The sequence below is a fragment of the Tasmannia lanceolata genome, unplaced genomic scaffold (genome assembly GCF_043159265.1).
Source record: "Tasmannia lanceolata isolate RefF3 unplaced genomic scaffold, GAP_Taslan_0.1 ptg000019l, whole genome shotgun sequence".
In the NCBI taxonomy this organism is placed as follows: domain Eukaryota; kingdom Viridiplantae; phylum Streptophyta; class Magnoliopsida; order Canellales; family Winteraceae; genus Tasmannia; species Tasmannia lanceolata.
In genome coordinates, this window is record NW_027518696.1 from 14333996 (window position 1) to 14406084 (window position 72089).

At 38.6% G+C, this 72089-nt stretch overlaps 2 protein-coding genes across 6 annotated transcripts; one reads left to right on the forward strand and one right to left on the reverse strand.

The window, feature by feature from the left end:
* Positions 1-5847: 5847 nt before the first annotated feature.
* On the reverse strand, positions 5848-22786 carry LOC143852542 (digalactosyldiacylglycerol synthase 2, chloroplastic-like). Of its 4 annotated transcripts, none has more exons than XM_077361961.1 (6): positions 22443-22786; positions 11669-12127; positions 10068-10334; positions 7256-7605; positions 6486-7024; positions 5848-6195 (listed from the first exon to the last, which is right to left on the reverse strand). In XM_077361961.1, exons 2-5 carry the CDS (start codon positions 11948-11950, stop codon positions 6505-6507), a joined length of 1419 nt encoding a protein of 472 aa, XP_077218076.1. In that variant the 5' UTR covers positions 11951-12127; positions 22443-22786; the 3' UTR covers positions 5848-6195; positions 6486-6504. The 4 variants fall into 4 exon arrangements, with proteins under 4 accessions (XP_077218076.1, XP_077218075.1, XP_077218074.1 ...); XM_077361960.1 differs by having other exon boundaries at positions 5848-6300; XM_077361959.1 differs by having other exon boundaries at positions 5848-7024; positions 11669-12079; positions 22443-22785.
* An 11939-nt stretch (positions 22787-34725) lies between these two features.
* LOC143852557 (Aldolase superfamily protein) lies at positions 34726-58679 on the forward strand. Of its 2 annotated transcripts, none has more exons than XM_077361986.1 (9): positions 34726-34885; positions 40792-41133; positions 44559-44745; positions 51311-51490; positions 52571-52651; positions 52768-52931; positions 57287-57423; positions 58031-58146; positions 58263-58679. In XM_077361986.1, the coding sequence occupies exons 2-9, from the start codon at positions 40871-40873 to the stop codon at positions 58509-58511; spliced, it is 1377 nt and encodes a 458-aa protein (XP_077218101.1). In that variant the 5' UTR covers positions 34726-34885; positions 40792-40870; the 3' UTR covers positions 58512-58679. The 2 variants fall into 2 exon arrangements, with proteins under 2 accessions (XP_077218101.1, XP_077218102.1); XM_077361987.1 differs by lacking the exon at positions 34726-34885 and adding an exon at positions 34918-34985.
* Positions 58680-72089: the final 13410 nt, after the last annotated feature.

Genomic DNA, 72089 nt, shown 5'->3' on the forward strand with positions numbered 1-72089 from the left:
GATTTCTGACTTCATGTGATTCCCTCACTCCTTACTATTAGTTTGTAATATTTCTCGAGAACTGAATCAAAAGTAATCAATAAACAAATCGTAAAAATCTGACGCCCTTTATCTCCCGGTCATTTTCACTTAATTGTGTGAAAGACCCTTTTGCAGAGATTTCGGCACGCTTCCTGTTTTTCTTTTGCTTTTGGCTTTTCTTTTTGTCCTCTTCCACTTTCTCCCACTGTAGCATTGATGAAATGTTACATTGTTGTTGGTGGGCCCCGCCCAATATGGATGGTCATCTTGTATTTGGGCCCACTAGAGTGGCCCACATGACAAATATTAACCCTACTTACACAGAACCCAGCAGTTGAGGGAGTCAGAAAAGATGGAAAAGTGCTTTGCTAGGCTAGGGCCGTGGAGTTTGTTTTACTTCAGAAAGGTGGCCCACTTAAAATGGGCCGTCCAGATCAATATTTACTTCTTCTTTTTTCTCAAAATATTAAGGTTACTGATATTGTCGCTACTATATTTTGATAAGTGCACAAACTCATCTTGTCTTTTATTGTTTAAACATAAGTCAAGGGTTACAGTTCCAAAAGACTCATGGAAGCAAATTAAAAAAAAAGCAGAGTTCGTGCAGTTATTAAAATATGATAATGCCAGCATTAGTAGCCATATATAATTAGATAAGAATGGTAAAGGATACTAGCACAACCATGTTTTAATAATTGCACTAAATCAGCTTGTCTTTTACCTTTTAATTGGCTTGTGAACCTTAACAACCTTTGCAGCTGAGTTTGCCGACTTAAAAAGCTGTGTCTGGGCAATTATTAAAACATGGTTGTGCTGATATCATCTTCCAAAAAAAAAAAAAAGAAGTCCAAAACAGGGTTGTCTATCTGATAATAAATACTAAAAACTTGTTTATATACAATTAAAATTACTAGTCTACTTTGCTTAGTTGGAAAAGATGCGGAAAAAAGGGCCTCTTATGAATAAGAATTTCGAACTACACTTTACATCCCTCGTGTTTTCCCAGTCATGCTTCATTTGGTTGCACAAAGCTCTGCAGCCGTCGGAATTAGGTTCGGATTTGGCATGCCATTTCACGTTTGGTTGTCAAAATGCATTGGACTTCCATTGATTACCTTGGATTTCTCTCATTAATAATTGTTTGTCTCTTTCTTGTCCCTTTCTTCCAAAAGCAAAGAATTATGGTTGAATTTTCTAAGGAATGATGCTCTCTCTCTATCTCTCTCGTCCCTTTCTCTCCTCTCTCCATAATTTGGTAATGACACCCCTACTCTCTCCGTGTATTTGCCAAGCAACCAAACACTACTACACAATTTTCTGAGGTAATTATAGGAAAATAAAAATGCCTGTCTCCTCCCTTTGACTTCCTATTCCACTACTCTCCGAGTCATTCCAAGCAACCAAACATAGCATTTAGATTTAAATTTCGATTTCCGTTTCGGCAAAAGCAGATAAGGATGGTGTAATGTGTCCATGAACGTATGATCTTTCTCTTTATCAAATAATCCGGTAGGGCCCCCCACCAAACCCCAGCTTTCCCTGGAAAAAAAGAAAAAAGAAAAAGAAAGACTTTCCATCCCTGCTCTATTTATTTTTTATTTCAAGGGACATTCAATTTATGATGATATCCTTTTAAATTATCTATAATGATTTCCTTCTAAATTGTAAAAAGAAAAAAATTCAACGAATTTTATATCTTGCAATTCAAATAAGACTAAGGGTAGGGCTGCTTATTAACCTCTTATTAACCTTTTTTTCGTTAGCAAATAAACTAAGGGCAATGATAAATGGACCTCCAAATATCTTAAATCGGCCCCAATGTGTCTCTCTCTCCTTTGGATTGGAGAGAAAAAAAAAGGAGATAAAAAGACACATACGGAGATGATTTAAGCTATATGGGGGGTCGATTTATCACTCCCCTAAACTTATTCTTGAGCCGAGTGCATGGAACAACGGGTGATCATCTCAAGGAGTACTAAAAAAGGTAGGGCTGCAACTCAGGTCGGGCGGGTCGGGTTTTGGAGAACCCAACCCTACCCGAGAAATATCTCGGGTCGGGTCGGGTCGGGTTTTTTCATGTTGACGCAATTTTTTAAGGAAAATTCTTGTTTGGCAAGGCAACTCAACTCATAGAAGTAGAAATTACACTCACATTACACTTGAATCAAACAATGCTGTAATTAAACAATGTTGTAGTTACAATCAAACAATGCTGAATCAAACACTTGAATCAACTCAACTCATAGAAGCAGAAATTATACTCACATACAATGACAGTGGGTGCGTGGGTTTTCACTTTTAACTTTTAACTAACAATAGAAAAAAATGTACATACTATAACTTATGTAACTCGGGTCGGGCCCCTTCAAACCCGGCTCGACCCAAGATTCATGCGGGCTTTTGAATGCTCAACCTGGCTCGACCCGAAACCCATGAAACCTGAACCCAACCCACGCTATTTTCAAGTCGGGTCGATCCTGGTCGGGTAAAACCCGGCTCGAGTTGCAGCCCTAAAAAAAGGTGCTAACTTATTTGCCAGTCTTGAGTGCATGAATGCATCAACATAGTTGTAGCATAAATATAATTTTTATTTCAAAGTATATTTACTTGCGACAACCCGTCTAATGCATTTATGACTTCTCTTTTACACTAGAAGGGGCTATCCCAAGTATGAAATGGGGCGAATATATCATTTTCCATTAAAAAAAACCTTAATCCAACATGCAGCAGTGTCTTAGTAATCATGAATTCAGGTCAAGGTGGCAAACGGGCCGGGTCGGGCCGGTACGGCACGGAAAGATCAGGCCCGTAAGGGCCCACGGGCCGGGCACAGCACGGCATGGAAGGGTTCACGGGTCGTGCTGTGCCGGGCCAATTTTCTCTAAGGTGAGCACGGCACGGCCCATGGCCTCCAGCCCACCGTGCCGGGCCTCGCCGGGCCGCGGGCCGGCACGGCCCGTTTGCCACCTTGACTTCAGATGATGTGCCTCGCTAGCTAGGCTGGCAAATGAGTCTAAAGCCCCATTTCAAATGGAGATCATCCACAAGATCAAGGCATGAAAAGAATAAGAAAGAATAATCCAAGACATTGATATTTGCACTACTATGTTTTGATAATTGCACTTACTCATCTTGTCTTTTATTATTTAAACAGCGGTCAAAAGGTATTACACTCCCTAAAAGCTCTTGGAAAGCAATTTAAAAAGAAACCACAAGCTGAGTTTGTGCGAGGATTAAAACATGTTCCTGCCAACATCAATAGCCCGACCAAAATCTACTTTCTTTTCCTTTTTAATTAGATGCTGAGAGCATTCTTTAGGAATTTTAAAAGCTTTTTTTTTTTAAAGCTGCTTAAATATTAAAAGACAAGGTGAGTCTGCCTCGTTATCAAAAAGTGGTAGTGGGAATATCAGTAAACAAATTTTAATATCTACTTGCACTTTGTTAGTATTTATGAAAACCTACATAAAAATCAACTACCATCCCTGTAAAGAGAGTAAGTGTTATTTAAAGATGATCTTAACCTTTGGTAGATTTGCCTCTGCCCAAAGAGGAAACATGAATATATGTTCAGCCAAATTATTTTACTATCTAAGTATCAAACTATTAATCTACAAGCTTCATTAATATGGGTCATCATTATTGAAAGCCTTAACCCTTCTATTTACGAGAGATTTTATATGATGTGTGCGCGTGTGAAGTCCAATATTTTTTCAAAAACGGATCGTTGGGGTCGCTTCATAAGATGATCCATACCGTTCATTTGTTGAGCCACAACTTACATATGCTGCACCCCGTAAATATTCCCCACCGGCTGATTCTAACACTCCCGATTTGTAGAGGTTTCTATAATGTGAAGTCCCTCTATGGATCGGAGGAGGGTTAGGTTCATCCTATGGAAATGATTTTCAGGGCACTTATCTTATTTACATTGTGGCCCAACAAATGAACGGTTTGGATCAACCTATGAAGCGGGCCCAGTCGCATCTTTTGAAAAATATTGCACTTCACATGTACACAACATATAAAATCTCGTATTTACATAACTCTTTGTATTTGAATTATCAAGTTTCTTTTAGAAAATCCTTTTTTAGACCACAATTTGAGAACTACCAAGATTCAAAAAGGATGTTATAATCCCAGAGAACATGGAGGCATGTTTGCTTCTCTTTCCCTCTGCAACAAACCAGAATACTTAAACGTAGCACTACGTTTACTCTGAAAAAAAAAACCTCCCTCTCTAACTCTACTCAGACCTTTATCTGGTGGGGCCTACCATTTTCGTCAATTTTGGCCCATTCTACGTATGAGTGTAAGATAATGGCCCCACTCTAGAAACAAATGAGATGTAAAATAAGGGATTTGCTAGGGAGCATGGCATAAAGGCTTTTCATGCCCGGCTACTGCATGAGAGAGCAGCCATCTCAGATGGATTAAATGAATATGACAAAATCTGTTGAAAAGTGAGCCTGCTTGGCCGCTTTCTCCTGCGACAACCGGCCGCAAAATGCCTTTCTACGATGGTCCCTAGCAAATCCTGTAAAATAATGAGCCGGACCATATGAATGGCTTAAAAAATTGACGAAAAATGGTAGGCCCCATCCGGTGCACAGGTCTGCGTAGAGTTGGTGGGACTCACCTTTCAAAACATGATGTAAATTGGCGGCCCCACTTTATGCATGGGTTTGGATGGACATGGAAGTGCTCATTCATGTGTAAAATAGTGGGCCTCATAGGCTTGTGTAAAAGGTAGCGGACCCAACCATATCAAAACATGAGGTGTAAAATGATAGGCCCCATCCATGGCCTACATGGCTGTAAAATGATGGGTCTTACATTCTCAAAACATGTGTTGTAAAATGATGAGCCTCACCCATGCAACGCATGAGGTGTAAAGGAAAAAAAAGAATTTTGCTTCGTTTAGTTGCTAGCAAATCACAATTCCATTAGATTTTTGTGGAATAAGAGTGGAAATAAGGGAGGGGACAAGCATTTATTAGGCAAGAGTGTCACTGTGAGTGGAGAGAGATAGCACCATTCCTTAGAAAATAACATTTGAGACTTTTAAGGAAAAGCTTATGTCACTACTAATTCTCCCACAAAAATCCAATCTATTTTTTTTACTAGAAACCAAACGAAGCATAACAAAATTTCTAGTAAAATTTTTCTATAAAAATGTTGCCAAGTTTTTTTCTTGCCAGATAGACAGATGTAGAACCTAGTGCCCAGAAAAGTGGGTGCGACAGAGGTAAATAATTGAATTCTTTCCTAGTGGCACATGGCTAGGAGTAGAGGAGGTGGACAAACACCTATTTGGTAATTAATAATGTAATAGTTTAGGTAAACTGCAACTATCATCAACACTAGTTGTTCGAGTGCCAACTGTAAATCGAAATAATCTTGTTTCAAAACAAGGACTAATTTTGGTAGCATCCAAAGAAGGCCTTAGTTTGATGGCATCCAAAGAAGCCCTTAGTGAAGTCTTCAAAGGAGTAAGGTCACAATGCTTGGTTTAATAGATGAAGAACGTAGTGAAATGCTATAGTTGGTGTGAATTGCAAGATCTTGTGAATCATCAAGTCTTGCCTGAGGCCATTAGGTTAAAGGCATGCCTGCCTGGCCATTAGGTACAAAATTCGGAGTGCGAATTTCTCAGAGCACGAACAGCTTTTGAACAAAATTTCATAATAAATTGAAATTCAATTTTTTCCCGTTCATTTGTGAACTATGCAATGACTCTTACGGCTTGTGAAAGTTAACTTTTGAAAAAGAAGAAAGAAAAAAATTGCCTACGATTTGCTGGCCCATTAAATGAAAGCTGAATCAAATAAAAAATCTACCATGTTCTGTAAAATCTCTATCCATTAATCCAGACTTAGAATAAGATTTTCCAATCATCAAAAGTATTGGCCCATTGGTAGTTCACAGTGAGTTTCACTGGGTACATTCTACTAAGAATTACAGGGTTTACTTCATTATCTTAAAAATATACATAATGTTCATCCTACAGAGAATTACAGGGTTTATTCCAATATAGGACTGCCAAGGATATCTAGGAAATGAGCCTTTTGTTTTTCAAACCCTCAATAGGTTAAGGGCTGAAAGCAAGACAACTGAAATTTGATGCTGACACCCCATATTTTTATCTCCCACAAACTTCCCAAAGGAGCTGTTCTGCAAGAGGATTCAAATCCTCAGATGACTTCCTGGAACAACAGGCTATACTGCTTGGATAATTTTATCCGGAAATTATCTTGTCCATTGTTCCCCAATTTAGTTCTGGTAACAAGGTAGACGTGAACAGAGGATACCAAGTCTATTCAAGGATAAAATAAACATGGGCTTCTATCCCCATGGAGAACAGCCCCAAAACGACAATTTTTCAAAAAGGAACAAAGAAGAAAGGAACCACCATAATGTACAGTCATGTAGTTTTCAATTGTACGAATAGGTTACAGTAGTACCTGATAAGCCTTCATTGGATCATTTTCTAGAATTATGCTTTCCATTTGCTAAAGCCAACCCCAGTTCTTTACACTGCTCCTCATCTGGTTGCAAACTCCCTGGGATAGCCCCAAAAGCCCGGCGTGTTGCCTCTATACCGGACACCGTATAATGCACGAATGCCCCAGCATCCTCAACTTTACTTCTTAAATCTGGCACCCTCAATGACATTGACATAAAACGTGGTGTTGATGAGGCTTCTGACTTAACAGTTAACAGATGATTAAGCTCGGCGGCCTTCACAAACCTTTCGGTGGCAGCTTCCCATGACAGTTCATACCTTTGGTCATCTGTTAGTGGAGCTGGCTCGTCGGTTAATGCCTTAGTTGTCACTCTCACAAACCCATCACCATCTTCATACATCCAGCAATTGGGAAATTGCTTGAAGAAGTCATTTGAAGGATGATTAGCACAAATGGCTATTTTACCCATAGCCAGTGCTTCGGCCGTGGTCGTGCAGAGCACATCGGACACACTTGGATTTATGAACACTTTGTACCTGCGATGAGTGAGGGGGAAAGATATGATCACTTGCATTCTAATCATCTCCTGAAATAAATCAGACTTTCTAGGTGCTTTTATAAGTTTCAGTTGACAAAATTTGCCATAAAGTGTTGTTGGAAATCATGTGTTGATTGACTAGATAGAGGTAACTTCTTTTCTCTTTCTCCAAAAAAAATACAAATGAAAAAAAAAAAAAAAAAAAACACCCTAGATTGAGGTAACTTACTCATGAAATGAAGGGTCGGCATGGTCACGACCAGGGTAGACGTTAACAGTCAATTTTAATTTTGTAGCAGCTTCTTGGACTTCATGGGAATCTTCTCCACTCCCATACAAATCGACTTGTAGGCCATTTAGTTGGTTTTGGTGCTTAGTAAGTAGTTGAAGGAGCTCCCTATACCCTTTGCTCCACACCATTTTCCCAATGTAGTAGGCACCCTTGGAAAAGGCTACATTTCCATTCTCTTGCTGTTCTTGCTTTCTTTTGCCAGTCTCAAGGAACCTGGGGTTCACACCATGGACATTGCAGATGACGGATCTTGGAAGATTTTGTGTTGCAGCTGATAATCTTATAACCTGCGATATCATGAAAATTAATAATTCAAGTGGGCATTGATTTTGAGAACGCCAAATCACATAAATTTCTCTAACTTTGCACCAATTCTTCCGCTTCCTGTGGTAATTGGTTAGATCAGTTTTTCAAAACTTGAAAGCGGACAAGAACTCGTCCAAAGTAAAAGGGAATCTACTCACGCGAGTCAATGATTGACTATTGGTCAATTTTTGATTAACTTGGACAAGTCAAATTGACTTGGTAAGAAAACTTAGATTTGAATGAGAGCCCAGCCAAGGTAAAACCGAGTCAGCAAGAGTGAGATGATGATTGACTTCGGGAATTTTTAAGCAGTGGTTTGAACAATTGTCACCATATAAACAGAAAAGGAAGAGTTACATAGAGGCAAGTTACTTGTGTTAAACATGTGATCTTTCATCAACCCTAAATGTGAGGAAATTAAATAAAGAAAGCCCTGCTGAGAAAGCCTTATTAAACATAACTTTTTGAAATGGTAAAAAGGAAACTTTATTATGAAAACAGAAACAGAAAAGCTCTGGACACATAAAAGTGTCCGCAATAGCAATAGAATTAGGAGGGGTATGGGATAAATACAAAGGTATGTGCAGCTATATCCAAGATATCCTTTGATTTCATCAATGACAGTAGCGAGCCTTCAAGGACCCCAGGATCCAACATGGAGTAAACTCTAAATTCAAATTTAGATCTAGCCCAAAAGAAAAAGAAGAAACATAATTTCCCTAATTATCCATTGTGTGGTATTCTCCTTTCCCTCAATGGTTCTCATCTAATTCTCTACATCTAAAGAACCCGAGCAACCGCAAAGGAAGACAAATTCCAGAGAATGTGCCCTTTGTTGCCAAGATGAACGTAGTGCCACCTTCAAGGAGCTTAAAGGAGGAGAGGAACACCAAAGAGGTGACAAACAACCTTAGAAGCCGGTACCAGACCACACGAGCCATCTCGCAATGAATGATGATGTCGTTACTAGATTCTTCAGCCTTCTTGCAAAGAATGCACCACTTGACCATTTGCGAACTCTCCCTCTTAAAAATGTCAATGATATTAAACTTCTCATAAGCCACCGTCGATCAAAGACATGGGACTTTTGGGGGAGAGCAAATGAGCCACATCTTGGATCACTTAAAAGGATGGATGGGGCACTTTGACAAGCAAAGGAAAAAAGGCTGGATGGAGAACAGCCCATTCTTGTACGAAGCCCAAATCCTCCTATCCAACATAAAAGAGGACACAAGACATTCCCTAACCTACCAACAAATTAATCAATGACTTAATCTACCCGTCCTTAACATTGCGACAACGCACCAGAAAAAAAACCTTCTTTAACAGAAAACTAGTCATATAATAACAAAATATCAATAACATGATTTGTATGAAGAAACTGCAAGTAGGAGCATTCAGAATTCCAAAATTCAACCATGTATACCAATCAGTATATCTCTAACTTGAGAAAATTAGTGAACTGCATACTGGTCTAGAACATCCAATTAATTGGTCACCACTTGCATTGGTCATGGCCAACAATCGGATCGATCAAAAGTTCACAAAGAACTGGTCGATTGACAACTGGTAGATTCAAAATGCGCTTTAAGGGAGTGTGACAATGCTATCATTCCAAAACTAGTGTGTTTCCTTATTGATCCAGACCGTCCAATAACAGGCCATAGACCAAGCGTTGCCAGAGTCAGATGCTCCTAACTGCCGCGCACGAACTTAATTGTAAATCATGGATCATATCATTATTGAGCATCAAATAAATAGACTATGAAGATGATTTGACATTTAAGATCTTCCAATTTTGAGCACTTGTCTCTCCATGAGGTCACCCATGAATTATGCATTCAAGATTGATGGGCATGTTCGCCGATTGCTCAGGTTAATGATGAGCTCATAAGATGAGGATAAAATTGCAATCTTGCAACATCATCTAATTAATCTCAAGTATCTAACCTTGAATGAGTCACTCAACAGACAAGGAAGCGGAAGTGCGTGCGGTTCACTGAGGCTTAAAGCTTTTTGATTAGAGATGGTCAGTCCAATGTGATAGTAGAAGGGGGTTCTCTAAATGTGATTCGATGGCTTAACAAATTGGAGAAACACCCTTGGAGATTTGACAGACTGTTCGATGAGATGGACGATTGGGTGAAGTCTTCTCTGATGGTCTTCCACCATGTGTGGCGATTCGCAAACTCGATAGCGGACGGTTTAGCTAGAGAGGGTGTCTCAAAGGAAGCTTTGGCTTTATTTGACTCTCTCCCTCCTTGATTTTTCTCAAAGGAAGCTTTGTATTGATCATATCTTGTAGTGATTTCTTTATTTCTCTCTCTTATCCGTTGTATTTGACCATCGTGGTCCTTCTCTTTTAATAATATTGGGCTATTGGCTACCATTTTAAAAAAAAAGTACCTTGTGGCAATAAATTAAGTTTTATCAAGAAAAGTACCTTGTGGCAATAGATATGAACAACCCAACTGTTAATGTGTTTCAATAGAAAAGCTTGCAGCTGTCCATTTTTCTCTCGCTTCACGTATTCCAGATAATTGGTGTGAACAACCCCTATAACTAGCCGGAACTTGGTTTTCCATCTCCGGCCATGATGGTACCATGTAAGATGTTCAGGTTCCTCAAGGACAGCAATGTCCGCTTCTTCATCAGGTATGACATCTGTAATATCCCCAACCGCTAGAATGCTCCTCTTCTCTTTGTCAAACTGCAAGGTAGTAACATGATCCCATGGATCATTTATGAAGTAACACGAGAAAAAAAAGAAAATATCTACCAAAATTTTACGTGTGCCCCAGGCCTAAGTTAAATAGTTTGCCACCCAGTGGTACAAATTGTGAATAAAACACAAAAATGTTGAACTGTGAAGCCAAACCTGAAGCAACCAAAGCAGCAAAACAAGTAATTTAGAATTAGATACATGTCATGCTAACTTGATTACATCCTTCATCTTAAGTATGATTATAAATGTTGGCCGAAATCTATACAAAATGGCCATTATGTTTCCGTTTCCATTCTCACTTAAACGAAATCCTAGGTCTGCCTAGAGAAGGTTTACATTTTTCGCTTTATAAGTGCTTACTTTTTGTGTTTTTTCTTGTTTCTTCAATTTTGGTGCAGATGCATCATCTATTCATCTAATCGTTGAATTTGATGCATTTGCACATGTATTAGTGCATAAATTTTTATTTTTCATGGATTTTTTGTTTTAAAATTTGAACAAAAATATTTTTTTGAATAAAAATTAATCATATATGCATGTCAGTTTATTATGTTATTATATGTGAGTCCTTCTTGACAGATTTATTGATTGAAAGACTTACATGTTTTTAATTAATTATTTTTTATTTTTGTAATAAAACCCTTCAATAATTGAGAAAACTACATTTCTGAAAAAATTTACCATAAACGTATTTTACGCTTCTAATTATTTATGAGTTCTTGCCAAATTTACCAATTAAAAGAGTTGGATTCTTTATTTAAAAAATTAGATAATAATTCTTGTTTGAACTTTGAAACTCCTTTAAATTTACATCAATATATTGTACCCCTTCATTATAGTATACATTCATTGAAATTAATGAATAGGGTGGAATGTATTCTACATTTTGTGGTTGTAAACATTTTCAATTTAGAATGGACCTTACTGTCCCCAAACATGCACGACAACACATCTCATTAGGCGTTTGATCTTGCTAAATTATTATGGATGATTGTCTTACTCTTGCTGTTATGATGGTTTCCAAGTGTGTATTTGTTCTTTTTTTTTCTACCATTTTCTGAAATTTAATCTTGAATTTCCATCATTTGCATGCATTTCCATAAACGTCTGATTTTATAGGATTTTCATAGAAATCTACGATCGAAACCGACATAGTTCCATTTATGTGGCGACTGATATGCATACTGAAACATAATTGAAACAATTGAACTGATCTGCGTATATAGCATACACTATTTTTTATCGCTGTACATAATACCATTCCTTCAGGGTCAATATCTTTAAATTTTAAAACAATAGAACTTATCTGGTTAACTTACCTTTCCAGGGTAGAAGCATATGTTAAATCTAGATTCAAATCCAGTCCTCTCTTCAAGCCACTGTCGGACATAGGTTTCATGCACTGACGGTGAATCAAATGTAACTTTACTTGTATAAACTAGCTCTTGATCCTTCAAAGAAAGCCATGGAATCACCAAAGTAACTTTTCTCTCTCCACCGTTGGCAAGATAAGCAGCACGAAACAAGGGGTTGACAGCTGTTCCGGTCATCCATGGAAGGCTTGCGGTTGTAAATATTGCAATATGTTGTTTTCTCTCCATTGAGACATCAGATAATAATGTCAAGGGGCCAATTGCTGCTCATTATGTTAGCTATCTTGACATTTAGATCTGCATGGTTTAAACATGAGAGAGTTGCAATTTTGGGGGATCACAATTTCAATGTCCAAGCTGTCCATGAAGTAGAGATTGTAAACCATTAGAAAGCACCATTTTTTCCTATATACATCAGAACCTAAGTCAGTGTCACATACAATTAAAACAATAAAATTTAACAAGAGAAATAAGAATCGCCAGAATCTCCATTTATATTTGCACAGGTGCATTTTCAATGCAGAGTTGATGAAAAGGGAAAAAAAAAAAACTGTTTTGCTAATTTCAGAATTTTAATTCGTTCATACTGTCAATTTATTGGGTTCGCGAATGTCCTAATATTTGCACTTTTCCTTTTTTCAAGAACAATATTCAAGATCTAAAAGCTGACACATTATGATGTGGAAATACATCATAAGGTCATTAAGACCTATTATATTTTTTTGAAAGGTGACTGAAATTTCATTGATACTTGTAAGTTATACACTGGGGACCTCTGGTCCCATCAAGTATTACATAGGCTCAATGAAGATGGTCAGAACCTAGAGATTAGAGGTATCATATGAGCAGAGAGAGACGATGTTAACTTGGGCAACCCGTTGCCCACAACAACACCTCTGCTTCATTAATCTTTGCACTTAACAGCTTCTGCCGCCCATCAGTTCGATCCTAGGATTGGTTTTCCCCTATGGAGTACTTCGAACTTAACCAAAAACATGGGGACCCGATGTGAAACCCCACTAAAATATCCTCAAAAATGTCCGACTCTGCACCAAAATCCCATAGAGGCAAGCTAGATTGAGGAATTCTTTAATTCCAGAATGAGAAACACCACTTCAGAGACAAACACCTCCTCATCCAGAATTAAGATTGATAGCTCCTCGTCCGATGGAGCCTTCTCCTCTGAAGCTTTCTTTCTATAAATCATTGCCTCTAATTCCTGCATCCCCCTCTTCTTATCCTCCTCCCAATGAAGGCGCCGAGAGGTCTGTTCTTCCTCCAATAGTTTGATGAAGAAGGGGTGCTTGTGCAGAGGAGAATGAGATTCTTTAATGGTCCACTTACCAGTCAGCCTAAAAAGCGCTTCCTGCATCCCGTTGGCTTCCTCCTTAAATGCCTTCCATTAAGACCTATTATAGGATAATAGATAAAGAAAAGAGGGTACTACTCGGCTGAACTTATGAAGTCATGCTGATGTCAGCAAATGGCATAGATGATGTCAAAGAGGGCCCACATGTGGTCAGAGTTGAGTGTGACCCCACACCCCACCCCACCCCACCCATGTCATTTTTTGAGTAAAGAATTTTTGGGCATTTCTCTATTCAAAAATATTTGGGCAGTTTCTAGAAATTCTAAGTTTGTTAAGAACGGTTTTAGAGGTTTCCTATTGAGGATTAAAATATGGCTTTGTGTGTTGCCAGCCGATTTAACAGTTTTTTTTTTTATAAGCATTTCATTGTCCATATCGGATTGCTGATTTCAGCACCTAGTGTTTTAAATGCTGCTAATTTTTCCTCTCCTCTCCAAATTGGGGTACTACTAGTTTTTTCTTCTTTTTTCTTTCTTTTTTTTTTGAATGATAATGGGTGGGTAATGGGTACCACTAGTTATCTTCTCTGTGTGGAAGGCTTGAAGATATCTATGAAGCTTTTTCCTAGTGTATCTTAAACTTCCCTGTTGGATTTGTATAATCTGAGTCAAGATTGAGGCTTACTTTGGGACTGAGTTCTTTCACTGTTTATGGTGTTTTGATCCCACCCTTTAGTGCTCTTTCTTCAGGCAATAATTCTGTGCATACCAAAAATTTGAAAAATATGTGATTTTTGTTGTGCAGGCCCTGATTTTAGAAGAAATTCTTCATATTTACACCGAGATCATTAGATCAGGTTCTTAAGTTGTTGAAACAACAGCTACAGGAAGGCCTAAATTATCAATTTCCGATATTTATTAACACTATAGTAGAGATCTTGATCTGAAATAAATTAAAATTCAGAAATTCCCAACAAACTAAGTAATCCTATGATAAATCAGGAGTTTGTCCTTGTAAATTAAGTATCAGTCCCTTACTTTCATCATATTCCATGCAACTAAACATAACGAAAACCCCAAAATCATAATTTTGTCTTCTTGAAAAAAAGAAATTAAAAATAGAATACGATTTTAAAAATTAACCACATAAAAATTACTCTCATTCTTGCAGTTAATTCATTGAAAGTACAGCATGCCCTCTAGCAAGTCAGATGTTGATTTGTTATACATACTTGGTGACCTTATTACTGAAAGAATATTTGGCATAGATTAAACACTAAAAGATTTTCAAACAAAGGACCATCCAACTTTTGTTTCTTGCTGCATCAGTGATGCAATGCAGTTTCTATAATTGGGATTACAATCCTACTTGAAGAATTGGATAATTCATCAGATCTCCCATGATTAAGACTTCAATGGATAACTGTAATTGGTTGATGTCCAGACAGTTTTATGCAGAAATTGCAGTCCAAGGAGTAGTTTCCATTCCATGTTGATTGCAACCATGGAACACCCACAAGAAACTCGCAATCTTTGGAAGTAGAGATTGGTGCTGTAGAAATATCATCCTTCATGTGCAACCCGTACCGAAAGCACACAAGAAACAAGAGAACCAAACTTAAAAAAGTCTTGATACAATCAAAAGCAAGTGCACAAAAATGTATTGGTCCAAGCATGAATATAGGAGAAAAGTGACTTCATCCATCCAAATATAAGCTTGTGTGCGAGGATTGATAACGTGGAAAGTGCTCGATGTCAAACGATAGTTGCGAGCTGCACTCGTCATCCAATGACAATTCCAACAATAAGTGGCTCGTTCATGTTACTTACCGATTTAGAAAGAAGCCATCAACCTTAAGAATTGGTTCTGCCGGAAGATGTCCCGTAAACATTATATGAGGATTAAGAGAGCAATCATAATCAAACACGCCTAGAAGAGGAAAATCATTCAACATACTCAGGAGGATCGTCAGATGATGCCTAAGGAAGTTTTGTTGACACTAGACTGGAGAATCAAGTTGAGAAGCTTACTACTGTTGTGCAAATTTGTCCTGTACTCTGGCTATCTGGCATTATTCAGTACCTTGACAGACTAATGGCGCTATGCACACACACACAGCAAGGAAAAATTAATTTTCGGTTTTGCACCAAGGGGAATTTCGGTAATTTTCTTATTGTAGTGGCATTGATATATAAGACACATATTATGGTTACGGGCATAAATTTTTTCTTTATTATTTCTTGGCCAAGAAGAGTTTTGTAACCCTAAAACCAAAATAATGAAACTCTTCTCTCATGGACGTAGGCACACTTCGGAATGACGTAAATCCCGTGTTCTCTTTTTTTGCGTGATTGGGTTTCTCTCATCATTTCTTGACGTTTTGCTGCACTTCGTGTGTGATCCTATTTGAGAAGATATTTCTCGATTTTCTACAAATTGGTATCAGAGCAATCAGGTTTTGGATGGTTGCAGCGATGACGGGCGCCAAGTTTGAGAAGGGAAAATTCAATGGGGCTGACAACTTCAACAAGAGAACAAGAGTGAGAGATCTCTTAGTTCGGCGAAGTCTGGTGAATGCTTTGTCGGGCAAAGACAAGAAACCGAAAAAGATGAGCAACGACGATTGGGAAGAGTTGGATATGAAGGTGGTTGTTAGTGTGATTCTCCAGCAAATACTTATAATGTGTTAATAACTTCAACTGGGGTTAGCTAAACCCCTTAAGGCTCTGTTCTTCAATCTCGAAATCGGGGGCTCAAGCCCAGGTAACTTGCCAAAAAAAAATTCAACTAATTGCTAATTCCGTCTCAAGCAGAAGCAACTTCTTTTTCACTTCTCAAGTTAGTTGCTTCACTTCTCAAATAATATACTGAAAACTACATTGCATGATTGTACTCCTTATCTTGCATGCTTGTCTACATATCCCTTGGGGTTAGGTCTGTGGATCCACGGTTAAGCTCGACTCAGAACATTCAAAAAACCAATGCAATCTAGACTCTAGGATAAGATTAATCAAATACCCAATTGCCTATCACATTATTTATAGTAAAATTGAATCAAAACCCATTCTCCAACATCACTAGCACCAGCCAAAAAAAATTTGAAAGGTAACAATTTTATTTATAATGAAACTCTATTAAAGCTTACAGCGAAGGGACAAGGTGGTCCACTAGTGTAACAGATTACATCAAGCCCTGCTACAAAATTACCCGCCCCGGTCAAGAAAGAAAGACTGTGGAACCCTCTAGATAATCTTTGATTCCTAAATATGCTCCATCTGGATAATAACAATCTTGTCTCTATCTGCCCCATCTTTAACTATTTTGTCGGCTGCTTCATTAGCTGACCAACGCATATGCTGAAATTTTGGTGATAAGGATGCAACAAGATCCCTAATTTCTGCTACAATGCTCACCTGCTCGCAATTGCCCAAGGACCTATGACCTTGTTTGGACCAAGATATAACATTGGACGAGTCACCTTTTATAATTAAATGGCCACAACCATGATCAGCCAAAAAATTGGCATGGCTACTTCTGTTCATTTCCAAATCAAATAAAAAAAATCAACCTAATCAAATTTACGGAGGATTGGCAGTGACAAGCTTCATTCAACTAAATCACGGTAAAACTATAGAGATAGTAAATTTAATCTTTGTATTGCTATAATTGCAGAATTGGTATTGACACCCACTAATATAACCATTTAGTCTGTCTTATTTGGTTTGCTTTTATTTCTTTACATATGGGGTATGTTACACAGGTAAATCGGGGGAAAAATATTCATTTACGCCATATAAAAAAGTGTCGGTAGCTTGCCTCAAGAGGCCATAAGTCATTTGACTTACCTCTCAAGAGGTCGTAAGTAGCTTCCTCCCTCGCCTTCATTTACCCCAAAGTGGGGTAAGTCCCATACCTTGTTGGAGGCAGCAACTCTCCCACCCTCCCTCCTTATGTGCTTAGCACACAACATCTGCTAAGTAAAATATAAGTGTCGTGAAGATTACGTGATCTTGTGAATTATAACAAGGTATTGATGTTCTTCCTTTGCTCAAAAAGGCTTTTTTTTTTTTCTTTCCTTTTGGCCTTTTTATGGGAAAATCTAATCAAATGATCATAGTCGCTTGATCAAAGATGATGAAAAAGATATTCATTGATGATGTCACCAAGCCATTGAATCTTTGCATGTCTATCGAAGAGAGAGAGAGAGAGAGAGAGAGAGAGAGAGAGAGAGAGAGAGAAGGGGCCTCTATCTAACCGCCATCACACCACAGTACCACACATTCCACATAGATCCACTAAAGGCTGCTTGATGCATCGTTCATGTGGCAAGATTTATGTGATCATGGCCACACATTCCACAAGGTCCTTTAGAGTATGTTTGATGCATCGTTCATGTGGCACATTTTAAGTCCATTGATCTAATGGACCACCTTGAGTGATGGCAATTATACATGTGGCACATATAAATGGTGATTAAATTTATGCCATTTTCCTAGTCCACACCCTAGATAGGTTGTGGCAGAAAAATCTGCTAGAAAAGATGATCCTAGCCTGCTAATATATTTAATGGAGAATAAATTGTTTAAAAAGGTTACACATTTACCCTCTACAACTTATAGGATAAAAAAATTCAAGTAGATTCCTTTGAAATAGTTTACCCCAAACAAATTCAACTTATAGTTACTCTCACTGGAAGACACCCATACGAACAACTGCAGATCACAGGTCAAGCCCATTCCCAGTGCCCCCAGTTGATTGGATAATCCCTCTTCTGCTGAGCGAAGCAGCGAGCCTACCCTTCTCGAGCCTACTTAGATTAGAAGCGAGCCTACCATAGCCACTTGATCCATGAGACATCATTTTTTTAGAATAACATGACATTGTTTATGGTTCCATCAAGAGAAGCTAAACACTTGATTTTTCTAAACTGGCCATGTGGATCACCACATGATGGCCCACCCGATCGTGGTTCAGATCAGATATGTGTGCCATGTGGGACCCAAGGAGTTGAGTTTGAAAATCTGACCAATATGGATCGGGATTTCTTAGAAAGGCCATTTGAAGAAGAAGAGATCAAAGCGGGGTTGTTTTCCATGGAAAGAGACAGATTCATGGCATGACGGCTTTTGTCTTGCTTTCTTTCAAGAGTGTTGGGAAGTAGTGAAAGCCAATATTGTGGCTCTCTTCAAAGCCTTCCATGAAAATTTTGAGTTAAGCATAAGTACGAGAGCAACTTTCATTGTGCGCATTAGAGCAACTTTCATTTTGTGCATTCCTAAGTTGGATAGACTTTCAGATTTCAAGCCTATTAGTTTGATGGGATGTGTTTACGAAGTGTTGGCTAAAGTCCTTGCAGATAGGATAAAGAAGGTGCTTCGAATGGTAATATCTATCAATCAATCATCTATTATTAAAGAGCGGAAAATTCTCGATGGGGCCTTGATTGCTAATGAATTCGTGCATTATTTTTCCAAGGCTCAGCATAAGGGTATCATACATAAGTTGGATCTAGAATAAGTTTACAATCGGGAAGATTGGAAGTGCTTGGATTACCTAATGGAGCAGACGGAGTTTGGTTCCAAGTGGTGAGGGTGGACTTCCAGATGTATTTCCTCTGCTCGGCTTTTTATTATGATAAATGGCTCCCCTGAAGGTTTCTTAAAATCGTCTCAGGGTTAAAGACACGGAGACCCCCGTTATCTTCTTTTCTGTTTGCGATAGTAGCCGAGGTTCTCGATAGAATGATGGGAAAAAGGCAAAGATGCAGTCTAGTCAAGGGGCTAAGGTTGGATAGCCCGGGCATAGTCATTATCCACCTTCGATAAGTCGATGACACTATTGCTTTTTGGCAGTGCTAGTGAAGATAATTTTCTAAAGCTAAAAGTGATCATTCGGTGTTAGTAAATGGTTTCTGGGAAGAGAACAATCTTTGGTACGTCAAAGTTGATGGGTATAAACCTCTCTGATGAAGAAAGTGATAGATTCACGAATTTACTCGAGTGATCAGTGGAACAACTTCCTTCAAATTACTTAGGCCTTACTCTATGTGAAGGGAGACCGAAAGCGAGTTTGTCGGGGCTCAGCGGTGGAGAAAGTGAAGAGGCAGCTGTCAACTTGGAAGAGGAATTTCATCTCCCTTGGGGGCAGGATTACTCTAATCAAGGAAGCCATATCCAACATAGATTTACTTCACTACTTGTTGCAATTTTGGTGCCCAACAGGAGTGATTAAATGTTTGGAGCAGCTCCAAAGAAACTTCCTGTGGGAGATTTTGTCAAAACATAAGAAATTCCAGATTGCCAACTGGGAGGAAGTGTGCAAGCCCAAATTAACTGCTGGCCTTGGATTCCGCAATCTTAGGGCCATGAACAAAGCACTCCTCAGATTGTGTCTTTGGATATATGAGGATAGATGGATTCATCCGTGGACTCAGATTATCTGCCACAAATATGGGCGTAGCCAAGGAGAATGGCTATCGGTTATCAATCCACTAAAGTGGCTTTCTATAGGAACTACTGCATACCAACACATTCCAGGAACATGGGAATCATTAAAGCACCAAAAGAAAGGGAAACGAGTGTGTCTGGGTCCAAACCTCTCAGCATTCCAAATTTCAAGCTTTGAAGAAAAAGGGTGGCCCAGTGCACGAGGCTCCCGCCATTGCGGGGTCTGGGGAGGGCTAGATGTACGCAGCCTTATCCCTGCTTTGCAGAGAGGCTGTTTCCGTGACTCAAACCCGTGACCACCAGGTCACAATGTACCAACCTTACCGTTGCGCCAAGGCTCTCCCTCTAAATTTCAAGCTCTGAAGGAACAGCACAAAAACGTAATTTGCCTCATTAGAGATAATGGCAGGAATGAAGTTCAAAAGAGAACTCCTAGTGTCACATTGTTCAACAGAAAACAGTTTCGAAAACAAGACCACAGCTTGCTTCTGGGGATCAAAACCAATGAAGAAATATGAGACAGTAGCATTGACATCATTCTTCACAATGTCCCACCAAGCAACATAGAAAGAACCAGTAAATCCATCTAGAGCAAAGCCTCAACTCTCTCCTAATGGCGAGCAAAAATGGCGAAGCCTTCAATTACAGACGAGTCTCCACTTCTTCAGCACCCCTTCTTTCTTTTATTCTTCACTTCTGCCTCCACCAAGTCATGAACATCCCTATCTGAATCTTTGCTGAACGGAATGACCACTAATGGATCATTGTTCATTACTTCATCCAACTTCTCTTATCCGTGACTAAGGAGACCGAATAAAGTTCTGAAAAAGGTAGTTAGTGTTTGAAGAGGCTTCCCATGGACACATTTCTTAACCTCTTCATAGTGGCTATAGATAAAGATTCCTCGGTTCAAGAGTCGTTTGAACGCACAAGTAGGTGATTGTCTTGGAAGGTGAGGTTCCGTCGAGATTTTTTTGACTGGGGAGCTAGAAAGGGTTGCTCTCTTTCTAAGCAAGTTGGACGCCACTTCCATCAAGAGCTAAGGTAGCGACAAAAAAGTCTGCATGTAGAACTCTGTTGGGGTATTTAGCGTTAAATCCTTCTATCACCGCCTTGTCTCTATCTCGTCGTCCTCGTCAGTTAATAGAATGTGGAGTATAACGGCGTTGCCTAGAGTGTGAACATTTGCCTAAACGGCTGTGTTAGATAAGAACGTGAAAGTCGATCATCTTCGAAATTGAAATATGCTAATAGTTGATCACTGTGCTTTGTGTCTAGAGGTGAGAGAAATAGTAGATAATCATTTAATTCATCACAGGACCTCTAGAGAGTTACGGAACGCATCCTTGAGCGATTTGGTATGAAGTGTCTTCCCGACCAAGTTCAAAGACTTGTTTCACAGTTGGCTATTTGTACCTTGGCCAAAAGAAAGGGAGGATTTTATGGCGATTGGTATTGCTAGCTTCAATAACTGTTCCAAAGGACCAAACTCAATATTCACAAAGGTGATTTTCTTGACCAACAGGTGAGCGCAGGCCTTATCAGGATTTAGAGATGTATCTAACTATGCTTTGAGCCAGTTTTGGAGGGGCGTTTGCATGAGCATAGAGGTGATGGACGATCTGGAACGGAAGTTGCCCCCTCGCAATCAAGGTAGGTTGAAGCTAAACTTTGACGGGTCAAGTTTAGGAAATCCATGTCCGGCTGGAGTGGGATGATTATAAGAGACAAGTTAGGGACAACTGAGTCGGCTCTCTCAGGACCAATAGGGGTCGAGGAATCCAATGAGGCGGAGGTAGTGGCGGTCTTACATAGCATTAGATTCATAGATATCAGAGAAAGTGACTCCCTTAATGCCATAAGGTGGATGGACATAAAAAATCATATCCTTAGGAGATTACATGAAATTTAGGAGCGGTTAGAAGGGCACATGGTTATTTTTCAGCATGTAAGAAGGTCGGGGTGACACCAATTGAGGAGAAGATGAGAGAGCACCGCTTAAGATGGTTTGGAAATATCAAACGTAGGCCTTTGGATGCTCCAATGAGAAGAGGCGACTCGTGCCAAGTTGATGGAGTAAAAAGAGGTAGGGGCAAACCGAAAACAACTTGGGTAGAAACAATGAGGAAAGACTTGATAGCTAGGAACACAACAGAGAACATGACCTTGGATAGGAGAGAATGGAAGAAAATGATCCATGTAGATGAACCCAACTAGTGTCGGGATTAGACTTAGTCATTTTGAGCCGGGTAGATTCTTTCACCTTCATCATGAAAACTCATTAGCTGACCCCAACTGGTTTGGGACAAAGGCTTAGTTGAGTTGAGTAAGAAGGTCGGCAAATAGTGAAGCTGAACGGTTGGCTCGTGCAGCAATCGATAGGGGGCTAGAGTTGTTCCATTTTCTTCACCCTTGATGTTATTTCTTTGTTTATTTGTTGCTTTAGTGAAACTTTTGTTTTTGTTTCCCCTACTTGTACATGACCACCTTGTTATTTGGGATCCCCCCCCCCCCCTTTATCTAATCTCTTACCATTAAAAAACATATTAACATTTTATGAAAGTGTAACTCTAGGTAATCAGAACCCACATCAAGACCAAAAGATAAATTAGCAACAATTTAATAAAGTATCCAAAACAAGGAAAAGATGAAAATCAAATAAACATGCTGTTGATATCACAAAAAGAAAAGAACAAATAGTTCAATTAAACAAAACTGAAATAAGAAAATGCTCAATAAAATTCTCAACCTTAATTAAACAAGACCGAAAGAAGAAAATTCACGTTAAGAATCCCATAATTTAATACCAAAATCATCGAATTAGAAATCAAAGTTTCAATAGATGCACACAAAAAATTGTGAATAAAATCTATTGATAAATGCATAAAACCTAAGATAAGAAAAGGGGGAAAATAAGAAACGAACAGAAATGAAAAATTAAGCGGAGATTTTGTGAAATTCGTACCTTTAGATGCGAGAAGAGGAATAATCTACGCAAAAACAAGAGATAGAAGGGATTTGAAGAGAAATTAGAAGGGATTTGAGGGGAAAATTTAGAAGGTTCGAAGGAGAAATTAGAGAAAAGTTGGAAAGGAAAGGGTAATCTGATTTTTCATATAAAATGAAGGCTTGGTCTTTGAAAAGAACAGGTGAGCGGTTTAGCGTATGATGAGAGAATTCCTTAAAATACGCCGGGGTGCCTTGTGCGCCATATTCACTCTTCTTAAGCTACAACAAACTATGAGTTTGTGGCCCTTTTTGTCTAGCTCCATTGTTGTTCCTCCCCTGTTGTAGGCTCTTTTGGCCCTTTTTGTCTAGCTCTGTGCCCTTTGTTGTTGCCCCCCTCATGTGTAGGGGCTGGTCCTTCCTCTTTATCACTGTATCTTTTATCCTTATTTAATATATCTGGTGGGGGTCTGCCTAACCCCAGCTTACCCATCAAGAAAAAACTATAGGGTGGTTAGGATCATCATAAGGAAGTGATTTTTAGGGGTCTGCCTAACCCCAGCTTATAGGGTGTGTGGCCGTATGGTTCAGTATTTTTGTCAAAATGTACTGTAGGGCCCAGTCCATGGGATGGTCCAAACCGTCCATTTGTTGAGACGCAATGTAAATTGGTTGTGCCCCAAAAATCACTTCCATAGGATGCTCCTAAGGCTCCAATCTATGGAGGATTCCATATTATGCAGTCCCTCTATAGACAATCTATGGAGGATTCCATATTATGCAGTCCCTCTATAGATCGGAGGGTTAGGGGTCATCCTATTACAGTGAATTTTTTGGGCACAACCTATTTACGTTCCGTCTCATCTCAACAAATGGAAGGTTTGGATCATCTCATGAACTGAGCTGTACAGTACTTTTTGAAAGAAAAAAAAATGGACTAGGAAACCTCTATAGATAGGAAGGTTAGGATCATCATGAGGAAGTGATTTTTAGGGTACAACCTATTTACATTGAGCCCCGAAAAAATGGACGGTTTGGATCATACCATGGACTGGGAAGTACAGTACTTTTTGAAAAATACTGCTCAGCCACACACGATATAATAATTATATCTCGTAAAATATAGCCCTCGGGGTGGAGATGAAGGGTAGATGATGGTCCGTTATGTGATGAAAGAAGAATTAACATCGTGTGGGCCGCACTTGTTCGTCATGTGGGGCCCACTTGTTCAAAGATCAAAGCAGCAGATTGTGATTATGGGACTCAAAATTATGAGTCCCAAAATCACAATCGGATGCCACAAAATCCCAAACAAACAGGGCCTTAGATTTTGAGAGCTGATTGTGAGTCCAAAACTGATTATTGGACTCAATTTCACATCTAATTTTGACTCCAATACGAACAAGTGTGGCCCACTTGTTCAAAGATCAAAGCAGCATATTGTGATTATGGGACTCAAAATTATGAGTCACAAAATCACAACGGCTGCCACAAAATCCCAAACAAACTGGGCCTTAGATTTTGAGAGCTGATTGTGAGTCCAAAACTGATTATTGGACTCAATTTCACATCTAATTTTGACTCCAATAATCAATCGGACTCATAGTTGCTTCTCTGAATCCAAAACAAACCGTGCCTAAATTCAACGTAATTTTGAGTTCAATAATCAGTTTTGGACTCGCAATCTATTATCAAAATCCAAAACAAACAGGGCCTAAGGGCCTAAAAATACTCGGGAACTGGTCCTTGAAGGCATGAATAGAGGTTGATTTCCTCGAGTCTAAAGACTAAGTTGAAAGCTGTTGTGTTTATGATTGCATTATGTCATAGTAGTAGTAGATATATTATTTTCTCTTTCATGGTTTTTAACAATCTCTCCCACCATTTGACCGGTCTCTCTCTCTCTCTCTCACCATTTGACCGGTCTCTCTCTCTCCACACACAACAGGAACAGTTGGTGGGCCCAACAGAAACCGTTGGTGGAATGGTGGGCCCATCTTTACAAAACGTAGGCCCCGCCCATACCACAAGGTAATCCAAACCGTCCATTTGATGGGCCATAAACGTAAATAGGTTGCGTCCCAAAATATCATTTCCATAGGCAGATCCTAGCCCTCCGATCTAAATAGAAACTACATCTTATACAACCTCTATAGATTGTAGGGTTGTGATATTCCTATGGAAATGATTTTTGGGGCACAACCTATTTACATTGTGGCCCATCAAATGAATGGTTTGGATCATTCTATGGAGTTGGTCGTAAAGTAACATTAAGGCCCATCCACAACATAGGACGATCCAAGCCGTCCATGGTTTGGATAATCCTATGGAGTTGGTAACATTAAGGCCCAATCGTAGGCCCCACCGATTTTTTTTTTCAAATTGAAGCGTACCGTCCAGAACATAGGATGATCCAAGCCGTCCATGGTTTGGATCCTCCTATGGTGTGGTTCGTACAGTAACATTAAGGCCCAATTTAGGCCCCACCCATATTTTTGAAAATGAAGTCGTCCAGACCATAGGATGATCCGAGCCGTCCATTTGATGGGCCATAACGTAAATGGGTTGTGCCCCCAAAAGGGTTGGCCCATCAAATGAATGGTTTGGATCATCCTGTGGTCGTACAGTAACATTAAGGCCCATCCACAACATAGGATGACCCAAGCCGTCCATGGTTTGGATAATCCTATGGAGTTGGTCGTACACTAACATTAAGACCCAATCGTAGGCCCCACCGATATTTTTCAAATTGAAGCGTACCGTCCACAATATAGGATGATCCGAGCTGTACATGGTTTGGATCATCCTATGGTGTGGTTCGTACCAATTTAGGCCCCACCCATATTTTTGAAAATGAAGTGTACCATTCAAACCATAGGATGATCCGAGCCGTCCATTTGATGGGCCACAATGTAAATAGGCTGTGCCCCAAATATCATTTCCGTAGGATGATCACAACCCTACAATCTATAGAGGTTGCATAAGATGTAGTTTCTATTTAGATCGAAGGGCTAGGATCCGCCTATGGAAAAATATTTTGGGACACAACCTATTTACGTTTATGGCCCATCAAATGGACGGTTTGGATTATCCTATGGTGTGGTATGGGCGGGGCCTACGTTGTTCAAAGATGGGCCCACCATTCCACCAATGGTTTCTGTTGGGCCCACCAACTGTTCCTGTTGTGTGTGTGAAGAGAGAGAGAGAGGAGAGAGAGAGTGTGTGTGTGGAGAGAGAGAGAGAGAGACCGGTCAAATGGTGGGAATACGTTAGCCAGCCGTCAAAGGGGGAGGGGGGGGGTATCAGCGCCCTATATATATATATATATATATATATATATGAGGAAAGTGCCCCAATCTTATGGTGAGCTTAAGCGCCCCAATCACATGGGTCCCACATTTTCTGTGGTGATCCAAACCATTCATTTACAAGGCCCTATCATAGATAGGGTGTGTACCAAAAATCAGCTCCATAGGATCATCCTAACCCCTCCATTTGTGGAGGACAAAAATGGGCAGATTTGTGGACAAATAATGTCTGTCCATTTTGACCTCCACAAATGGATGGGTTAGGATGATCCTATGGAGCTGATTTTTGGTACACACCCCATCTATGTAAGGGCCTTTCAAATGAATGCTTTGGATCATCCTAACAAAATAAGCCCCAATGTGATTGGGCGCTTAAGCTCACCAAACTTATGGTGCGCTTAAGCTCCCCAATCACATGGGTCCCACATTCCCTGTGGTGATCCAAACCATTCATTTGAAGGCCTTATCATAGATAGGGGGTGTACCAAAAATCATCTCCATAGGATCATCCTAACCCCTCCATTTGTGGAGGACACAAATGGGGCAGTTTTGTGTCTGTCCATTTTTGTCCTCCACAAATGGAGGGGTTAGGATGATCCTATGGAGCTGATTTTTGGTACACCCCCCATCTATGTAAGAGACTTTCAAATGAATGCTTTGGATCATCCTAACAAAGTAGGCCTCCATGTGATTGGGCGCTTAAGCTCACCATAAGTTTGGTGAGCTTAAGCGCACCAACAGTTTCCTCTCTCTCTCTCTCTCTCTCTCTCTATATATATATATATATATATATATATATATATATAGAGAGAGAGAGAGAGAGAGAACGGTTCCTACACACGTGTAGATAAGTTATCTACACACTAGCTTAAAATACAGTGGGGGCCACATTATTTGGGTGATCCAAACCATTCATTTTTAAGGCCCTCTCATAGATAAGGTATCCACAAAAATCAGATCCATAGGATCATCCTAACCATTCGAACTTTGGAGGCAAAAAATGAACTAATTTGTGAAGGTTTAAAGACATCCATTTTACCTCCACAAATCGTAGGGCTGGGATGATCCTATGGATCTGATTTTTTGTAGACACCCTATCTATGTGAGGGCCTTTAAAATGGATGGCTTGGATCACCCAAACAATGTGGGCCCTCACTGTATTTTAAGCTAGTGTGTAGAGAACTCTCTACACATATGTGTAGGAACCGTTTTCTATATATATATATATATATAGGGAAAGTGATTGTGAGCGACCTCTCATATAACGGAAGCAACACAGACAAATTTTACCCCATTGTCAAAATTAAGTTAAAATGACCAAAGCGAAATCATATACGTATTATGCTAATGACATGTACACTAGAAACATGGAATACATCCTGAGAAATGAAGTGTATATCAAAAATTTAATATGTACATATTAGGACACAGTGACTTTATTCAGATATCATACAATTAAGAACATCATCATTTTTTTTTTACATCATTTGTATCATTTTCACGTTTTAGAACAATTTATCCATTCATTTCATTGATAAAACTAAAAAAATAAGTCCAATTCATCCATCCACAAATCATAATTCCAGCCAATACAAACAGAACCAGCAAAGTATATATTAGAAAAAGATAAAATTAGATAATACCTTTTTTTTCTTTAGTTTTACTTTTTTTCTTGCTTTTTTCCGTGAACGAGATTGATGAAAAATCACTCCAAAGATGTATAGCTTCTTCAATCCGAAACCCTTAACTTGCATAAAATTGATGAATTAAGCTTATGAATCCAAAAATCCTCTTCAAACTTCAGATGAAATTAGGCCAAAATTAAACTAGAAGTGTGCAGATCAATGCAAGATGATGTGGATCTGAAGTTTTGAGTAGAGATCTAAGATTTCGAAAGATCTAGGAAAATAACAAATGTAGAGTTTGAAAGTAGTTCAAGGAGAAATCAACGATCATGAGGCAAAGACAAACAGATCAGACAAGCTATTGTTCTGCTAAGGTTTAGGTTTTGGGAAAAACTATGTTTTAAAGCTCGAATTAAGACTTTGAAGGGAGGATGCAGGAAAAGGTTCAAAATAAGGTGCAAAATCAGAATTTATATGGATAGCAAACATGAAAGGAGGGGGAAATCCGGCCGAAAATTGATCGGAGCTCCGGTAAACCTTGCCAGGGAAGATGGATTGGGGTTTGAGATCTACTTTCTCTCTCTTAAACTCTTGTTTTCTCTCTCTTTCTCTCTCTAAAAATTTGTGGAAAAGCTTAGATTCCCTGAAAAATGAGGCTTAAGGTTATATTTATAGGTTTTATTTGGGTGTTGATATCGGCACTATAAGTGGATTGGGTGTGCGGATTTGCGCAAAAAATTGATGGGCGCACGCCCGAATCGTGTCTTATTCGGCCATGCACGACCTTTCCAGGATAAATTCACCCCTTCTTCAGGATAAAGTCACACCCCATTTCTGCATTTGCACTACGACATTGTCTCAGCTCGTTTGCTAGGCAAACGTGCTCGGATTTCGATGAAATTTTGCAGGGACCTTGGTGGGACCCTAACTTAGCTTAGGGTGAAATTTGGGGTCCTAAATCATTGGTTTGATGGGGGTTTATTTAAACTAGGAAGGTATAGGACATGGTCAAAATGGGGTGTCTACAGGATGCAGTAAATATGACTGTACAGGAGGTACCTAAGAGGGATATCTTTCGCCATCTTAGTCCAATCCTACATAAGGAATGAGAGATTGAAGAGGATGCTAACCATATAATAAGAGCAAGTTGGTTGAAGTGGAAGCGTGCTTCAGGAGTTCTGTGCGACCATAAAATACCTGCTAAGTTGAAGGGAAAGTTTTATAAGACAGCTGTGAGGCCAGCCATACTGTACGGCTCAGAATGTTGGACCACCAAGAAGCAGCATGTGCATAAGATGAGTATAGCGGAGATGCGAATGCTTAGATGGATGTGCGGCCACACAAGGTTAGATCGAATTGAAAATGAAGACATCCGTAAAAAGGTGGGGGTGGCACCAATTTGAGGAGAAGATGAGAGAACACCACTTAAGATGGTATGGGCATATCCAATGTAGGCCTTTGAATGCTCCAGTGAGAAGAAGTGACTCGTGGCAAGTTGATGGAGTAAAAAAGAGGTAGGGGCAGATCGAAAACAACTTTGGTAGAAACAGTTATGAAAGACTTGAGGGCTAGGAACATAACAACGAACATGACCTTGGGTAGGAGAGAATGGAAGAAAATGATCTATGTAGACGAACCCAGCTAGTGTCAGGATTAGACCTAATCAATTCGAGCCGGATAGATCCCTTCACCTTCTTCATGAAATTTTTCTAAAGGATTCATTAGCCGACCCCAACTAGTTTGGGACAATGGCTTAGTTAAGTTGAGTTGAGTTGTGTACATACAGTGGGCCCACCTTGTCAAATATTCAAACAATTCATTTGTAGGGCCCCAACATAAATAGGTTGTGCTCCAAAAAATCATCTCCAGAGGATGATCCACAGGAGGATCATTGTATGGAGATTATTTTTGGGGCTCAACCTATTTATGTTGGGACCCAACAAATGAATGGGTTGGAACTTTGAACAAGGTGACATGTTGTATATTTTAAAAAATATGTGGCTCTACATGCGGGCATCTTATAAAAACTCAATCTGAAAATATCATTTTCTTGATATAATACGTTGTAAAATTATTTGCTCAAAAAATGAAAGAATTAATCTCTACAGAATTGAGGGTCAGTTTAGGAATATGGCCCATTTGTTTGAGAAGTCTGCCCTTACAGGAAGAACTGCAAGGTGGTGGTTGTTATTGTCTGAATTCGACATCACTTATGTCACTCAGAAATCAGTTAAGGGGGAGGGTTATAGCTGAGCAGCTGACTGATGCTCCTGTTGAGGAGAATGCTTTTCTTAAGGCATAATTTCCTGATGAGGGGATCATGGATATTGAAAAAGAGACTCAAAGTACTAAGTGGCTTATATACTTTGATAGAGCAGTAAACCACCAAGGTCAGGGAGTAGGCACAGTGCTTGTATCCCCAAAGAAAGAGTATATCCCCATATTTATCAAGTTGCAGTTTGAATGTACAAACAACATGGCCAAGTATGAAGCTTGTATTGCCAGACTAAAAGCAGCATTAGCTTTGCGGGTTCAAGATAAGAGGAACAATTCGGTAGGGTTCGACCTCATTGTAATAGAATGTGCCGTCTCCACTATAACATAGTGGGTCCGACTTGTGATTGATCCAGACAGACATTTGATAACCCTTTCTTGATCCATCAACTATCATTTTGCCATTCCCCAACAAAAGATAAAGCATTGATTGTTGTAGTTCTTTATCTTATGCACGAGATGGTCATGCAATGCGGGACCAAGAACATTAGAAATGGGACCAAACACATGTGGGTAATCTCAAGATGCTCTACAAGATCAACTGTCTCAATTGCACATACATGTGCCCATGTGGGACCCTAGTATGGATCATCACCATTGATCATGCCAGTAGTAACAACATTGTGGTTGCGTTTGGATTTCTAGAATCAGGTGCTTGAATCGGGATCTGATTCCAATTGAGCCCCATTCCAGGGTTTGGTTAAAAAGGAAATAGAATCAAAGGAGCGGAATCGACACGGGCGGAATTGATGTGAAAATGTTGCAATCCATTTCCGGCCCCTAGAGGTGGTATGTTGTGATCAGAATGGAATGTTTATTAGAATTTTTTTGAATTAAACTTTATATTTTAACTTTTTTCTCATTATATTTAAGGGAGAATCCTTATACTATATATAAAGCGTGAATCATGGGTTAAATTCTTCCTCATTTTTTCGTTATTACCATTCATGTCCCACAGCTCTGATTTTCATTGACATTTCTGATTTTCCATAGGGGTATTCTCGGCATTCGTTTTGGGCAATAAATACCCTAGCACAAGCGTCCAAAAAATAATGCCACCTGTTAGCATAGTCGTACTATAAAGGGAAAACCGTGGGTTTTGTTCTTCCATCCTTTCATATAAATTCCCATCGTGTCCCGGCTGGCATTTCTGTCATTTCAACAAAAACTAACTACTGATAGGGCGGTGATAAACTCACTCTCTCTTCGCTTTTTGTGCATGCAGCATCTCTCTCTCTCTCTCTCTCTCTCAAATATTGAACGCACTGTTAAAAACATAACAATGGGCATTTTTTTTAAATACACACCGACTTACAAAGGCAATATACAGTGTATTTTTCTTTTAATATACTCACTTGGGCCCACCTTTTTAATAGATCTTAACCATTTCTTTTTTGGGCCACAATATAAATTGGCCTTGCCCGTCTCTCTCCTACTGCTCGGAGAGTTATAGGGTTTATTTTTATGGAAATGCCTATTTGCAATAGGGCCCAACAAATGAACGGTTTGGATTGTTGAACGAGATGCACCCCAGTGAATTTTCTAATGAATAAACGTTATGTGGTGTTTGTATGTAGGTCAAAATATGTTTTTTAAATCTAGAGTGGGCCCACCTTGTTCAAAGACCTAAACCATCAGTTGTTGAGGCCCAACAATTGAATGGTATAGATCTTTGATCCAGGCGGGCCTACAACAATGTACAAACACCGTATAATGTGTATTTGAAAAACAAAATCACTTGGGCCCACATTATTAAAACATCCAAAACGTTCATTTGTTGGGCCTCAACATAAATTGGCCTTGCTCATGAAATCTTCTCCGTGGTATGATCCTAACTCTCCGATATGTAGACGTACGACACCATAAATAAACCTCTATAGATCGAAGTGTTGGGATCATTTCATGGGGATTATTTTTATGAAAATGCCTATTTACATTGGGGCCCAAGAAATTAACGGTTTGGATTTTCAAACAAGGTAGGGAAAAATGAATTTTTTAATAAATACACGTTATGTGATGTCCCTGTGTAGATGTAGCTAATTTTTTTTTCCAAAAAAAAAAAAGTGCATCCACCTTGCTCAATTATCTAAACCATCAGTTGTTGGGGCCGAGTGTAAATAGGCCGCACCAATAAAATGCTCTCCATAGGATGCTCCCGGCCATCCTATCAATGGAGATTTTGATGTGGTGCAGCTCATTAGGATCATCCATCATAGATGATTTTTGGGGCACAACCTATTCACATTAGGGCCCAACATATGAATGGATTGGATTGCTCATATTCGGACAGTAGGTAGAACTTTAGCTTAAATGGTAAAACCCTTGAGAAATGAGGTCTGACCACAATGTTCCTAAGAGGATGGTGGTTCGAATCCACCAAGAGATTTAAACTTTGTAATCGATTTTACTGAAACTTGTGAATTTTATAGGTTGTTCGATATAATGGTTTTGGTTTCTAATTTTTTATTATGTGACCTGAAATATTATTGTTTCTTTGATAATAATTGAAATTAATCCTTTTAATATATTTTTCCAAGAATATTTCCATCTAGAATACTATTGTGTCGTTCGTGCTCATCAAATTCGTTGTTAAGATAAGTCACCAATACAGCTTAGAGGTTTCTCAAGAAAGAGAAGGACTTAGAGTTGGCCGCTTTCACTAACAAGTTGTCAGCCACAAGCCAGTCCAATGCCGGGGCCAATCACGAATCTGCCATTGCTTGTAGGAATTGTACTTTTTGGAATGTTATTCTTTCGGCGAATGCCATGCCTTCATTCTTCAAGTTGTGCCTTCCCTCTCAGAGTTGCTATTACCCATTTATGAACATCTCAATATCATTCTACTTGTGAGTATTTAGTTACCATTAAACTTGGGCTTGTTGTCTTCAGAGAACCAATGAGCTTTAACGAATATTATTTTTATAGATATCAATCGAGATGCACCGTAGGTTCAATTAAACTTATATAACTATTATATAACTTAATTTGTGATTACTCTCAAGGGAAATTGATTGCACGTGCAACGCCCGTGCAGTTTTACTAGTCTAAATAAAATCGGGATATGATGTTGATTCCCATTACTGATTTGGGCAATCCAAACACAGCCTATAAGACATCCTTTCTAATTGACATCTCAACTTCTTCATTGAGAGAATATAGAAATGAGAGTGGTGGGGCCTCTTGGAAAGTGATACGTGAGCGAAATATCTAAATGGTGGGTGAAGTTGAACCACCACCACACGTTTTTGGGGCGGGTGGCCAGTCCTGCATAAGGATGTTTGGTTTTACTATTCATATATATTTCATCATAAACACAAATAAGTTGTGTTTATTTCACCTGTGTGGCCAGTTATAATCGGCTATATACACGTGATGTGTTGTTCATCCGGAACCTGCTCGTTTGAGATTGTGACAACCGATTGTGAGTCCAAAACCTATTAATGGAATAAAAATTACATTTAAATTTGAGTCCGATAATAGGTTTGAGGCTCACAATCGGTTGTCACAATCTCAAACGAACAGGGCCTTGATGTATATTTCACATGAGGTGGCTGTTCTCTTTTGAAAAAATGTAGTAAATTCCTATTTTAATTAAGGGATTTGCTAGGGACCATCGCAGAAGACATTTCGTGGGACGGCTGTTGCATAAGAGAGCAGCCACATCATTAATTAGACAAAATCTGTTGAAAAATGAGCCTATGTGTCTGCTCGCTCATGCAACAGCTGTCCTGTGAAATGCCTTTTGCGATGGTCCTAGCAAATCCCTTTTATTATATATGCAGGTGATGTTTATTGGATGAGTGCTAAACTGAAGGGCACCCTTCCAAAAACAATAAAAAAACCTTGATTCCTTTATTTTTGCATTTTTTCCAGAACCGTTGTAAATGCCATTAGTTGATAGTTGATGTAGATACAATGGGGTAGGGCTGATGGGGATGCCTCTGGACCTGCCTGCCTCGTAATCCTCATCTATAAAATTACATAAATATCCCTATAGGTGGCTGTCTTTCCATAAATTGTTTTAATTTTGTTTAGAAATTTAGATTCTTATTTAATAAGTGTTTAATTAGATTAAAAAAAGTAGAAATTTTTATTATAGAAAGGCAGGAAAGGAACGGGGACGGGAAATTCCCGGCATCCCCGAAGCGGGGACGGGGCGGGGATGGGGATTTCGAGCGTGGGGGACGGGACGGGGAGTGCAACACCCCGCGCCCGCCCTGTTGCCACCCCTACAATGGGGCACCCTTGGTGGTTGTATTTTGCAAGGGCTCCTTTTAATTTAGCATTGATTATTGCTATATTGAAAGGCGCCCGTCCAAAAACAAATACAACTGCAAAGGCGCCCCCATTGAATCCACTTCATCCAAAGTAGTTGGGTGAGATGAATACACTGGGGTTCTCTTGTGGCTCGGTTTTTTCAAGGGTGCCCTTTAATTTAGCGTTCCTAATAATAGTTGTATATCTATGTTAATGAAGGAAAGTTATTTGATAGCTGCACATAATTTTATATGAGCAGATAAAAGTACAAGTAGGGCCCATTTTAATTATGATCCAAGCCATTCATTCATTAGACCTTGTGATGATGGATGGGCCATGTCTGACAATTCCAATTCTTTGTTGATCAGACGGTCGTTATTGGATTAACAAATGAAGGGACCAACGAAGGGAAATGGCATATTTACCCCTTTTCCTTACTTGGGACAGCCACCTCTAGTGTAAAAGAGTAGTCATTTATACACTGAATGGGGCTGTCCCAAGTAAGAAAAAGATATAAGATGAAAAAATTTTCCATGATTTTTTTCTTTCCTAAATAGAATGTCCACCTAACTAAAAATTGAATTGAGTTGGTTCAACTTTTATTTTTCCACGTGTAAGAAAAAGTAGGAAATTTTAGAATTTATTTTTCCTATCCAAACTCTTCTAGAATATTCCAACAAACCCAACAAGGCTAATAAATAATAGTGGGCGACGTGGATCAAATGAATCACCCTTGCGGGTGAATTTTTTTCCCGGTCGACCTTGATCCTAGCATTCATCTTATATTTTACCAATATTTTAATAATAAGACAAGGAGACCGTTCATCTACCATCAAACTTATTAACCACTCTTCAATCTTCACGTTTTGTTACCCTCTTTTCCTCCTCCCCAACAAAAGAGGAAAAAAAAAAGAGGATATCACCAAACCCTAGGGTTTCTTTATTCCTTTCCCTTTTGAGAAACCCTAGCTATCTGTTCTTGGCACCTCAATTTTTAGGTCAGTTTCGATCTCTCCTTATCCCTTAATTTTTTTTTTTATAGATCCTCAGATCTTAAATATCTTATTCGAATCATTCTCACTTTGATTGCCTTTTGTGGTAATTTTGTTTGATTTTGATTTTGATTTTCCTGTTTGGTGGTGATTTGGTGCTGCTATTGAAAAATTAGGGTTTTGATGGAGGGGAGATTTCACTGGTTTATAGTTTTGTTCTGTTTTGAATTTGATGATCTTGGTTCTGTTTTTTATTCTTTTGTTTTGAATTTAGAGATGGGTTTGATGGGAATTCGATCTCAGCTTGAAGAAGAAAATTGCAAAATACGTTTGATTTGGTGTTGTTCAATTTAGCTTTTAGTTGTGAATGGAGTTTTCTGTATTCAATACCATGCTGTTGGTTTTTAGGTGGATGGTGGCAGGACAAAAATTTGTGCTTTTGTTTTGTGGGTATGATTGGGTTAAGGTTACATACAGACATTGTATGGATTCTCTTTGAATGACTTGCATCCATGACTATGTTTTTCATCCGTATTGAGTCTACTGAAAATGTATAGGTTCAACACATTTGCATTATGTTGGTATTATCAAACTTTTATCTCTATTCAGTATTTATTCACACCTCTTGATTGGCCTAGTCTTATACCCTGGTTCAGATGCTTGCTGATAGAATCTGCGGTAAGAATGAACAAGTAGGGGTCCCTATGTTGTAAAGGGGGCATCCTTGCCTGAGTCCACGACTCGCCTTGAAGAAATCTATCTGCCTTCGATAAGTGCAGTTGATGTGGCAATCCAAGGCCCATTTATACATCCTTTGACAATCGTTTATTCCCAGATGCGTTGACATTCCCCTTTTTTTCATTCTACTTATTGACATGGGAAGGGGTGAAGAAGATTAGAGATACAACAAATTCTCTGTGACTAATCCTGTTTGTTATGTTGGTATTATCAAACTTTTATCTCTATTCAGTACTTTATAATTACTTTATTAAAATTTCCAAGGATTATTCCTTGCCTCAAGGATCCTTCCTGCCTCAACTCAGCCTTACATGTGTGAAGGTTCTTAGTTCTGAAATGGCAGGGAATATCTTCCGTAAGATTTTTCAATTGTACCTTCAAGATCATGGAATGACATCTTAAATAACCTTTTCATATCCACCTTGGCATTGTAGGATAGAGGAATGAAGAAATGTCATCATCGTGAAGTAACCTGCGATCTTCTTATAGAAATGAGTGTGTCTAAGCCTGTGGACTAGGTCTCTTTTAACTGTATGTTATTTAATAAATCATATGCCATCATCCATCTAGAGTATGCAAACATATCATCTAGAGCAGGCAACGAAGCTAAGTAGATTTGCTAAGTAGATGTGGAAGCGAGGGCAGAACAAGCAGGCAAGCAGCGCGGGTGGGAACTCCTGATCCACGCTTTTACCCTTCCTTACCTCTTTCTGCATGCGTGAGAGGATCCAGTAGTAGGCGACCTCCCTTCCCTCGTGGCCGGTTCATCCGGTCATGAATTAGAGAGATCGGTTTAGGACGATCGATTGGCCTCTCCCTCCCCCATACCGGGAGGGATATTGTATAACCTTGCCTTTAGTCATTAGGGCGATTAGCTAAAGCTCCCCGGTTGGGGCATTCATGAGATACGGCTGAACCCAATACAACTCAGTTCCCTTTAAACCTTCTTCCCTATTTTTCACTTTCCTTTCAAGGTGTTCGATTGCATATGTTTTGTTCATGATGTCTATTTTTATAAGGATAAGTTGGATAGAACATCTACTATTGTCTTTTTGTGGAGTATTCAATTCTTAAAATGTTAGAGTGCATCTTCACTTCACTATCCATCGCCTTCTAGGGAAGAATGACATTGAGGATGAAAGTTTAACTTAGTTATTCCATCAAATGAGGAAAATTCTATGATCCTCATTTGTTCATTTACTTATCCTATGAATCAGCTTCATACTTGTGAAAGATCGAAAGTCTACATATGCCTATGGTAGCACTTCTACTACTCATTCTATTCTTGTTCCCTCTAATGCTGTTGAAAGCATTGATCTTGGTCTTCCTATAGTTTTAAGGATAAGCCAAGGACGTGCACTTGTTATCTTAGTAGTTACATTGTCTCTCATCAAAATTCATCTTCTTCTTATCAAGCATCTAGTCCTAGTTTTGTCTTCTGAAGGTCTTAAAAAATTTCTCTAAGGGCCCTGCTTGGATTCACAACAAACAATTTTTATTCCAATCTTTATTTCTCATCTGCACATATAATATGTTTTATGAAAATAAGACAAGTTTATAGTGCATGTTTGCGAAAAAAAGTATCTCATAGAAACTACTTTTCTATTTGGCATCATATTATAGATTGCTTGTGTGCACTAAAAAAGTTGGTACTTAAGAGGGATATCTTTCGCTATCTTGGTTCAATCCTCCATAAGGAAGGAGGATGTTAACCACAGTATAAGAGCAGGTTGGTTGAAGTGGAAGCATGCTTCAGGAGTTCTGTGCGATCGTAAAATACCTACCAAGTTGAAGGGAAAGTTTTATAAGATAACTGTGAGGCCAGCCATGCTGTACGGCTCATAATTTTGGGCCACCAAGAAGCAACATGTGCATAAGATGAGGTAGCAGAGATGCAAATGCTTAGATGGATGTGCAGCCACACAAGGTTAGATTGAATTAAAAATAAAGACATCCGTAAAAGGTGGGGGTGGCACCAATTGAGGAGAAGATGAGAGAGCACCGCTTAAGATAATTTGGGCATCTCCAACGTAGGCCTTTGGATGCTCCAGTGAGAAGAAGTGACTCGTGCCAAGTTAATGGAGTAAAAAGAGGTAGGGGTAGACAGAAAACAACTTGGGTAGAAACAGTGAGGAAAGACTTGAGAGCTAGGAACATAACAGAGAACATGACCTTGGATAGGATAGAGTTGAAGAAAATGATCCATGTAGACGAACCCAACCAGTGTCAAGATTAGACTTAGTCAATTTGAGCCGGGTAGATTCTTTCCCCTTCTTCATGAAAATTTTCTAAAGGATTCATTAGCCGACCCCAACTAGTTTGGGACAAAGGCTTAGTTGAGTTGAGTTGTTGAGTTGAGTTGAGTATGTGTGCACTAAAAAAGTAACATAACAAAAACAACTTAATTTTATAATATCATTATAAAAACGAGGAATGATAGTCTGAAGGGCGCCCTTGCAAAAGCCAGTTACAAGGGCGCCCCCATTGGTCGATTTCAAAAAATTGCATTTATATCGGCACAGATGAATATGGCGATTACGTTGACAGATATAAAATTAAAGGACCCCTAAATGCAATTTGTTGAGATGAACCATTGGTCGATTTCAAAAAATTGCATTTATATCGGCACAGATGAATATGGCGATTACGTTGACAGATATAAAATTAAAGGACCCCTAAATGCAATTTGTTGAGATGAACCAATAGAGGCGCCCTTGTAACTGTTTTTTTTGCAAGGGCGTCCTTAATTCTATCATTCCTCTATAAAAAAAAGCTATTCTATCTTTTGTCCAATTAGGCCGTAAGACTGTAATTGTAGCAGAAATTCAAGCGCTTGAGAAGCATGCTGCATGGGAATTGGTTATTGTACTGCAAGGGAAACAAATGTTTGGTTTCAACTTTCAAGTGAGATTTCATTATTAAATTTAAAGTTGATGATCAAAAGGATTTGCAGAAGTGTTTTTTTTTTTTTTTTCATTTCATTATTAAATTTAAAGTTGATGATCAAAAGGATTTGAAGAAGTGTTTTTTTTTTTTTTTCATTTTCAAAAAAAAAAAACAGATGATTTGCACAAGCCTAATACAGATTATCTAGACCTTGGCATTGGTTGCAAAACTTCATTCATCAAGTTCTGTCCATGGTCACCAACAAGAACTGTATTGTAGGAAGTGTAAATGGCTCTGCCTCTGTGTTTTTCACCGACATGAGTAGAAGTTATGTAAACCCAAAAGGTAAATCTTATTATATGGACTAAAATTGTCTCCCCATCGTTGCTGTAAGAAGTTTAACTATTTACTTTTATGAATTGACTTTAGAATGAGTAAATCTTGTTATATACATTGTTTATAAGAAGGCATAAAGAAAGAATCACAGTATTATAAGTTAAACTTTGCATGTTGTTTATAAGAAGGCGTAAAGAAAGGATCACAGTATTATTAGTTTCTGTGGATCACATTGTGCTGATTGGTGGTGATCACAATCCATTAAAGCAGATTAAGTTTCTTTAACAATCTAGTAGATATGAAGGATCTTGGATTTCTAATGAGCGGAGCAACATGTGAAGGAAAAATTTGTTGCTTAGTGGTTTGCTGCTCAATTCATTGATCCTAACCTTTAATAGTAGCCCCAGAGGTAATCTGGGCTTCCTAGGGATTGGTGATGATTACAAAAGAGTGTAGCTCGATCATTATGGCCTTCTCTGGTTCTATTTATGTAGCTGACTCTAATGGTCGGAAATCCACACTCTTTTTAAAGGGTTGAGGGTATTCAAGGAAAATCTGCTTAGCTATTTGTGTTGTTGGTGACTCGGCCAAATGTCATTGCTTGGGCCTCTAATAAATGGCCTGTTCCACGGAGACTTGCCAACCTTATCAATCAAATTAATAATGTATGTGGAGACCCTCCCATCTCTTTCTCTCATCTCCATCAAAGTGCAAATGAGATCACAAATGGTTTGTCTAGATAGATATATAAGGAATTTTAGTTCTGGGCGATCAGCTTCCTTTACCGTAATATGTCTAGTTGGGTTTTTATGTATTTTTGAATCCGTTCTATTTGCTTCTTGTTGAGGTATTGTCTTGACCTCAAGGCTTCGTTATCTTTCAGAATGAATAATAGGATCTTAAGTCCATTAGGTACTTCCTTCGCATCAAAGCAGCCAGGTTCAAGGAATGCTTTATTTCATGAAGGCTCCGTTTCTTTCGACGCAAAAATGGACATGAAATTTGTTTTTATGTTGTAAAAATCATAAAACAAATTTTACGTCCATTTTTATGTCGAAGGAAACGGAGCCAAAGGAAATATGTTGTGGATCTTCAACTAAAAGCTAAAAATCGCAATCATGTTGATCAATGTTGCATTCACTAGCAGTTTGGTTTATTTCCACACTTACGAGTCACAATGTTCACCCACTCTGCATGTATCATTTTTAGATTCTTTTTTCCTGATATTCTTACATGAATATGCTTGCCATTTTTTGATAAAACTTTATTCATCATTGCCACTTGCAACATGTCTCTGAATAAAATCCTAAGATATTCTGTGCTGTGTTTATTTAAATAAATAGATACTGGATTTTACATCTTGAAATTTGGTCGAATGGTAAGTATATATGAGTTTCAATTTCTTTGGCGGTATCAATTAAAGTGTTACTTATTTTCATGGGCGTTACTCATAATTACCGAAGCCATCTATGTTCTGAACTTACTTGAATCCATGTTTCAGTGGCTTCATTTTATTGTTTGAGACAGTTCAACCTCAAATCGTATAGAACTGTCTCTTGTTATTCATTTTGTAAGTGGTAAATCCCTGTCACCGAGGAACCATTTCATCATTTGTTTCCATGCACCTAATGTGTTATGGTATTATTTTGCACTCAATTGAAATTAGTGCGGAATATTTTGAGCATGGTTTTAAATTTCGGCCAAAATACCGAAATTTTGGATTGCGGATGGGACCGGCACTGAAATTTCCACCGAAATTACCGAAATTTCGGTTTTGGTTGTGGCCGAAACCTACACCGAAACTGACATTTAAAACCTTGCTTTTGAGATCACAAATGTAAACAATCTGAATCGGACTTTCCTATGAAAGGCTGAGAAGATCCCGTAACATTAATTTTGGTATTCTCCAACTATTCACCTCAAATCACAACTTTTTTTTATTCCATAATCAGGTACGTGTATTCCTGAGCTGAGTGTGAGCCGTCAGTATATCTAAGATGAGTAAATCCATCATGCACTGCTGTTGATCTGATGCTGGTACCTAAGGCCCTGCGCAATTGTTTGTTGTGGAGCACTTGCTTGACACAAACATTTGTACCACTTTCCCTTTTGAGATCAACTTCCACAATGTCGAGTTTGGAGGAACCACTTGGTCTTGACAACTTGCCCAACTTGAATGCTATTAGCAGGCTTAGAAGATTCTCCTCCGGTGCTTGCAGGCCCAGAGTCAATGAAATGGAAATGGGAAATTGCTTGATTGAAGGGAGGAGTTGCAGCTCTTCTAACAGTTGCAAGTAAGTATTTCTTCATTAGGTTGACGTTATTTTATTGGTCTTTTGAAAATTCTATTGCTGTTAGTAATAAGATACTTTATTTTTTTCTTGCTATTGCTAGCGTATGTCTTCCTGACCAAGCGGATTGTAAAAATGCCTAGTGGAACAATCTTGAATTGTGCAAAGTAGAAGTAGGGAGAGATAAACCAACATTAATTTCAATCACAACATGATTAGAGTAGGGTAAAACCCAAAAATCAATAAGAAAATCCCTATTTGTTAACCAGTCTGAAAGTACATTAAAACTTCATATATATGAGCCCCAAACCTTTTAAAACACTACTTTGATCCTAACCATTCGCCTAGGATCAATTTTAGCTCTTAGATCAGTCCAATTATAACTTAAATTTTATTCTTAAACAGTTTAATAAAAAATAAAAAGTGTACGACATGGTTCTTTTGAGATATTGGAAAACATTAGTAAAACAACAAACAATACAAAAATGAGCTTGAAATGAGGTAGCATGGAAAGTCAAAGCTTTGCTATCGACACCTTCCTTCTTAACACTATCTACCACATTCCCAACTCAACTCATGTTTTTACGACATGAAATTGGTTAAACTCCAAGGACTTTGACTCTACTTTGATGCAAGGTTTTAAATTTTGATTTTTGTTTTTGTCCCCACGGATGTGGAAACGTTTTAGTTTCAGTTGGAAATTTTGGTGAAAATCCTTTAAAATCACGGAAGCATATGAAAACAAATGTAAATGACATAATTTTAAGATGAAACTTCAGGAATGCTAGAATAAGCACAAATGCACACTTAGACGCAATCGCATAAGCAAGATAACCATCCATAATGGTTTAACAACATCGGACACCTACTGGCATGCTCTGTCACTCATGTATGATAATTCAACATATACCACAGTTCACATGTAATTCATATGAATATTTCTATATAATACACACTCTACATTTTACATGAAATTCTTATAAATATAAGTATGCAACACATACTGTTTTAGTGTATTAGTAATACACCTATGTTTTTGGTTTCAGTAAGTGTTTCAACTTCGGTATGTGTTTCAGTGGAGATGGAAACATAAACAGTTTGCTCATTTCCTGTTGGTTTCAGTGTAAATTTAGAACGATGCTTTAAGCCCCACGCTGGTAAAATATTGTAGAGTAGCGATGCTGAATCTCTGATATCCAAATTGATGCACGGTTATTGTAGAGGAAGCTTAAGGGTAAGGTTAAGGGTGAACTAAAGGGAAAGGAGAGATGGAAAAGTAAGTAAAAGGGATGAAAAAGTTGAAAAGGGTAGTGGGAACGGTTAAAAAGGTCACGTGAAACTGTTGAAAGGGCAATTGAAAGGGATGACAGGGCAGTTGAAAGAGAAAGTGGATATGTAGGGAATCCTAAGGGGAACTAATGGAGTGATTGGTTAAGGTAAAGAGTGAATCTTGGTTGTAAAGAAGGGATCATGAGTGGTTTCAAGAATGTGTGGCTGAAAAGAGTCGAGAAGGCTGAAGAAGACGATGGGTGGTTAAAGACTTAAAAGGAGGATTTCAAGAATGGCTAGGTGGTTAATAAAATAAAGAATTAATTTAAGGTTGAAGGGGTTAAAGAATCAAGAGGGTTCTCCTAAAGAAAAGCAGGATGGTTCGTTATGGGAGGGGTGTTATGGTTGAGTTTAAAGGGAGGTTAGAAGAATGTTTCGGCTGAGAGTTTTGGGATGTTAATAGTTAACAAGGAAGATGGGCAGGGGCCTTCTTAAAGACTTAAACAAAGGATAAAAGGGGTAGCTCTAGGCTTGACTGAAAGAGGAAGGAGGATGGTCGGCTATGATTTAGGGACTGGTTGGCGTTAAACAAAGAGGAAGGAGGCTCACCTGGGACTTGTAATGATGAGACTGCTTTGAGGAGCTTTTGCCTGCTTCTTGCGGGTTTTCCGGCGGGGAAAAACCTTCAATCGACGGATCTTTCAGATCTTTCTACGGGATTTATTTGATTATCTCATGTTTGATTTAGATTATAGTTTGTTAAATGAATACCATATTTATATTGTTGCAAATTATGAGAGTAATCAATTTGTGTCTCCATTTCTAGATTTTTAGGGGTTGCCATGTCTAACACCTCGTATCCACGTCAAAACTCAACACACGAATCTGTGTCCACAAATCATTATTATGTATACTTAATGTTTTAGCTGTGGTATGTTTCTAAATTTTGGGGGTTTGCCGTGTCCGACACTCCATGTCCGTGTTGACGCTCGACACTCGTGTCTGTATCCACAAATCATAGCTGAATTTGTTTTATGCAGTCCACCATGAACAACATCGGTATATCGGTTAGACATGTTGAATGCACCTACATCAGTATATGGGTTAGACATGTTGAATACACCAGGCTACTTAATATATCCATTTATATGCTTGTAGAAGATATTAAATGTGCCAAATAACTCCCTCTTTATGCATGCCTATTTTTTTAGGGAAATGATTTCTGCGCTCCAATGTTTTAATAAACATGCGCTCCAACTTTTGTCGTGTAGTATTTAACGGGCTGTCAGAGGAATATTACGGTTCTCAAAAAGCACTTATAGCCCTTAGATACTACACGGCAAACAAATGGAACGCATATTTATCAAAACATTGGAGCGCTGAAATCATTTCCCTTTTTTTATTTCAGGTCTTGTAAATTGCTTATCACCTAGGTGCCTTGGGTTGATGTTTCCTAGGCGTTTTGGTGAATATGACACAAGCTTGATATTTTAGGACCTGGTGTTGGTGTGTTATCAATTTCTGAGGAGAGCCCGTGTTATCTTCTTGTTTTCAGAAAGTTGGTAGCATGGACTGGTGGGAAGATCACATATAACTGGAATAGGGACATCAAACACCATTTAGAAAATCACATATCATAGGAATAGGAGCATTGTCCACCTTGAGTTGAGGGCCTTGAGACACAAGTTTGGTCTCAGCAAGTTTCATTCTGCTCGATGAAAATGTACTATATAAGATGGACTAGCGCGGGATTGAGCCTCTAGCTCAATGGTCAAGACTTTGTTCTTCAACCTGGAGGTCGGAGGTTCAATCCCAGCTTCCCTACCCAAAAAAAAGATGGACCAGCGCACTGAGCCCCACTATGTGATCTTTATAGAAGTGAAAAATGCATCGTTTCACCTTGGAACAAAATTTCCTTCTTGATTTGGCTGCGTGGTTGCCACAGAAACATTTAAAAGTGAAGAGAGGAGTAATGAAGTTTGTCTTACATAAATTTTGAAGATAATCTGATCTTTACGTACTTTGTTAAATTCTGTTTCTCTTTTGCCATCGATATTTTACATTCCTATATTTTAATCCTTGTTACATGATTCTCATTTATTGTATGGGTAGTTTAATTTGCTGGTGAATACAACATTAATGAGTTCTTCGCCTCACAGTGAAGACTATACGAGGGAGACATTCCCGTGGAGAAGACAAACGAGGGACATGTTCCTAGGTGACTCCTTAAATCCGAGGAACCCATGCATTGTTAGGAGCCAGAGGGTTTGTGATTCATGGTATTCGCAAGACCGTCACTGTAGCACACTATGCAATGACAAGGATATAAGGGATCTTACAAATAAGGTGCTTGAAAATTTCAGATATGCTCTTATAGTTTTTCAGAATTTTAATTGATTGTCTTATGATGGTTAGGTGCATTGTTTATTGTATGGTTCAGAAATTGTTCACGAGGGGAATATATTTAATTGCGCACACCCACATATATCGTCTCTTAAAATAAAGTGGACTACCAATATCAAAGGAAGGGAGTCTATATATCATCTCCCCACACACAATATATGTATATATCATTGATGTATTTTAGTATATAGTCCAAAATTGCATGTGAAAGATCATGTGTTTAATTTAACTCGTCTTATGACTCTCACACTTGAAAAGCTTCATGCGAAATTCTATTGCAATTTCTTGTTTGGTTCATGCTGGGAACATCCTTCTGGCATACCTCAATGAAGCTATTTTTTTTAATTGTTTTGATAACTGTCCCAAAACAATTGTTTTGCTCATCCACCCAATGCAACTAGTGATAGACAATTACTGGGCCTTTGCTAGAATATTGTGGTCAGATGGAAAACATGGGGTTGAATGATGGGACTATAAGATGTGGTGTCTAAAGCAGCAGCTTATGAACCTCTGGTATTGACCGTTGTGCGTGGTTGGATTTTTATTTTTATTTATTTGATGACATAGGGTATCCCCACGCCATTTTGGATCTATTGATTGTATTTTTTGCTGGTTTTATTCCTATAGTATGGCAGAACTATGTAGTTCAGGAAACATAGTATCATCAATTAAGTTAAAAAATGAAAATGTTGTTTGTCAGAAGATATCTAGTCAGTACTGGGTGGTTCAATAAACCTAGTATCATCACTTATCATAAAAAATGATGTTTTTCAGAAGGTAGCACCATGGGAACTGGGGTAAAATGCCAATAGATTGCATGCTTGTGAGCAATCATGCAAAATAGTTAGAGCCGATCTTGACTTGGTTTCTACAAAATAAGCAAGAGATCCTTTAGTCGGACTTTTAGTTCTGAGATTAAGAGAGGGATTTTTTTTTTTCTTTTTCTTTTTAAGATAGATAAGGATAAAGTTTGATATCCTGATCTGAATGCCATTCACTGGGCTTTCTCAATTTGGAGAGGCTCAACTCCTGTTCAGGGGCTGTTCCTCTGTTTCCTATTATAGTGTCCAGTCTTGAACTCGAGTCGTGGAAGACGCCTTTGGAGAAATGGGGATATTCTTCTTTTTCACCATAGGATCTCATAAAAGAATGGAAGAAAAGCACAGAAAGAGAGTCAAGGAAGTGACATCTAAAAAAGATGAAAAAAAAGAAGAAAAAGTAAATATATGAGAACATAAAATGCATCAACTTTGAAGAGAAGTTCCTGCATTACGGAAAATTGCTAAAGGAAACTTCATATGCAACAGGAAATCAGCTACAAAAAAATAAATCTACTGTAAAATAGAACAAATGAGTTTCAATATTAAAGTTATTGTACAGATAGAACTGTTGTACTCCTAGTTATCTTGTTTGAGGTGGTAATTATAACATTAAATACATTGGATAGTTGGGCAACAGTAACTTCTTATCTTTGCATCATTGGGGATATTACTATGAGAGAAAGGCCAGTCGTGGTACTTCTTCTTTAATACGGGTTGTATATCATTTTAAAGCATTTTCTAGCATACATGCACCCACCTGAAAGAGCATTTATTTGTACTCATATCACATTTAGTAGCAGCTATTTTCCATAATATTTTAGTAATAAATAATGTGGGAACACAAGTTTCAAAATTCTAGTAATTGTGCTATTATGGCTAATTTTTGTTAAAACTCCGAGGGTGGACAGTCACATATCCTTGCGAACTTTATTTATTGTACATATGATCCTTAATGAAATAAACCACCTATTCTTCATCTGTTTCTCTATTCCTAGCCGGCAACCCCATGTCTAACCACCCTTTCTTTCTCTCTCTCAAAAATCGTGTAAGAACCCTTTCACACTTTCCCACATCTCCAATCTTCACATAAAAAGAAAAATACAAATTCCTAAACGGTCTCTTAACAAATATATTAGCCCGACCCTGAATATCCTATCCACTCTCTACACATGATTTTATTCTTGAGACTATTTCCCCTAGATAGGTGATTCTTTTGGGCCATAGTGTTTTCATTTTCTATGTTTTCAGATTGTAATAAGACAATAGACTTACTATTAAAAAAAAAAGGACAATAGACTTTGCTGCCCATATCCATTTATTTGCTATCTTTTGATGTGAATTGTTGTTGCACAGTATGTTTATTGTTTATCGGTGAATTATCTTAAAAGCTAACTTACGAGTGAAAGCCTTAGTAAGATTTGATTGACTTTCGAATCCTTAATCTAATTTTAGAATGAGAAAACGGTTCCTACACACATGTGTAGATAAGTTATCTTCACACTAGCTTAAAATACAGTGGGGGCCACATTATTTGGGTGATCCAAACCATTCATTTTTAAGGCCCTCTCATAGATAGGGTGTCCACAAAAAATCAGATCCATAGGATCATCCTAACCATTCGAACTTTGGAGGCAAAAAATGAACTAATTTGTGAAGGTTTAAAGACATCCATTTTACCTCCACAAATCGTAGGGTTGGGATGATCCTATGGATATGATTTTTTGTAGACACCCTATCTATGTGAGGGCCTTTAAAATGGATGGCTTGGATCACCCAAACAATGTGGGCCCCCACTGTATTTTAAGCTAGAGTGTAGAGAACTCTCTACACATATGTGTAGGAACCGTTTTCTCTTTTAGAATTTATAGTGCTACTTTACTTGAAGGCTTGATACATTAAGCTCCAGTTCTCCAATGCACCCACGAACCCTAGCTTTGCTCTAATTTGGTATTAGAGCTTAGCGCTTCGATTCCTAGCATTCTCCAGAACCATAGGCATTCGATAGCTTTCTACTTGGGCATTAGTTTCTCATCTCCATTTGTTAGTTTGTCTATGTTGGAGTTGAGTTGCCGGCAGTGTTCCTAGGTTGTAGGATCTGTCTAGGTCACTCGGGTGTTATTTCTGTTGTCCAGGGTGTCTTAGTTAAGGCCAGTTGAGTTTTTAGGTTTCCCCTGTCCTACAAATCCATCCATTTGGCCGTGGATAATAGGGCAATGCTCCACATCGGGGCCCAGGTCGACCTCAGCTCGGAGGGGCATGGCAGCAGAACATACAGATCAGTTGGATCAGCACTCCAACATGTTGTCCTGCATTAGTACCACCCCGACCAGGAACAACAAGCACCTAGAGTTAGTATATCTCCGGACGCACTGTACTACCTATGTCACCACTCCCACCTAACACGCTTGCCACAGGTAGGGGTGCAACTCGGGTCGGGTTGAGTCCAACTCGAACACAACCCGAAGTAGCATAGTTTCAAGTTTCAACCCTAACCCGACCCGACCTGAGGGCTCAGCCCCAACCCGACCCTAACCCGAACGCAACCCGAACCCGAGGGCACTTCAGCAAACTTCCATCTCTTCTCTCTCTCTCTCTCTCTCTCTCTCTCTCTCTCTATACACAAAATGCACTGAACTAGAGATCTGCTTATCAATGGAGTTTTCATTGGTTAAGAAGCACCTTACGATGGGAAAAGTTCAATGGTGCTGGTGGTTTTCTCTTGCAGTCCCGCTATCCCTCATTTGAGCTCACAAGAAACCGTAGAAGAAGAAGAAGACCATCTATTCATCTATTCCTGCAAAACCAGTGAAAAAACAAGAAGAAGAACCGTGCCTATTGCTTTCCTAATGCCCATGAAATGCGTCAAAGAAAAACGTTCAACCCTAGTATAGAGAGATCCCAGAGAGAGATTTAATGAGCATTCAATGAGCATGGGGAAGAGGTGCAATGGGAATAGGGTACTGTCATCTCATTAATGAGAATGACAGAGAATACACGACACATTTAATTATGCACGTGGGAAGGTGTTGAGAAAAGAAAGACCAAAATGTTACTGTTTTCTTTTTAGAATATTAAATTTTAAAAATCAATCGGCTTACAAGTCGGGTCGGGTTGTGTGACACTCAACCTGAACCCAACCCGAACTTTTTCCGGGTTACATATTTCCAACCCGAACCCAACCCGACCTGAGTATTTCCCAACCCAACCCCAGAAAAAATCAGGGTCAACCCGTCGGGTTCGGGTTCAACCCAACCCAAGTTGCACCCTTAGCCACAGGTGAGGCTAGTGGTCAAGACTTTGATCTTGACAACTCCTAACAAGGCCGGTCTGACCCAAATTATATTATTGAGCCATATGAGGAGCCACAGTCTCACGATGGATCCCTATCCCAATTTGAGGATACGTTCGTGAGGGCCTTAGAGCAGTGTTTAAAAACGCGGATGTGACGCGGAACGTGGACAAGAAAAATTCTTGTCAACTCAGCATGGACGCGGCTAAGAATGCTCTTAACATGGTCAACGCGATCATAACTCGGGAGAATCAAAGGAGTTTTCATTAACTCTATAGGGCAAAACGCGGAACGCGGATGTGTGCGACGCGGAACACGGCCAAGAAAAATCGTTGTCGACTCGGGCGAGTTCCTTGTCGTGTCAAGGAGTTTTTAAACACGGCCTTAGAGTATTGGGGTGGATGTCGGAGATTTTAAGGGTCACCTCCACTCTGAAGAGTTACTTGAGTGGCTCTATATTGTTGACCACTTCTTTGAATGGAAGGAACTTCTTGAGTACAAAAAGTTCAAGTTTGTGACCATGAAACTGAAGGGTGTTGCTGTCGTTTGGTGGAAACAAACTGAATCCGAGAGAATTCAATGTGGTAGGCTCAAGATAGATTGTTGGGCCAAAATGAAGGGTAAAATGAAAAGTAAATATCTTCCAACTGACTTTGGGGCCAATATGTACTAGAGAAGGTGTGGAATCCATTTGATTTGGTGCACTATCACATGAATGAGCCTCAATCCTAAAATAATGGCAAGTGAACACCGTTAGCCATCCAATCATTTGTCTATTAATCCATGTTTCATGGATTCTTCTGAATCGGCGACGTACCCGTGGACACTTATCAGATTCTAATGCTTCAGGTTTCTCTGCGACACTTCTAGATCTCTTTTATCTTGTTTCTTTTTTCTGAATACTTTTTTTCTGAATAATATTTTTTCTGAATACTGCTACCTCACTTTTGCAGTTACTATATGTTTTGAGTTTTATCCATCCTAATAATAAGTTGTTTGTGTGGTGATAAAATATTATATTTTTGTATCTAATTAAAAAATTTTAATATATTTTTTGTTATAACCATATTACTATGTTAAAAAATTAAAATTTGAAAATTGATTTAAATATTTTAGCGAATTCATGAATCTTTATTTTTGAGGTTTGTCGACAGATACAACATAGTAATTAATATACAATTAAAACTAGTTGATAGGCAAAAGACGTATAAAGGTTCATTTTCCTAATGTATTCTGTTTGAGCCCCATCATAAAGTACATAAAGTAATCCATATGGTGCACAAGAGTTGCGTGCATTTCGATCATAGGCTCAAATTTTGGTCTCAGTCCATAATTCAGTCCCCACGAAAGTGGAAGTACTTCATTGTAGTCCATGGAAATCATGTAAAAATCGTGATAGTTTATGGAAGTCCATGGAAACAATGGAAATTTAAGATGAAACTTTAGGAAATGCTAGAATTACTACAAATACACATCTAGAAACCATCTTGCAAGCAAGACAACTATCCGTAATGGTTTAAGAAGATCAAACATCCCATTTCAAAATAAAAATAAAAATTCACTTTACCATTTCAAAAAAAGGAAGATCAAACATCTAGTGACATGTGCTATCTTGCATGCCTGGAATAGTAAGGTTCATTCTAAATATGGACATGTTTTGATTGTTGATGATTGTACCATTTCTTTTACTTTTCAGCTTAATCATCTAATTAATGGAATGTGTATTAATATTTCATGGATGTGCGGTTTTTTTAGGTATCGAACTTTGTACTTCAATCCCCATTGAAACCAATACATGGCAGCCAAAACCGACATGTGTCGGCTGAAGGTCAAAAAAATGTTTTTTATTTATACGCTGTACATGCATCAGCCAAAGCATTCAGTTAGTTTGCTTAGACATGGGCTCCACTATAATAAAGCCAACTGGTCTGATTCTACTGCAGATATTCTGTTCATGCATCGTATATGGGCCCACTATAAATTAGCCTGATGGTGTTCTTCGGTTGCAAGCATTATGTCCATCATCTGCTGTGGACCCATCATTGCCACATGGTGTGGTTTTATTTGCACACTAAGTCCTCTCGTGAGCATTCTTGCACTTGTTGTGTTTGTGCCTCAGATCCACCTTTAAATTGCCAAATTGTGCATATGCTCATGTATTTCAAACATTTTATTCACGGGTTCTGCATGCCTTTACCTAGTTCCGTTTGAAGGATTTTTTTTCTTCACTTTCACTATATGATACTTGCCAATTTGTGATAATTTATCCAGACGCTGCATATTTTTCTCTTTCTTTAGTTTTCAGTTGATGAATCCTTGCTGTATTCACCACATTATCTTCAGTATTGACCTCTTTCTGATACAAGAGCCACATGACCAATTTATTTTGAAATTGCAGTTTTTAAGAGGTATGCCAAGGTTTGTAAAGATTGTGGAAGTCGGTCCAAGGGATGGCTTACAAAATGAGAAGAATCTTGTACCTACATCTGTGAAGATTGAATTGATCCAAAGATTAGTTTCTTCTGGGTTGTCTGTTATCGAGGCTACAAGCTTTGTCTCACCAAAATGGGTACCACAGGTGATATGCTGCCTTCGATGCTTTTGCTTTATTATGAACAATCCATACATTATCCAAACCAAGACTTGCTGAGTTTTATAGATTTTTAATTCTTCTACGAGAGTGGTATTTTAGTATATCGAATAAAAAAATAAAATCATTTTGCCATACTTGAAAGGAGTATTGAGTGATTCCTAGGGAACTGCATTCAACAACTTAAAAATGGATTACAATTAAAAAAAGGGAAATGATTGCCCCCCCCAACGGTTTCCGTGAGAATGGTTCACTGCTTCAGGATAAAGTCACCCCCTTTAACGTTTTTCTTTGCCTTTAAAACTTAGCGAATAACGTTAAAGGGGGGATTTTATCCGTCAGAGTGTGGGAAATATCATTTCCTTAAAAAAACAACTTGAAAAATGGATTTAAGACATTTTGAAAGCAATTTCTTGCTTCAATATTGTATAAAATCTGGCAGGAAGCTGTCGTTCCTTTCTTGATTTGATGATCCACTCTTGCTACATGGAATTGAAGAGTTGGGAACTCAGAATATAAGCTATTCATTGGATTGGTCTACCCAGTGCGTGTGCGTGCGCTAGCGTGGGTGCGTGTGTAATGAAGCTCCTAGTAAGGCTCATTGGTTTGGTCTACCCGTCACTATCGAATACTAGTATTTTCCCACTCTTAGATTCATCCTATCCTTTGTGCCCTTTCTCATATAGAGCTTACTCATAGGGCTGGTTTAGCAGCAGGTGCTTGCGTGTGGAGAGAGATTCATCCTATCTTTTGTGCCCTTACTCCCTTTAATGGCACATTCCAATTGTGATACATGAGCTATACTCAGATTTATCTTTTTTGTCATTTTGTTTTCATATTATCCTTACCCAGATTTGGCAAGAACTTCCTAGTTTTCAGTAACACAGTGTTTGCCATTCATTAACAAATTAATTTTTTTTTATGAACTACTTGATCATCACATGAAATTTCTTTACTTAAGTTTTATGGATTTTGGTTGACACCCTACTTATCTTTATTGGCACATAAAGAATTTAATGTGCCACAGCAACATTTTCTGAATCATTTTGTTACCAAAATATATTTCAGCTAGCAGATGCAAAAGATGTAATGGAAGCAATTCGAAATGTGGAGGGTCCGAGGTTTCCTGTGTTAACTCCTAATCTTAAAGTAAGCAATCCTTTTTTTAAAAAAAATAAAATGTAAGCACTCTTATCCGAAACTTTCTTCTAAACCATGTGGACTTGTTCAGGGAATATTTGATGACTCAATATTGCATGTTCTAGGGTTTTGAAGCAGCAGTTGCCGCTGGTGCAAAGGAAGTCGCCTTATTTGCATCAGCTTCAGAATCCTTTTCTATGTCAAATATTAACTGCAGTATCGAAGATAGCCTTGCTCGTTATCGTGATGTTGCACTTGCTGCCAAAAAGCTCTCATTGCCTATTCGTGGGTATGTCTCCCTTGTTGATTTCCTACAAAACCATTGTTTACATGCCATTAGATTTTATGTAAATGTCAAGATTGAACCACATCCTTTACAATAAGGGATATTCCTTTTAGTTCTATTTCTCTTTTTTGTTCCCATGTTTGTTCAATAACTTCTTAGAGAAATTACTACATTTTTCTCTTCTTTTTTTCTGATTGTTAGCGACACCTAAATTTCCTGACAACTGACGTCTCTTGGTTATGTTAGTTGATCCCATGAATGTTATATGTAAGCCTTGAAGCCTGTCACACTAATTAGTGGAAGTGTGAATTGTTGTTTACCTATATCTAGTGGAGCCCATTGGACTGTGAGTTGTTTCATATGAACTAATTGGTGAATTTAAGCTTGTCCTCTCTTAATGTCACTATTTGCAAGTAGCGACTAGCGACTTCAGATCTGTACTACAAACCTCCAGATCTGATATGTCACTAGTGTAGTTAAATCTGATATATATATATATATATATATATAGAGGAAAGTGTTGGTGAGCTTAAGCTCACCAAACTTATGGTGAGCTTAAGCGCCCCAATCACATGGGTCCCACATTTTCTGTGGTGATCCAAACCATTCATTTGCAAGGCCCTATCATAGATAGGGTGTGTACCAAAAATCAGCTCCATAGGATCATCCTAACCCCTCCATTTGTGGAGGAAAAAAATGGGCAGATTTGTGGACAAATAATGTCTGTCCATTTTGACCTCCACAAATGGATGGGTTAGGATGATCCTATGGAGCTGATTTTTGGTACACCCTCTATCCATGTAAGGGACTTTAAAATGAATGCTTTGGATCACCTAACAAAGTGGGCCCCCATGTGATTGGGGCGCTTAAGCTCACCAAAAGTTTGGTGAGCTTAAGCGCACCAACAGTTTCCTCATATATATATATATATATATATATATATATATATATATATACTAGTAAAAAACCCCGTGCATCTGTGCGATGCACGGGCCGACAAAGAACTGTACGGACCACATCATAGGTTGATCCAAACCGTCCATGTGATGGAACACTACATCAATACGTGGTGCCCGTAAAATCATTTCCATAGGCTGATCCTAACCCTCCAATCTATAGAGGTTTTCATAATATGTTGTTCCTCTTCTGCTATATATATATATATATATATATATATATATATATATATATATATATGAGGAAAGTGAAGCTACACTGCCGGTGTAGCTAACTTAGCTACACCGCCAGCTTAAAATACAATGGGCCCACATTGTTTTGGTGATCCAAAGAATTCATTTGATTGGCCCTCACATAGATAGGGTGTCCACCAAAAATCAGCTCCATAGGACCATCCCAACCCTACGATTTGTGGAGGCAAAAATGAACGTGTAAAAACCTTCACAAATTTGTCCATTTTTGCCTCCACAGTTTGAAGGGTTGGGATGATCCTATGGAGTTGATTTTTGGTGGACACACTATCTATGTGAGGGCCAATCAAATGAATGGTTTGGATCACCAAAACAATGTGGGCCCATTTTATTTTAAGCCGGCGGTCACTTTCCTCTATATATATATATATATATATATATATGAGAAAACGGTTCCTACACATATGTGTAGATAAGTTATCTACACACTAGCTTAAAATACATTGGGGGCCACATTATTTGGGTGATCCAAACCATTCATTTTTAAGGCCCTCACATAGATAGGGTGTCCACAAAAAATCAGATCCATAGGATCATCCTAACCATTCGAACTGTGGAGGCAAAAAATGGACTAATTTGTGAAGGTTTAAAGACATCCATTTTACCACCACAAATCGTAGGGTTGGGATGATCCTATGGATCTGATTTTTTGTAGACACCCTATCTATGTGAGGGCCTTTAAAATGGATGGCTTGGATCACCCAAACAATGTGGGCCCCCACTGTATTTTAAGCTAGTGTGTAGAGAACTCTCTACACATGTGTAGGAACCGTTTTCTCTCTCTCTCTCTCTCTCTCTCTCTCTCTCTCTATATATATATATATATATATATATATATATATATATATATATATATGAAAATCTCGACCGAGACAAAAAAAAACAACAACTCATATTCGGTTGGAACAGGTCTATATCCAAACCATAACCTTCAGATCTGATCTTTTCACCCTATGTCCATGAACTTCCAGATCTGAAAAGAAAATCTCAACCGAGACAAAAAAACAACAACTCATATTCGGTTGGAACAGGTCTATATCTAAACCATAACCTTCAGATCTGATCTTTTCACCCTATGTTTTCCCGATTCATACGCTCATTGACTAAAAATTCAGCACCACAACAATCCAAAAAAAAAAAAAAAAAAAAAAAACACTACAACATACCTCTGTAAGGAAGAAAGAAAAAAGATCTCCTACATGGCTATACGGATGTTGACGTTAACCATACAACCTGATGATGTCGTGGGAGGACTGCAGCAGCAATGACGAAGGAAAAAAGGTTATCTCCTCCTCTGATACCAAGTTGCAGTTCAGACTATGATAGAGGAGAGGTCAAGAGGAAGGAGAATAAGAGAAGGAAAGAGACTAACCCATCGTAGAGGGTTATGGCCTCTACATTGGAAACAAGACTAATATTCATGCTACTAGGTAAATTCAAAGGTGTATCGGTGTGGAGGGATATTTTGAAGGTGGAGGTTCTTTTTACGAAAGACATTCGTTTCAAGGTCTATGTGGGGGATAGGATTCGTTTTTGGCTGGATCCTTGGTGCTCGGCTGTGCCTCTCAAGGAGCTTTTTCCAGAGTTATTTTTGGTGTCTTCTCAGAAAGGGGCATGGGTCAAGGACTGCTTCGAAAGAGTGAATGCGAAAGTGGTTTGGACTCCCAAGTTTAGAAGAGCCTTTTTTGATAGAGAATTAAATTATCTTCAAGGAGATTGAGAACCTGGTTCAGGGGTCTTCTATTGTGTTTGAACATGTAAGGAGAGGTAAGAGCTAGAGATTGAGGATCTCGGGGCCTATCGGAGTAGCGGACTCAAATGAAGCAGAGGTAAGAGCTGTTCATAGTGGGATCAAGTATTTGGATAGATCCGCTTTTGATAAAATCATAGTGGAAGGGGATTCCTTAAATGTAATTCGCTAGACTCAAATGAAGCAGAGGTAAGAGCTGTTCATAGTGGGATCAAGTATTTGGATAGATCCGCTTTTGATAAAATCATAGTGGAAGGTGCCTTTAGAGAATATCTCAGGCTTGACGCAAACCATCACCATATCCCCATCATGGAATTCCAGATATTTGTGGTGTAGATCAGCCTTGGCTTTGTAAGATTTATTGCTCAAAAGTTCTTTTCTGTTTAACTTTGTCATGCAATTCCCTCATGTTTGGCAAATCCTTCTGCTTCAGTACTCGATCTACCTTTAGGTTGTAATGACACTAGATCAATTGGCTTCTTGGGTTGCACGCCAAGAACTATCTTGAATGGACTTTTACTAATCCTGCATCATGCTCACTGTGGATCAGATTTGGTTGGATATAGTGTCCAGTGGGCAATGGTGGGCCCAATTAAAAACCATATAGGAAGTGGTTAGGTAGGTTTAAAGGGCTGGTTGGGATTTACAAGGAGTACATAACAACTCAAAATTAAGGTCAGTTTGATCTATAATCTGGCCTAAAATCCATGTCCAAAGCGTACCTGTTCGGCCTAGGACCCAGTTGATGCCCCCCTAGAATGGAGAGAATGGAAGCATTTGGATCTCAGTGGATTCACTTTTGTCTGTTCATGGAGATGGTCTGAACCTTGGAGCAATGCAGAGGGGCATGCATTTCTTCTCAAATTTAAACTCAATTTGTGAGTTTATCCTAGAGCAGTTGAATATTTGGAGCAATGTATGCATTAATAATTTAATATCACAGGCTTCTCTGTTTACCATTCAGTTAGATGTGTAAATTGCTGGTGAGCCAGGGACATTCATGTTCCAGAGTAAACTCTGAGTTATGTTTCTTGGTCTTTTATTTCTTTAATTAGCTCCTCTACTTAAATCCACTTGCTTTTGGCCACCCGAAGACCATGGGCGCAAAGCCATGGCACTGCGGATGATGGCTCACTAGCGTTGCACCGCGGATGGTTGCTCCGTTGCGGCCATGCACACAAGCCATGCACAAAAGCCTTGGACACTAGCCTTGCACACAAGCCTTGCACAAAAGCCTTGGACACTAGCCTTGCACACAAGCCTTGTACACAAGCCTTGGGTCTTATGCTATGGCTATAAATCATCAGTGATAATGCATGAACTTCTCATTGAAACATAGTAGTTTTTGATTATTTCCCCATCGTTGCTGGTTTTAAATTATTGATGTTCAAATATGTTAGGTATGTATCATGCGTTGTGGGTTGTCCTGTAGAAGGGGCAGTGCCACCATCAAAAGTGGCATATGTGGCAAAAGAACTCTATGCTATGGGCTGCTCTGAAATCTCTCTTGGTGATACAATTGGGGTTGGCACTCCCGGTAAGGATCTAAACTTTCTTTTAGATTCAATCGCTTAGACTACGTGTCAAGCAGAGTAAGTACTTGGACAAGAGGGTATGTGCCCCAAGAAATAATGTCTGGACGAGTATTTTTTTTCTATTTGGAGTATTGTCGAAACTCGGAGGCATCTAATAAACATTGTTTTCTTCATTAAAGACATAATTTGGAGCGGTGGAGAATCCGTTTATTCAGTCAAGATTGACCATCTATCTGGTTTCAGCACCATTGGTGCTATGTTACAAATATTGTGGCAAGGGAAAATCTTGGGATATATAAAAAAAATTATCTTTTTTTCGGGTTCATATCGGGAAAAAATGATAAAAATAAAATTATTTAAAAATATATAAAATATAAAATTTAAGAAAAATATAAAATAAAAATATTGAGATATTATTGTGATATTTTATGATAACAATGGAAATGTCGCTATATTTTTAAAATCTCGAGATTATGTCAGGATTTCGTCATTTTATCAAAATGTCGTGACAAAAACGCGATATTTTGAAAATATCGGAGATATTTGTGACATAGCATTGGTGCACTGATATTTTTTCCTCTTGGCATTCCTCTTTTCACTGTCATATAGGCACTGTTGTTCCAATGCTTGAAGCTGTGATGGCTGTTGTCCCTGTTGAGAAGCTTGCCGTCCATTTTCACGACACATATGGGCAATCTCTTCCTAACATTCTCGTCTCCCTCCAAGTAAGCAACCACCCCAGTTCAAATTTTAAAAGGCATCCTTAACCCTGTCTCATCAAGACCCCATATTCTACATGGTAACAATCTCTCAAACGCGTAATTTTCTTCCCTCTTAACAGATGGGTATTAGTACAGTGGACTCATCTGTTTCGGGCCTAGGAGGTTGCCCATATGCAAAGGGTGCTTCAGGCAATGTTGCCACTGAAGATGTTGTGTATATGCTCAACGGCCTCGGCATAAAGACCAATGTGGATCTCGGCAAGCTAATGTCAGCTGGAGAGTTTATCTGCAAGCAGCTAGGGCGACAGTCCGGCTCGAAAACCGCCATTGCTTTGTGCAGAATTACAGCAGATGCTTCCAAGATATAAGGTAATGTTTGTAGATTATCCTCCATTGAACTAAACTCAGAAAAAAAGGGTTATGATTATAAACATATCTTGGTAAAGGAAATTTCTAGTATTATGTACCATAAATAGGAATAAATCCGATTGTGGGATTGGAATTCGGTGAAAGTTGCATTCAATAATGATTCTCTATGTGCTCACACCATAAACAGATGAAGCATCCTCTGACTTATCAACCCATGTTTTACATCCCTTGTCGTGTGCAGCGGAGGATATAAAATTTGGATAGTTGTAAGGGCACTTTTGTCATATGTGATAACTCTGCTCGTTGGGTTGCCACATGTCTAGTAGTCATTGGATGACTGTTTTAGATAGTCACAGCCTTTTTTAGTCTTTGTTTCAAACAACCAAAATGCCCTTCCCATAACCCTATTCCCCTCTCCGCGCCTTCTTCGGAATGATATTTCCAAGGAGGAAGTATATATATAGAGAGAGAGAGGAAAGTGAAGCTACACAGCCGGTGTAGCCAACTTAGCTACACCGCCGGCTTAAAATACAATGGGCCCACATTGTTTTGGTGATCCAAACCATTCATTTGATTGGCCCTCACATAGATAGGGTGTCCACCAAAAATCAGCTCCATAGGATCATCCCAACCCTTCAAACTGTGGAGGCAAAAATGGACAAAATTTTGAAGGTTTTTACACGTTCATTTTTGCCTCCACAAATCATAGGGTTGGGATGATCATATAGAGCTGATTTTTGGTGGACACCCTATCTATGTGAGGGCCAATCAAATGAATGGTTTGGATCACCAAAACAATGTGGGCCCATTGTATTTTAAGCTTAGCTACACCGGCAGTGTAGCTTCACTTTCCTCATATATATATATATATATATATATATATATATATATATATATATATGAGGAAAGTGAAGCTACACCACCGGTGTAGCTAACTTAGCTACACCACCGGTGTAGCTAACTTAGCTACACCGCCCGCTTAAAATACAATTGGCCCACATTGTTTTGGTGATCCAAAGAATTCATTTGATTGGCCCTCACATAGATAGGGTGTCCACCAAAAATCAGCTCCATAGGATCATCCTAACCCTTCAAACTATGGAGGCAAAAATGGACAAATTTGTGAAGGTTTTTACACGTTCATTTTTGCCTCCACAAATCGTAGGGTTGGGATGATGCTATGGAGCTGATTTTTGGTGGACACCCTATCTATGTGAGGGCCAATCAAATGAATTCTTTGGATCACCAAAACAATGTGGGCCAATTGTATTTTAAGCGGGCGGTGTAGCTAAGTTAGCTACACCGGTGGTGTAGCTTCACTTTCCTCTATATATATATATATATATATATATATATATATATATATATAGGAAAAGGATTGTACGCTATGGTACGCTCGAGTGCCCAATCACATATGGGCCCACTTTGTTAGGATGATCCAAAGCTTTCATTTGTAAGGCCCTTACATAGATGGGGTGTGTACCAAAAATCAGCTCCATAGGATCATCCTAAGCCATCCATTTGTGGAGGGCAAAATGGACAGACAACAAATCTGCCCATTTTTGGAGGGGTTAGGATGATTCAATGGAGCTGATTTTTGGTACACACCCTATCTATGATAAGGCCTTGCAAATGAATGCTTTGGATCACCACAAAAAATGTGGGACCCATGTGATTGGGGCACTCGAGCGTACCATAAGCTTGGTACGCTCGAGCGTACAATCCTTTTCCTCATATATATATGGAGCAACCTCCTGGGTATTTTTCTTAGGGGGAGATGTGCTCCTCAGTTAGTTTGTCGCCTTCGGAGAGCAATTTGTGGGCAACTTAGAGTGAGGATTTCTAAATTAGCTCAACTTGGGATTGCATTGTTGCTCTAAGGTGACGGGTAATTACGGTCCATTCTCTTATTAAGTAGAACCCCAACCCCGGTGGCTAGATCTAGGGAACAATTTTAAAGTAAGTTTCCATAAATAAAGACCCTTATCTCATGAAAATAACAAAAGTACCCGTCAAATGAAAAATGATAAAAATACATGTATCTCATGGAAAATTGAAACCTACTCTTTATATTTGTAGAAATAACAATAATACTCCCATGCCATTAAAATTGACAGAAATGTCCTTATCTCATCGAACATAATGGACTAATAGTACCTATGTTGTATCACATTAGTTGGGCGCGGGAGATTCCTAGTAGGGTTGGTGTTGCCCAAGTGTTGGAATTGATAATTTTACTCTTAAAAAGTTAATTCAAGAACAAAGGATATTTTTTCGTACCGTTAGATTACTCCTTTTCTTATTTCCTAGACAGGTTTTGATAGGCAATTTCGTTGAAAGCCATTTCACAGCTCACTTTGGCAGGAAACAATAACCACCTCAGATGAATTAAATGAATAAGACAAAATCTGCTAAAAAGTGAGCCACAGAATTGGCTTTCCGCCAAATTGCCTAGCAAATCCCTTATTTAAGAAAATCAACAATTTTGGTTATTTTGACTAGGGGTGGACATGGTTCGGTTTGGTTCTGGCCCCATAACTGAACCAATTACAATCGGTTCCCAGAATTTGGAACCGAATCAAGTTCGGTTCTAGGTTTACCCAACCTTTATTTAATAATTTTTTCCCAGGGCAACCAAAAACGTTAAGTTTAAAAGGCAACCAAAAACGTTAGTTTAAAACTTAAAAGGCAAAGGAAAACGTTAAAGGGGGGTGAATTTATCCTCAAGCTCACTTATGGGGAGGGGAGGGGATTTTATCTTTGGGGGGGGGGGGGGGGGGGGGGGGTGTCATCGCTCTCGGTTCGATTCTCAATTCCAGGATCTCGATCCCAAACCCAGAACCGAACCACTTAAATTTGGAACTGAACTGAACCGGACCAAAGTGGTCCGATTCGATTCGATTCCTCTGGTTGGACCCGAACCATGTCAACCCCTAATTTTGACAAGCTCATAAAGTTCCTTTGTTCGATTAAGATTCTAGAATCATCCAATTCTGGTGAAACCAATTGTAATGGGCTAGACTTGTGGTAGCACGCTACTTCAATAGATTCAATTCTAGAGCCAACTTTTCATGTTTCTCTTGTTGTTATGCAAGAATAAAAAAAAGGAGATGATATTTTCACTCCCTTGCATTACGCACACGCTCCCCTGATAACGTGAATTGACGTGAAAAGTTGGCAACTTTAACGCTTTTTTACGTCAAATCACGTCATAAGGGGGGCTAATGCGTAATGCGGGGGTGAAAATATCATCGCCCTAAAAAAATCCTTAGATTTAGACTGATATAAATAGGTTTTTCGTTTTTCATTTCTTTATAGTTAAATTTTCTTCTTTTCAACAGATTTGTTATCATGAATTCATGAGTAAAATATTTAAATCATAATATAGTATGATATATGAGTTTTTATATGATGCCCGACCGTGAGATTTACAAGGGCTAGGTGGCCTTGATTTTTGATCTGGTCAAAACATTAAATAAAAGGTGTTTTGACCGGATCAAAAATCAAGGGCTAGGTGGCAAACTAGGTGTTTTGCCACCTAGCCCTTGTTACTCTGACGGTCGGGCATCATATAATATCTCATGATATATAATAATATATTGATTTCCGCAGTAAAGTTCTTTATTATGGAAGGTTTTTATAAGTATCGAGAAAGTTACATTTATAAGATACAGATTGGCTATTAAGAAATGAACATTTATTACATATTTGGAGAAAGTTACTCGAGAGGGAGGAGACAGGAAATGGAAATCTTGGGACTTACTCGGGGTTTTTGTTGTTTGTTCTTGGGTTAAAGAGGTATGATACGAATAAAGTGAAGCTTTTTGCTAATGTGGCGCTCTATAGTCCATGATCAATCCCTAAACTCACCGGGATTTGGGCATCCAAACAGACCCTTAGGTGACACGGACCCAATAGGGCGCTCTTTCTGCAGGTATTTTAGCAAATGCGCCCTTCAGTTTAGCATTCCTCTAACTTTAATTATTAAACCGAAGTAGGACATAATATGCAATTGGGATTTTTGCTGATTAGTCCCTACATGCTTAATAGTCCCTAAGAAAAGCATATTAACTGAACAATCCTACTTTTAGAAAATATTTGCTAAAAGGCCCCTAAAACTCACGAACTTCATATTTCTCCTTTAAAAATTTTAAGATAGAAAATTTACTCCCAACTCATTTAATCCGTTTTAGCGTTTTTTGATTTTCCTTCCAATATTTTTGAAAAAAAATTAGGAAATAAGCAACAATATTATCTCTTCCAATATTGACTTTCCCTTTGACATTCTCCCTTATTCTTCTCCTAAAAGTAGGACTGTTAAGTTAATATGCTTTTCTTAGGGACTAATAAGCAATTATTTTTCCATGTAGGGACTAATCAGCAAATATCCTTATGAAATTAAACCAGGAGTTAAAAGAAATTTGAAATCCCTTCCCTCCTTGTAAACCCAACATCTCTCTTGTACAAAATAAGCATTAATTAGTACATGTGAACATCATTTCCCAAGTCTTCTTTCTCTTTTTGTCCTTAGATGGAGAGAAAAGGGCAGCTTTTTTTTTTATTGACATTTAATTCTTGAAGAAGTAGGTGCCCCCCAGTGGCAAATGACTTTTAATAAGTGATGCATTCAATAGGTCTCTTGAAAGATGTCAACCTTTTATTGCACTGCAAGGCTTGTCGGTTTTAGGGTTTTGAGCACTTTTAAGAGGCTTTCTGTTCTTGGGTTCTGGACTTCTGGGTTTTGGGTTTATGGGTTTTGTTGCCTGATTTGTGGGCTTTGACCCCATTTGTGGGCTTGTGACTTCAACCTTAAGTTAAGGGTTTTGTTTCTAAAATAGGGTTTCAAGGGCTTGTAAGTTGTTAATCATTGATTAAAATTTAATTTGAGGTTTCACGTTGCCCTATTTCTGTTCCCCATTGAACGAAATTAATTTCCTTTCTAATGTTTGGGCAAACTTTAATAGGGGTGCAACTAGGGCTGCAAATGAACTGAGCCGGCTCGCGAACATGTTTGGGTTCGGCTCGTTAAAAGCTTGGCTCGGGCTCGTTCGTTTACTAAACGAGTCGAACCCGAGTCCAAAAATTAGGCTCGCCAAATAAACGAGCCGAGCCGAGCTTTAAAGCTTGGATTATGTTTGTTTTTTATATATAAAATAAAAGAATGTGGGTTGTTTATCACAAATGAAAGTTTGGCCAAGTGGTTAAGGCATTGGATTTGAAGGGTCTTGGGTTCAAATCTCACAATCGTATGTTTTTAACATTCTTGAGACGAGCGAGCTCGTTCCACTTAACGAGCCGAGCCGAGCTTTCTCGGATATTTGCCGAGCCGAGCCGAGCTTTTTCAAAAACTAAACAAGCCGAGCCGAACACGAGCCTTCATAAAAACCAAACGAGCCGAGCCCGAACACCCCAAAGCTCGGCTCGGCTCATTTGCAGCCCTAGGTGCAACTTGGGTCCGGTTGGATTGGGTTGAGGCTTAGGATAGGATTCCCTCAACCCTAACCAAACCCATCTAACCTGTTTTTTCAAAATCTGAGTTGGGTTGGGCTCGGGTCCACCTAGGGCCAAATAGAAAAATACAAGAAAAAAAGCATAATCCTAAGAAAATCACAATAAATTAAGGGTTGGGTTCGAGTCGGGTCGGGTTGCCAAGGCATCTACCCTAACCCAAACTGAAATTAAATCTGAGTTGGTTTTTCCCAACCCTAACCCAACCCAACCCAACCCGAGGAAGTGCCAACTCAACCAGAGCCAAAATTGGGTTCAACAAGTCGGGTTCAGGTTGAGCCCCGACCCAAGTTGCACCCCTAAACATTAAGAATCAGAATTGTGATCAAGCGAATGGGTTCCAGACTTAGCAAAAAGTTTCGTAGCAGCTTCCATCAAGCCACATTTTTGTTACAGCTTCCGATTCTAATATTTCCAATTTAACATATTAGATGTTACGTGCCTAATTAGTCGGTCCCACTTAGGAAGAAGATAATAAGATCATATCTCACCAGATCTACTATTTTTAGTAGTTAGGATAGATTAGAATACTAATTTAGATTGAGATTATCTTTATTTAGCTATTTCTATGTTTATGTTTATCTATTTTCATGTTTATGTTTAAGTGCTTTATATAAGCACATGTTACTGTTAATGAAAGAATGAAGAAAATATCTTAGAAATTGTGTCTTTTTGCACAAAGGAGGATTGATCCTTCCCTCGAAGTGGATCAAGAGGCTGATCTTCCCTCTAAAAAGATCAAATCCGTTACGAACCGATTTAGGTCCGTAACAAGTGGTATCAGAGCAGCACGATCCATCCATGTGTAGGAACAAATTGGAACAACAATGGATCAGTGGGAGGAGAATGTAAGAGAGATCAAGGCACTTGTTTTGGAATTGATAGAAGATCATCGAAGGTTTGCGGAAGGCTTGAATAAAATAAGCATAGTAATCGAGAAGGGTTCCACAATGAAAAGAAGAAAAACAAAAAGGGGAGAAAAGAAGAAGAGTGAAAGAAATCGAATAGAAGAAACCACGAAAAAGTCACAAAAGAAAGGTTGCCGACGACGAGTCTACCGCTCCTCACAACATGTCCAACGCCATCGAAAAGATTCTCACCCACAACCATCTGTGCGTCATCATCCAAATCATTCAAAAAAAAAAAAAACATAACAAATGAGCTCTGATGAGCGATACGATAAGATCAATTTGAAATAGAGCTGCCACAACCTCTGATGACAACAACATATGAAATGTTGACTAATCTCAAGACGAAGAGAAGAGGAAAAGGAGTGAGAAGGAAAAAGACTTTCAGAAAGTATGCAAGATTTGATTTTTCCCCAAATAGCCAGGGCTTAATCTCCAACCTTGAGGGCAAGGTTGATTTCAAGAGGGTGGAATGGTACGTGCCTAGTTAGTCGGTCCCACTTATGAAGAATAAATTAATTGGTATTTTAGATAATAAGATCATATCTCACCAGATCTGCTATTTTTAGTAGTTAGGATAGATTAGAATACTAATTTAGATTGAGATTATCTTTATTTAGCTATTTCTATGTTTATGTTAATCTATTTCCATGTTTATGTTTAAGTGCTTTATATAAGCACATGTTACTGTCAATGAAGGAATGGAGAAAATATCTTAGAAATTGTGTCTTTTTGCACAAAGGAAGATTGATCATTCCCTCGAAGTGGATCAAGAGGTTGATCTTCCTTCTAAGAAGATCAAATCCGTTACGAACCGATTTAGGTCCGTAACAAGTGGTATCTGAGCAGCAAGATCCATCCACGTGTAGGAACAAATTGGAACAACAATGGATCAGTGGAAGGAGAATGTAAGAGAGATCAAGGCACTTGTTTTGGAATTGATAGAAGATCATCGAAGGTTTGCGAAAGGCTTGAATAAAATAAGCATAGCAATCGAGAAGGGTTCCACAACGAAAAGAAGAAAAACAAAAAGGGGAGAAAAGAAGAAGAGTGAAAGAAATCGAATAGAAGAAACCACGGAAAAATTACAAAAGAAAGGTTGCCGACGATGAGTCTACCGCTCCTCACAACATGTCCAACGCCATCGAAAAGATTCTCACCCACAACCATCTGTGCGTCATCATCCAAATCATTCAAAAAAAAAAAAAAACATAACAAAGGAGCTCTGATGAGCGATACGATAAGATCAATTTGAAAGAGAGCTGCCACAACCTCTGATGACAACAACATATGAAATGTTGACTAATCTCAAGACGAAGAGAAGAGGAAAAAGAGTGAGAAGGAAAAAGACTTTCGGAAAGTATGCAAGATTTGATTTTTCCCCAAATAGCCAAGGCTTAATCTCCAACCTTGAGGGCAAGGTTGATTTCAAGAGGGGTGGAATGGTACGTGCCTAATTAGTCGGTCCCACTTAGGAAGAATAAATTAATTGGTATTTTAGATAATAAGATCATATCTCACCAAATCTGCTATTTTTAGTAGTTAGGATAGATTAGAATAGTACTTTAGATTGGGATTATCTTTATTTAGCTATTTCTATGTTTATGTTTAAGTGCTTTATATAAGCACATGTTACTGTTAATGAAGGAATGTAGAAAATATCTTAGAAATTGTGTCTTTTTGCACAAAGGAGGATTGATCCTTCCCTCGAAGTGGATCAAGAGGCTGATCTTCCCTCTAAGATCAAATCCGTTATGAACTGATTTAGGTCCGTAACATTAGAGGAAACAATGTCTTCCAAAGCTTTTGGTGATGTTTCATTTTTTTACCACCATGAGAAAGTAGCTTCTTGATCTCCCAAAACTAGGTTTTTTCTCCTGCACGTTTGGATTACGATAAGCTTGTTGCTCCACACCATGAGAGATCAGAGAAGCTATGGATCTCTCAAAACTCAAAGATGTATTTGGCGATTTCAAAATGGAAGAAAACTCGAAAAAATAGAGTATTGTGAAACGAAGATTGATCCGAAAATCTCTAAGAAAAACTAAGAAATCTTTCCCAAAAATCTCTACATTTGAAGAAGATAATCCTAGCTGACATGATCAAAGCAAGAAGAAAATCCCCTCCTGAAAATCTCTCTAAGCATTTGAGAGGCTCTAGTTTTGAAAACTCGAAGAAATCAGAGAAGCTTTGGAGCCATTCCTTGTTTGGTTGCCAATATTTCATTGAACTCTCACACGATTCATTGGCATGTTTCCTACGTAGTTATTGCATGTCTGTAGAGGTAGAATTCTTGTCCTTTCCTTTTATCTTTATTTAGCTATTTCTATGTTTAAGTTTATCTATTTCCATGTTTATGTTTAAGTGCTTTATACAAGCACATGTTACTGTCAATGAAGGAATGAAGAAAATATCTTAGAAATTGTGTCTTTTTGCACAAAGGAGGATTGATCATTCCCTCGAAGTGGATCAAGAGGCTGATCTTCCCTCTAAGAAGATCAAATCTATTACGAACTGTCTGTAACATTAGAGGAAACAATTTCTTCCAAAGTTTTGGTGATGTTTCATTTTTTTTACCACCATGAGAAAGTAGCTTCGTGATCTCCCAAAACTAGGTTTTTTCTCCTGCACGTTTGGATTACCATAAGCTTGTTTCTCCACACCATGAGAAATCTTACATGAGAGATCAAAGAAGCTTTGGATCTCTCAAAACTCGAAGATGTATTTGGCGATTTCAAACTAGAAGAAAACTCAAAAAAACAGAGTATTGTGAAACGAAGATTGATCCGAAAATCTCTATGAAAAACTAAGAAATCTTTCCCAAAAATCTCTACATTTGAAGAAGATAATCCTAGCTGACATGATCAAAGCAAGAAGAAAATCCCCTCTCCTAAAAATCTCTCTATGCATTTGAGAAGCTCTAGTTTTGAAAACTCGAAGAAATCAGAGAAGCTTTGGAGCCATTCCTTGTTTGGTTGCCAATATTTCATTGAACTCTCACATGACTCATTGGCATGTTTTCTACGTAATTATTGTATGTCTGTAGAGGTGGAATTCTTGTCCTTTCCTTTTATTGCTTTCAAAACAAATTTTCCCAAAGGGGATTGATATTCCCACCCTCTGACGGATAAAATCTCCAACCATTCTCACAGAAACCGTTAAAGGGGGGGATTTTATCCGTTTAGAGTGGGGGCTTGGGAATATCATTTCCCTTTCTCAAAAGGTGAAATTTTTCTTGAAAAATCTTGGTAATGGTGCTCTCTCTCTTCTCTATATTGGTAATGACACTCACATACGACCCTACTTATTCCCTACTCTTTCAGTCTATGCCGCACAACCAACACTACTTACCATTATTCTCCGAGGTAATTCTAGGCAAATCCAATGCTTGTCTCCCTCCTATTGACTTCTTATTCTACTGCTCTCCGAGTCTATACCAGCGTATTGACCAGAAGAAAAAACTCCACAAAGGTGTTTTAATGACCAAAATTAATAAATGTAGAAATAGGGGAGGGAGATGGAGAGAGATTTTCGGTCGAGAGAATTTTTTCAGTTGGAGTCCGGAATACAACCTCTTAATGTGGTAATAAAATCCATTTGAAAATCAATCATTTTTTCTCCCCGAGCATTCCATTTTTTAGCACAAAGTTCATCCAAACATCCAGATCGGCTAGGATCGAATCAGACTTCGATTCTAATTCTCGATTCCAGCAATCCAAATGTTCCCTAAGGGCCATGTTGTTTCACAACAAGGAATGCTAAGATGAAGAGTGTCCTTGCAAAAATCCAGCCACAAAGGGCTTCTCATTGGATCCAAAGTTCAGTTTAGCATTACTCTTGTAAAGGACATCAGAGAAATTCCATGGTGTCTAGCCCTATTTTTTGAAAGAAAGTTAGGGACAAGACAACTAAAAAGTAGGGACCACTTGGTCAATCATTTTATTTTTCGATCCTCATAGATAGTCGATCTATGATTAACACAAGAATTTCACCACTAAAATTTCAACTCTGCTAAAAATACTTGTTTTCTTTTTAAATTAGCGACTACAGGAGCTCACAAAAAGACAAAAATACCCCTACTTTCCGAAATTTTTTTTAACTTTTCACTTTTTTTCTAATAGGACTGAGGATTTGTGGCTCTATCTATTCTTCTTCTCCTTCCACCAATATCAACTCTATTAGTGACAACACCATATAAAATTTTTAGCTATAAGACATATATGATTGAGGTTCTGTGCATCTACTTTTCTTTCATCTGGTGTCAATATTTTTCTCTAATTTTTCTCTGATTTTTGTTCCTTGTTAACAGTTTTTGGGAATAGTAGTTTTTAACAGGCAATTAGTGAAGTGCAAATCAGAAAGAGGAATGCTCCTAAACCTTGACGTAGGTTCAATCCACCAAAGAAGAAAATGAGGAGTGCCATTATTAAAACAGGGGAGTATGGGTATCATTTCCCACCATTAAATGTAATTGAGAGCTACTGTTGAAATAAGAAAGTAAAAACACCCTTCAAAACAAATACACACCAAAAGCAAAACCAACATAAAAAAAAAAAACACAAACACAACCATTAATGACAATAGTCACTGTTATAAATATATGAACTTCTCCTTTTCTCTTACTGTAAATAACAAACAAATCTTCCGTAAATCTCAAACTACTGTCATATACACTTCCAAGATTGCAACATTCATATCAATAAAACCTCAAACATCATATCCTGAGAAAGAAGGGAAATAAAAAAAGAAGGAAAGAAAAACTTACAGCTTACAAGAAATATAAGAAGTAGTTCTTATCTGTTATGCAGAGGATTAGAACCAGTATAAACTCTTCTCTTTTCAACACCAAAAACCCCATCTCCATTTTCATCTCCCTCTCCACGAAACATACCATTAGAATCAACAGGACCCAAATCAGGGCCAGACCCATCTTTCAATCTGCTAATTTTATCTGATCTATCTGCAAGACATGAAGTTTCAACCTGCAAAAGCATTGAAAGAAAAAGCCAGAAAATTACATCCTTTCTTAGACCCATCACTCTCCTTCTATGAATCCAAATCATGTTTGCTTAGAAACAACAAGGGGGAGCCTTGTGTGATATTTTTCAAGGCCTAAGGAGAGGGGCAGTTGTTGAATATAGAAAGCAAAAGGATGATAAAAGGGTTATAAAAGTCCTTTTCCTAATTCGTTTGTTTTTGTTTTGTAGACCTTGGAGTTTGGAGTTGGGTTTGGGTCAATGGTGAGAGAGTCAAAATGCATGGGGTTTGCTGCTTGGTTCAAATTAAATTTGGTGCAGGGGGGCTTTGGAACCTTCTCTGGATTCAGATTTCAGAGCCTGTTTTTGACTTGGGAAAGTTTCACAGCTAGAAAAAAGAGAGAGATGAGGGAGACTGGTATATGGGATCTTTGAGAGAGAGAGAGAGAGAGAGAGAGAGAGAGAGAGAGAGTAAACTAAAGCCTCCTGCCTCCTCTCATTTTCTTTTATTGGTCTTGGTCCTCTTGGATCATGTGAATTCAATCATTTTCTTTGTTTTTTTTTTCCATCTTTTCTTTTTGGTAGAGATGTCTAAGATATTTTTGATGGATTTCTAAAGATATTTTGGCTCAAGTCACTGAACATTTTGTTAACAACTAACTGGAATAGTGTAAAAAGATAAAAGGAATTATTTCACTGAAGCAAGAGATTGCATGTATCATTCTTTATTTATGTGAGTTAGACACAATAACACTATATATAGGAAAATGATACTCTAACTCCCTTGTTTCCATAATTGCACTTTCCTCTTTAATTTACACTTTTAAAATTGTTTTTTTAGAGAAAACACACCTTTTTTTTTTTTTTGATCGGCAATTTGGGGTTAGGCAGACCCCCACCAGCTATATTAGAAAAAGGAAAATTTACAATCTACAATCTAGGATAGATCATTCCCGATACATCATCAGAAATAATTTTTGCAAGTTCCTGTGGAACCAATTCAAGAGAAATTGAGTCTCCTTTACAGATACAGTTGGGTTTGGATAAGAAGTCAGCTGCTCTATTGCCTTCACGCCAAATGTGGGTCAGCTTCCAGCTCTCAAAAGAGATGAGCATGGATCTAATTGATTCGAGTGTTGGGATTTTCCGCCATGGGCACGGCCAAAGCAGGTTTATGGCCATAACAGCGATGAGCGAATCAGATTCTATCCACAGACTCTTAACTTGGTGCTTGATGGCTAATTTGATGCCATGATGGATGGCTTCAATTTCTAATTCTTGGATTGGGTGAGGATTGCAGTTAACAGAGAAGAGAGATAGGATTGTACCCTTGTGGTCTCGGAGAAGGCCTCCAATCGAGGCGGTTTCACTAGCCAGGGAGGCGTCCGGATTCAACTTGATCTCATAGGCAGCAGGAGGCTCCCAATGGCAGAATTTTGGGTCAGTGGCTTTGCTGAACAGGGGAAGATTAAAGGAGTTGGAAATTCTTTGGTTTTCTTCAGAGTCTTCATCTTCCAGCTTGAGGGCCAAAATGCGAGACCTAGTTGCACTAATAATTCTACTTAAAAGGAACCTTTTATGGGTTTTTTTTTTTTGAAATAGTCTTGAGTTTCTTTCCTGCCAGAGCAAGTAGATTGAAGCAGTGAGAAGAGTTCGAACAAGGGTGTAGGTCTGCCCTTTTTTCTTGAATTTGCTCCGAATCCAGTTTTCCTCATCGGATAGGGATTTTTTTTGTTTTCTTCTCTCTGAGATGCGGCGGAGAATCACTCGCCATATCCATGCCGAGTAAGAGCAATTGAAGAAAATGTGGTTGACACTTTCGGAGGCAGAATTGCAGAGAAGGCAGGAGCGATCAAGGTTGGGGCCGAGGAAATGAAGGTTATCTCTGGTACTCATTTTGTCCTGAAGAGCTTGCCAAGCTGTGATACTGAACTTCGGAGTGTGACCGGCGAACCAAACTGATGATGCCCAAGGAGGTTTAGGATTAGGAGATCTAACAGTGTTCCAAGCACTTCGTAGCCTGAAATTGCCATCAGATTCCGGCTTCCAAATCGGGTTAGAATTAGCAGCTTTAGTGAAAAGACCAGAATTGATGATCTGCTTAAGCTCTTGAAGATGAGGAAGCACTTGAATCAAATCCCACCCACCCTGAAATTTAGCCTCAGCAATAGAAGCTTTCTGGGGA

What these genes read in the sequence shown, in the direction of transcription:
- LOC143852542 (XM_077361961.1), bottom strand. Translation starts at nt 11,950, where the DNA reads ATGGAGAGAAAACAACATATTGCAATATTTACAACCGCAAGCCTTCCA. An exon ending in TTCATATCTATTGCCACAAG is followed by an intron (nt 7,606 to 10,067) that starts GTACTTTTCTTG and finishes ATGATATCGCAG; the next exon opens with GTTATAAGATTATCAGCTGC. An exon ending in GCCGACCCTTCATTTCATGA is followed by an intron (nt 7,025 to 7,255) that starts GTAAGTTACCTC and finishes CACTCATCGCAG; the next exon opens with GTACAAAGTGTTCATAAATC.
- LOC143852557 (XM_077361986.1), top strand. Translation starts at nt 40,871, where the DNA reads ATGCTGGTACCTAAGGCCCTGCGCAATTGTTTGTTGTGGAGCACTTGC. An exon ending in TGTTAACTCCTAATCTTAAA is followed by an intron (nt 52,652 to 52,767) that starts GTAAGCAATCCT and finishes TGCATGTTCTAG; the next exon opens with GGTTTTGAAGCAGCAGTTGC. An exon ending in AATTGGGGTTGGCACTCCCG is followed by an intron (nt 57,424 to 58,030) that starts GTAAGGATCTAA and finishes ACTGTCATATAG; the next exon opens with GCACTGTTGTTCCAATGCTT.